The 72,089-nt window shown below is 37.8% G+C and overlaps 1 protein-coding gene and 1 long non-coding RNA gene across 3 annotated transcripts; both read left to right on the forward strand.

The window, feature by feature from the left end:
• The first annotated feature begins 18,161 nt into the window (after positions 1-18,161).
• On the forward strand, positions 18,162-29,594 carry LOC107801277 (putative late blight resistance protein homolog R1B-14). Of its 2 annotated transcripts, none has more exons than XM_016624584.2 (4): positions 18,162-18,303; positions 18,571-18,632; positions 26,726-29,142; positions 29,238-29,594. In XM_016624584.2, exons 3-4 carry the CDS (start codon positions 26,775-26,777, stop codon positions 29,243-29,245), a joined length of 2,376 nt encoding a protein of 791 aa, XP_016480070.1. In that variant the 5' UTR covers positions 18,162-18,303; positions 18,571-18,632; positions 26,726-26,774; the 3' UTR covers positions 29,246-29,594. The 2 variants fall into 2 exon arrangements, with proteins under 2 accessions (XP_016480070.1, XP_016480063.1); XM_016624577.2 differs by having other exon boundaries at positions 18,167-18,303; positions 18,571-18,628.
• Positions 29,595-36,252: 6,658 nt separating this feature from the next.
• Positions 36,253-39,457, forward strand: LOC142172888 (uncharacterized). Its single transcript, XR_012701982.1, has 2 exons — positions 36,253-39,076; positions 39,227-39,457. It is a non-coding gene; the product is annotated as an uncharacterized LOC142172888 (long non-coding RNA).
• The last annotated feature ends 32,632 nt before the right edge of the window (positions 39,458-72,089 follow it).

Raw genomic sequence — 72,089 nt, forward strand, 5'->3', positions numbered from 1 at the left:
TCGAGCAGTTCGACATCGGGCTGTATGTAAAGATCCTCATAGTATAGCCCCTCGATTCCTTTACTTCCCTCAATGCCCTGAATCCGGCTAGTCAATTTCTTAAGTTCCTCAGCCAGATTCCTGATAAGTAGATCATTTTCATCAGACTCAGGTGTGCTTGAGATAAGTTGGGTGGAGTGTGGCATGGTCTCCACGTAGATAAGGGTGTTATGGTGGCCTGGTGTGTGGGTGTGAAAATGGTCATTTGTGGAGTTTTGAGGTTCTGGGTGAGTAGTGGAGTGTTGTTTGGGATATGGCAGGTGTTGCATTGGGTATTTGGTAGAACAATATGTTGCTTTGGGATGGTTTGAGGAGGTGTAGGGTTTTGAGTGTTGGGAAAGTTGATATCTGGGGTGCTGAGGAAAAATGACAGGCTTGCCAGATTCCGAACCTGATCGAGCTCTTCTTGGAATTTTAGCAACTTCTTTTCCAGTTGTAACACATTCTCCTTAGGAACCTGAGTACCATGGCCATTAGTGGCCTCTACCCATTCAGTTGGATTCTCCTTCCTGACATTGTTCAAATCTTCCATCTTGCTTTTGTTCTTGTTTTTGACATGACTAAGAGGAGAAGTGGGTGGAGGGCCCCTGGATCTCGTGGAATAAGATGATGATGCCAGAGTATACGAACTAACCTTTGGGGAGGGGAATAATAAAATAAAAAGTAAAAACAAAAAGGTAACCAAGTTAGTGAGGATCATAAAAAGCATTGCAATATTTAAACACATAGTGCGGGAATGTAAATCATGTCCTAATTTGGGGACCCCTTTGTGCCCGAGGTAGGCCTAGCGACAAGTTGATTTGAAGAACTTAGAATGCTAAATGCCTCATTTTATTGATAAAAACAAGACGAATCCCAAATCGACACTAAATAAACAGGAAATGAAAGTCACTAATGGCCATTGGGAATACCTCACACGACATACTGTAGAGGTAGTGCCTCCAAATCTTCAATGCATGTACAATGGTAGCCAACTCTAAGTCATGAACATGGTAATTCTTCTCATAAACCTTTCACTATCGCGATGTATATGCAATCACCATGCCATCCTGCATTAATACTGCACCGAGACCAATACGAAATACATCATAATTATGTAGGATCATGAACCTGTGGGCAACACCAACATTGGGATATAGTCATAACAATCTTGAGCTTTTGAAATCTCAACTCACACTCATCGGACCACCTAAATGGGGCACCCTTCTAGGTCAATCTAGTCAATGGGGCTGCTATGGATGAAAACCCCTCCATGAACCGGTGATAATAACCCGCCAAACCCAGAAAACTCCATATCTCTGTAGCTAAAGTAGGTCTAAGCCAGTTCTGAACTACCTCAATCTTCTTAGGATCCACTTTAATTCCCTCGGCTGATACAATATGACCCAAAAAAGCAGCTGAGTCTACCCAAAACTCATTATGTGAAAACTTAGCATATAATCGACTATCTCTCAGAATCTGAAGTACAACTTGAGGATGCTACTCATGCTCCTCTCAACTACGGGAGCAGATCAACATATCATCGATGAATACGATCATAAAAGGATCCTTAGGTCTAAAATATCCGGTTCATCAAATCCATAAATGTTGTTAGGGCATTTGTCAACCCAAATGACATCACTAGAAACTCATAATGCCCATAATGAGTTCAAAAAACTGTCTTAGGGACATCCGATGATAAATCATCAATCCTTGGCAACGTATACTTGTTCTTGATATTGACTTTGTTCAACTGTCGATAGTCTATATACATCCTCAACGAACCATCCTTCTTTTTCACGAACAACATGGGCGCACCCCAAGGTGAGACACTGAATTCCTTATCAAGCAAATCCTACAACTGCTCCTTCAGTTCCTTCAACTCAGGCAGGGCTATAGAATATGGTGGAAAAGAAATGGGCTGAGTGCCCGGAGCCAAGTCAATACAGAAATTAATATCTCTGTTGGGTGGCATCCCCTAAAGATCTACATGAAACACCTCTAGAAACTCACGCACAACTGGTACCGAATCCATGGAAGGAACCTCCACACTACAATCGCGAATATAAGCCAAATAAGCTAGACACCCTTTCTCGACCATACACCGAGCCTTCACATAATAAATAATACTACTGGTAGAATAGCTAGGAGTCCCTCTCCAGTCTAATCGAGGCAACCCCGGCATGGCTAAGGTCACTGTCTTGAAATGACAGTCCAATATAGCACGATACAATGACAGCCAATCCATGCCCAAAAAACATCAAAGTCTATCATATCAAGAAGTATGAGATCTATACTAGTCTCAAGACTCCCAATAGTAATCACACACGAGTAATAAACACAATCAACAATAATAGAATCTCCCACAGGTGTGGACGCACACACAAGAGCATTTAAAGAATCACGAGGCACAACCAGATATGAAGAAAAATAGGATGACACGTAGGAATAAGTAGAGCCTGGATCAAATAGAACTAAAGCATCTCTATAGCAAACTAGAACAATATATGTGATAATGGCGTCACATGACTCGGCCTCAGGTCTAGCCGAGGATGCATAAAAACGGGGTTGGGCCCCACTACTATGACCTCCGCCTCTCGGCCAGACCTCCGCCTATAACGGCCAGACCTCCGCCTCTAATAACCTGACCTCCACCTTTAGCATCTTGACCCCCACCTTTAGCTGTCTGAGCGGGCGGTGAAGAAACGAGTCCGAAACTTAAATGGCAACTTTTTGGACTCAAAATACGTTTTTACGGTTTAAAAAAAGTTATTTTTCCACCTAAAACGCGGTATTATACTGCGGAAGCCGTTAAAGTAAAACACGGTATAATACCACATTTTACATATAACGCAGTCTAATAATGCGTTTTTCCCACATAAGATCTGTCAAAAATTGTTCGAAGAATATGGGCCTCAGAAGATTGTAGGAACTAGTAGCAGACACTGACACTGATAACGACGGTCGGTAAATGGATATCGTGCAACGTGTTATTTGTTGTACTCTCTTTATCATAGACATTTAAGGGATATTAAAGTCTTGTAATTTAGAAGATTTAATTTATTACCTGATCTACTTTAATTTTTAGACTCTTTACTCCAAGAGCGACTTTGGAAAGAAGAAATTAATTTCTTTTTAATATTTGAAAAAATCTAATACGATGAACCATAAAAAAAACACTTATAATGGACCGGAAGGAATACATTCGATCAATATTGTCTATATATTTTGTTAAAGTTCTTGCACGAACCCTTAACATAGATATTCATACCTTTAGTCATAAGGCTGTGTGTCAAAATAACTTTTATCTCTCTTAGATATTATTTAATTAATAATCACTAATTAATTTAAATAGTAAGGATATATTTGAAAAAGTAATGAATAAGTAACATTTGATTTGTTAAATACGTCAAATATTTTAATACAAATTTAATTTACTGAAACGACTAATGTTTGATACGGATGAAGTAGGGTTCAAAATTTTCTTTCTAAAACAAAATAATTTTGCATTCTAGGGATACAAATGTTTAGTTTTAACTGCCCGTTATAAAAAAATGTGCTAAATCAAAAGTGGGAAAATTTTCTAGACTGTTTAACCATATTTTCAAAATCATATTATTTGAAAAATGCTTTTTATTAGGAGTACTTTTCGAAAAAGTACTTTAAAAAGTAGTAGCAGATTATGTTTGGCTAATCAATTTAAAAAATATTTTTGCTAATATTAAACTAGCAATTTATGCTTAGTCATTTATAATGACGGATCCAAGATTTTATAGTCATGATTTCTTGTCAGAAAGAGTTCGGAAAGATAAAAGATTTAGCTATGGGTGCTCTTGCACTACTTATCTACATTTTTTACTAATTGACTATATAAATATATTAAATCCAGGTAAAGACAATGGGTGTTTGAGCACCCATAAGTAACTCTCCATGTGGATCCATCATTTGTCGGTTAGGTTCTAAAAGTCCTTAAGAAAAAAAGCTATATTTTTAAGCTTATGTTATTATTTAAAAGTACTTTTTTTTCTTTAAAATTTGGCCAAACACGTCAACTCTAAAATAATTACTTTAAGAAAAAGCACTTTTGTTCGTCAAATTCTTAAAAGATTTTACTTAGTTAAATTGATGTAACATCAAAAAAAATTTATTACCATTGTGATCATTTGAACATTTCTAAAATCTCTGACTCATTTTATAAAAGTTTATGGGGCGTTATTATATAAAGATTTTGTACGAAATATCGCTATATTATCAGTTCGATGAAAACGAAAGATGATTATTGTATAAAAGACCATCATCATACCACTAGAAGTCTTGATAGAAAAAAAATACTTAAGAATTTAATCCCAAATCCATCTCTTAATTATATTTCTGGCACACTCTTACTATTGAGGTTCAATAGACAGTAAAAGTGGAAATTGCCATTTCAAAAGTGGCTGCAAAAAGAGATCATAAAAAGGCTGCTATGTACTGTTTAGGGACCCACATGGTTAGGAAATTGCCATTTCAAAAAGCTGGGAAATTCACGTAGGTCCCATTGGAAAAATGCATTATTATATTGCGTTATATGTAAAATATAGTATTATATTGTGTTTTACTTTAACGGCTTAAATTTCGTTAAAGTAAAACACAGTATAATACCGCGTTTTAGGTAGAAAAGTAACTTTTTCAAACTGTAAAAACGTGTTTTGAATCCAAAAAGTTGCCATTAAGTTTCGGACTCTGAAAAAACCGGTGCCAGAACCACGAGAACCCTATTATGGCATGTCGCCCTGTGACCTAGGGCAAAATCTAGAGAGGTGGCTCGGATCTCTACAAGTATAACACGCACTTTGCCGTTGTGACTATTAACCCTGGAACTGGCCTTGTCGACCTGGATAACCACTCTAATAACTCTGGATCGGAGGTGTACTAATAGGAGTTGATGGTGCACTGCAGGCTAGCGGCTTAGGATGAGATACATGAGGACCACGACTACCCGAAGCACCGTGGGATGCCTGAAGCATTGACTGAAATGACCTAGGAGGATGACCTTTACCAAAAGTACCAATGTATCCTGATAAGGCACCACTGAAACCACCAAAATGATGAGTCCTATTATCAGACACCGGCCCCCTTTCCTGACCACAAACCATCTTGATCCGTCTAGCAATCTCTACGGCCCTTTCGAAAGAAATATCAGCTCTAGTCTCCTTGTCCATCTGTAATCTGATACTAAAAGTGAGTCCATCAATGAATTTCCTCACTCTCTCCCTCTTAGGAGGGAGTAAAACAACTACACGGTGAGCTAGGTCCACAAACTGCTTGTGATACTCCTCTCTCAGAGTAAAAGGAATGAACTTCTCTAGAAATAACTGTGAAAACTGATCTAAGTAAGTGAAGGCAAACCAGTCGGTCTTGTTAACACATATACTCTCCACCATCTCTTTGTGTAACTGGTTATTTGGAATACTGCAAAGTCGACCCTACTGATCTCAATAATAGCGATGTTACACAACACCTCGTGGCAATATTACAAGTAATCATGTGGGTCCTTAGAGGGTGAAACACTAAAGTGAATTGGGAAAAGCTTTGTGAACTTGTCCAATCTCATTAATCCCTCAGTAGACATCACGGGCCTCTACCCGATCTGTGCCGCAACAACCGACTACAACTGGCTGGGCTGTTGGAGTCTGATATAGGGGAGCCATCTGCTCCGAAGTTGAGTAGTGGGAGTCTATGCCCTCCCCCAGCCTGAGAGATGGCTGGTGCCACCAGAAATGCACCGCTCTCGGCCACACTCTCCATAAGGTCCACCAAGCGTACTAGAGAGTCCTTAAGCACTAGAGTAGCTATGAATCCCTCCGGGACCTGAGCTGGTTCAACTGGTACGATCTAAGCTGGGATCTCTTCCTCATGATCAATCTAAGGCTCCACTGTGGGTGTTGCTACTCGAGCTCTAGTATGAGCCATGCCTCTTCCTCGACCTCTAGCTTGACCTCTGTCTCGACCTCTCCCTTGGTAGTAGTTGCAACAAGGGAATGCGGCTCCTATTCGACTATAGATACCGTTTGCACCATCTGCGAAAGAGCAAGAATGGAATGATTCAAACATCAATGATAGAACAAAATCGCATGACAGGGAAAAAAGTGAATTTTTTCCTAAAACTCCATAGTCTCTAAAAGATAAGTACAAACGTCTCCGTACCGATCCTCCAGAATCTACTAAGCTTGCTCATGACTCGTGAGACCTAAGCAACCTAGTATTGATACCAACTTGTCACAACCTGAAATCCCAACCTCGGGGTCATGATGGCACCTAACATCCACTTTCTAGGCAAGACGACGTGCTTCTCCCTGGTCTATGCATCAACAACTGACTCAAGCAAAATATTAACAATGATAACGATATAAGTCTGAAGTAGAGTAAAATAATACCGAACAACAAAGCCTAAACATATCCCGGAACCTAGAGTCACAAGTACAAGAACATCTTGAGTGCTACAAACAAGGTCTGACGAAATACAACTGTTTTAAAACTCAATAAAATAGTAAAGATAGAAGGAAATGCAACTTCGGGGCTGCATATACGGTGCAACTATACCTCAAGTCTCCGATAACGACTGAATCCGAGCAAAAGCTACTGACCGCCGCGAGGACCAATACTAGTATCTACACAAAATGCAGAAGTATAGTATGAGTACAACCGACCAAATGTACTCCGTAAATATCTAGCCTAACCTCGACGAGGTAGTTATGAGGCTATGACAAGACACCTACGTAAATAAACTTGTACAAGTGTATATAAAGCAGCAACAATAACAGAGAATAATAACATATAAATTGGGAGGGGACATGCAAAATGGGGAATATATAACAACTACGACATGTATGAAATCATGAAATAACCAAGTGATTCACCAAAATCGGGAAATAATCAGTCAACCCAGTGATATGAAAATGGTACGGCATCACTCTTCGTGCTTTTACTCTCGTCCTTACCATGCAATGATAATATGAATGAAATGGCATGACATTACCCTTCGTGCTTTTACTCTCGTCTTCACTATGTGATAATAATATGAATGACATGGCACGACATCACCCTTTGTGCTTTTACTCTCTTCCGAGCCCTGTAATAATGATAATGTAAATGAAATGGCACGACATCACCCTTCGTGCTTTTACTCTCTTCCTCACCATATCATAATGATAATATTAATTTGAGTAATAAATAATGCAGAGAATAAATTTAACTCCAACTATGGTGTCATGATACAAAACATCAACTTTAAAAAATATTCAACAACTTTTAAATAAGCAATAATTACGAAACAAATAATTGAAAAAGTAATGATCTAACATAAGCATGGATATCATAATTAACAAAGCAATAACATACAAAGAATCAAGTTCCACCCGCATGCTTTAATCGAATAACAACATACAAGTACTCGTAACCTCACATATACGTTATTCCCGCACATAAAACATGTAGCAAATAGACTAACAAGTCTTAATCCCTCAAGTCAAGGTTAACCACGACACTTACCTCACTCTGCAACCAAATGAAGGCTCAACTGCAGCTTTTCCTCTAGAATTAGCCTCCAAACCAATCAAATCTAACCAAATATAGTTCAAATAATTCAAAATAAGCTTTAGAACTACCCACGAGTAAAATAGATTCAATCTTTAATATTCAAAAAATGTCAACAAAAGTCAACCCCGGGCTCGCTTGGTAAAAATCCGAGAGTTGGACCAAAACCCGATTACCTATTCACCCCGAGCCTGATTATGTGATCAGTTTCGAAATCTGACCTCAATTTGGGATCTAAATCTCAATTTCTCAAAATTCTCAATTTATACCTAAATACCTAATTTCTACCATGAAAAAACATAAATTAAAAGTAAAAATCAATGGGTGTTTATAGAAATGGAAGGAAACAAGTTAAAATCTACTAACCTATAAAGTTGGAATAAAAAATCTCTTCAAAATCGACTCTAGACCGAGCTCAAACTTGAAAATGGTGAAAAATAGGTTGCATCCCGACTATGGTATATTTAAATCACTAGGCGTCAGGCCTTCTTCGCGTTCGCGAAGATCTTGACGCGATCGCGAAGCAGCATCAGCCAAAGGCCTTCGCGTTCGCAAGCCACTCTTCGCGTTCACGAAGGCTTACTCCCACCTGCCTTTGCATTCGCGGTCCAAATGATGCGGCAGCCAAGATCCCTTCCTAGGCCCCATAACCATATGCATTCGTGAGAGGCTGGTCGCGTTCGCGAAGGGCAAAATCAGCAGATTTCTTAAGTCCATCGATTCGTAGCCTATTCGAAACTCACCCGAGCCCCTCGAGCTCCAAACCAAATATACACAGAGGTGTAATAACATCATACGAACTCTCTTGCACAATCAAAACTCCAAAATAACACCTAGAACTACGAATCCGATGTCAAAATGCATGAAATTTTCGAAGACACTTAAGAACTTTCAAATTCACATCTGAATGTCCGAATCACATCAAATCAACTCTGTTTTGCACCAAACTTTGTAGACAAGTGTTAAATAGTAAAAAGAACCTATACCAAGTTCCGAAACCAAAATTCAAATCCTGTAGCTATAAAGTCAACCTATGGTCAATCTTCGAAATTTCTTAAACCTTCAAATTACTAGTTTTCAACAAATCTCATCAAGACAAGTTAGGAACTTCTGAATTCAATTTCAGGCATAAAACCAAGTCCAAAATCACAATACGGACCCACTGGGATCGTCAAATTATTCATCTGGGTCCTTTTACACAAAATATTGACGTAGTTAACTCAAATTATTTTTAAGGCTAAAGTTCATATTTCCTTTAGTTTTTCACTTAAATTTTTTCTAGAATAAGACACAGATTGTGCACACAAAGTGAGGAACGTAAACGGAGCTAATTGAGGTCTCGAAACATGATAATAAAGGCTAAAACTCAAAATGACCTATCTGGTTATTACAGCATGTGACCACGCTAGGCGAATTGTATTGTTATGCATGTGACCATGCTAGGCAAATTGTGATATAGCATGTAACCACACTGGCGGATCTATTATATTGAGCACGTGACCATATCGGACGGATTATGATATTGAGTCTGTGATCACGCCAGGCTGGTAGCACGTTGAATTGGTCGTGCTTGCGTATGGATATGGATCCATACCCTAGAGTCACCCTCGCATATTTCTCTATTGATGGTGTACACGCGGATTGTGAGAAACCGACGGGTTTCTGGTTGATGTGACCTCTGGGAGGCTAGTTATTGTTATTTAGATCGGGTTACACATCGTAACAGACCTTATTGGCTTATTGTTATATGGACCGGGTTACGCGCTACAACGAACTAATATTTGGTTATTGCATTTCATCTTTACTTGCAATTTCCTTGACTTTTTACCTGATTTACTTGCATATCTTCCTTATATACTGGATTGTTGAATGTGCAAAACATTTTAAAACAAAGATTGTGAGTACCAAGTTGGTTTTACCTATGATTTCCCGATTTGATCATATATATGTTCTATACTTATTGAATTTATGAACTGTACAGGGGATAGCGAGTATAATTTATAATTCTTTCTTCTATTACCTCGCCGAGGTTAGTTATGATACTTATTGAGTACATGGGATCGGTTGTACTCATACTACACTTCTGCACCTTGCATGCAAATCTTGGAGTCGATGTCGTTGTGTATGGCGGGAGCTGACATTAAAAATATATTTGCTTTCTGGATATAACTGTCACTTGTCCTTGGTGGCTTTAGATCTGTAATCTGTTTATGTACATTTCAAATAAATGTTGTGTTTAATCCATATCAGTTTTGTAACTCAAAATCTTAGTGGCACATGACTTGTACTACCAATACTCGGGATATTGTATAGAAGTTAAGTTATTTTACTTATTGGCTCTTATTATTCTCATTTGAGTTATGTTGATTATTATTTGGCTTACTACGAGGTTGGGTTAGGTCTCATCACGACTAGTTAGATTTTGAATCGTGAAATATCACTTCTATATTGCCTATCTTGTTTGGTAATATCTATGTTTCCTATATTGTATGTTATTATCACATCTACGTTTCTATCTTATTTTTTTATTATCACATCTATGTTTCCTATCTTGTTTGTTATTATCACTTTTATGCTTCTTATATAGTTTGTAATATCACATCTATGTTTCGTATCTTGTTTGTTACTATCTTGTTTGTTATTATCACTTTTATGCTTCTTATATTGTTTGTAATATCACTTATTTTTTTATTATCACATCTATGTTTCCTATCTTGTTTGTTATTATCACTTTTATGCTTCTTATATTGTTTGTAATATCACATCTATGTTTCGTATCTTGTTTGTTACTATCTTGTTTGTTATTATCACTTTTATGCTTCTTATATTGTTTGTAATATCACATCTATGTTTCGTATCTTGTTTGTTATTACCACATCTTTGTTTCTTATTTGGTCGTTATCGTTACATCTATATTTTCTACTTGATTTGTTATTATCATATAAACGCCTCTATCTTGTTTGTTGTTGTTATTTATATGCCTTCCTCCGTGTTTATTATAGTTACCTGGTTGGGTTATTGTTTTTGTGGTGATTGGTATATAGGATCGGATGCATGCCGCATAGTATTATATGGGAATGAGTGGAATTGATATATTGGATCAGGTTTCTTCCACAACAATGCTATGATAAGGATCGGATTGCTCGCCGCAACAATAGTATGGCCATAGGATCGGGTGACCACCGCAATGATATTTGTAAGTATTGGATCAGGTTCCCGCTGGAATAGTATTGTGATTTGTTGAGTGTTATGATTTGTTGAATTGAGCTGTTGACATGTGAAACGTATAGTTATGCATTCATTCATGAAACCTACAAGCCCTTATTTTCATATGCTTTTCAGACATTTTCTTCTGTATGCATTCCAAATGTTATCTTGCCTATGCATGGTACTTGAGCATTCGTATAATGGTAATCGATAATTGATGGAACTTGAATTTATTCATGTGAAGGCTCTTCACATTTGTGTAGAAGTATTGAGTTAGTGTTAGTGGATGTATATTTTCTTCTGTATATGGATTTAATGTATTTGGTATGTATCTTCGATTCGGTAGGTCAAAAAGCACATTGTTTTCCTCTTCTCCTTCTCCTTCTTCTTCTCCTCTTCCTTCTTCTCCTCCTTCTTCTTCTTCTTCCTCTTATAGTGTATTATATCGTCGAAATTTGTTGTTTCATGACTTTTTTCTGGTTAATGTTGTCCTATTATTTTTATGCTTATAAATTGTACAGATTTTATTGAGTATCTTTTGACTTAAAACCTCGCAACTACTTTACCGAAATTAGTCAAGATGCTTACTGAGTATATGTGGTTGGTTATACTCATGCTATACTTTTGCACCTTGCATGCAAATATTAGGACCTAAACAACTGTAGTGTTCGAGCATTAAAAACTACTATGTTCTAGCCATCTACTATCATCTTGTTCATGGTAGTATGGGACTTGTATTTCTATTTATGTAACTTTCAAACAGATGATGTATTTCTTTTACCAATATTGTATTCAAATCTTAGTTGCTCATGACTTGTACTTTCATATCTTGGGGCACTTATACCAAAATTTATATTCTTTTTTCTGTATTTATTGATGATCTTCGGGTTGGATAATATTTTATGTTAGTGGGTTTACCTAGAGAATTTAAATTAGGAGTAATCACGACTTGATGGAATTTTGGATCGTGATATTATCCTTTTTTTCTTCTAAAACCATCAAAGCCAAAGTAACTCCTCACAATTTGGAAGTTCATTCAAACTTTAGCAACAGTGATGATGTTATTCAACGTCTCATTTCTCCACAAGAAATGTACCCATTTGGGATCTCCTAGTGCTACAAACGTTAGCTATGGATACTGAAAGTTCTCTAAGTTGGATAGAGTGTTATTCTTGTGAGAAATGTAAACTATCTCCACTCTACTACTTTCCTTCCAACATTTCAATATATAGTTAAATTCCAGGTGAATCTAGTCTTTATAAAGAATATAATAGCAGAAGACGTTGGATGATAGAGATGTTCTTCCAGCAATAATGGAACAATTATATTTAGCACATCATATGACAACCTTACAACTGTTGCAAACGTGTAAAGTTATGGAACAAGGAACAATTTTAACCATCAGCTATGTGGGATTCTTGAACTTGGAGACTTGGAGCTAAGTGGGTTTTAGAATTTAGTCGTCCAAGAAATTGCCGGTTCCTTTTCCTATAGTCTTGTTAGTATTTTTGACCCTTCATATCCTTTAATCAATTAATCCTCATCTATGGAGTCACGGTCCAAGGTGATTGTACACCAATCTATATATCTATATAAAGTTGGGAAAAAAAAAAGAAGAGTGAGTTGGCATATCTCTTTGTCCAGCTTTACTATTTATCTTCATTATCATTTTTTGGCTTTTTTTTCCTCCTTTTGATCTGAACGGATTAGCCCATTTCTATAGGTCATTTATATCTCATTATTGTTATCTTATTATTTCTTTGTCTATTAATGTGATTTTTTGTTCTTCTTTGTTACTTTCCAGGTCATTTATATCTCATTATTGCCATCTTATTATTTCTTTGCTTATTAATGTGCCTTTTGTTCTTCTATGTAACTTCCCATCTAACCTCTCTTTATTTTACGTTTTGGTTTTCTATTGTAATTACCTACATAAATGTCAAGAAATTTTTCTGGACTTATATAAGCGCATATTGCAACACACAAATTACAAGATTCAAATCTTGGGTATAGTTTTGCTTACTCCAAAATTAGAAAAATCTACTTTGGTTTACCAGAAGGTTTTACATCTTTGACAATAATTTTAGGGTGTGTCAAAAAGTCGAGACTATTAAAGATCAATAATGGCAAATAAGGTTGATTCAGTGTCTTTTGAAGACAGTAATTATTTTGGTTGTTGATGCTCCTATTGGTAATGGTGTCCCAAATATTAGTGTTATGTGTGGCTGAAGAAGAAAAGAAAGTGGAAGAGAAAGAAAAAACTCAAGAAGAGTCGTTCGTGCCACAGGGCACAATAGATGTGATTATTGTGACCATAAAGAAAAAATCTTGGAATCTAGGGTTGGTTAAATTTGAGAGGAGAGGAGAGGAGAGAGTGAAAGAGATGATGAATTTGCACATTAAAAAAGAAAAGTAAGTTAGGAAAAGAGTTGGGATGTTTCTTTTCGTTGTTGGATATGTATTCTTTATTTTTCTTTTTTATTTCATTTATATTTCTATTCCATCTAAGTTTTGAATTATGAGTCAAACTAAGAATTATCCCTTTTTTCATGGATTATTATCTATGTAATTGTTCTCCATGATTGACAATCTTGAATGAATCAACGACAATCGTGCCACTTAGCAAATTTAAGGTAACGTTCTTTTCTATGAACTCAAATGTTATATTCAGTTTCTTATTTTTTTAATCTCTTTCTTTTGATTACTTTCCAATTAAGTTACCAAAATTTAAAATGCAAGAAGGTGATCAAGTTGAAATTGCAATGACTGAAAATCGATTCCTTTATTAAGCTAAGGGATTAACGTCATTCATTTATATTTAAGAATAAATATTAGTCACAAGCAATAATTTTACATCATTATTTTTTATCAGTTTTTATCTTTTGTTTTTAGTTTAAACATGCTAATTTATATGGGTTGTTAAATATTTAAACTGAAATATTTTTTCGTAAATTTTCAGTCAAAAAGCTATTAAAAGTATCATAAAAAGATGATAGAATCATGAATGATGTTTGATTAGTATTTTTTCTTTGTTGAAATATGACACTAATTAGCTATATCATAAAGAGGAGACTTCAATGCCGCGTCACTTCTCTTGAGACGAAGATTGTATAAATATACATAGAGAACTCTCTCTCTTACACACACACACTATATATATATAAAGAATATAAAGAGAGAGAGAGCCACCGAAAGAAAAAAAAAGAATAATACATATAAAGGGTGGCAAGAAAGTAACTAACAAGAGAGAAGATTTTTGGAAATCTACGTAATATAAGGAGGAGAAAAAAGGGTTTATTTGTCAGGTTTAAAGTGAAAAATAATGGAAGGAAAAAAAGAGATAAAAAACAGAAATAGTAGAAAGAAATTGTACCCTGAAACTTGAAAGAGGGAGAAGAGCAACAATTTACTGAAAGAATGAGAAAGGAAAGGAAAAAAGAGGAGAAAATAAGTAAAATTGAATATGCCTACCATTTGTTTTTCCTCTCAGATAATTAGAAGTTTTTTATTGCTACATGTTACGATTAGAACAGGAGGGAAAAAAAGGGATAGAGATACAATAGAAAGAAAAAAGAAATAAAGAAAAGAAAAAACGAAAAAGAAAAGGGCTAAGTGTTAGAAATTAGGAAATTTGAGACGAGATACATTCAACTTCAACTGAATTATATTCATTTTTTTATTTCTTATCCCCCCCCCCCCCCCCCCTTTTTTTTAAGTAATATCAACCTTATGAAACATAAGTAATAATAATTCATACTAAATAACAATATAATAAGGATATCATGGAGTAAGAAGAGAAGGCGAATAACATTTCATAATTGCATCTTTAAGATTTCTAAATTAATATTTGTTCATTTTTCTGTTATTTTTTCTTTATATTCATAAATATTCAGTTGTTTTCATATTTAACCAGAAATATTTCTCATAGCATACGTTTTCTATCATAGGATTATAGGACCGCGCGAAGCGCGGGCATGTATACTAGTGTCACAATATAATAATGCTTGCTTTGTCATCATTGAAGGCATAAGATTTTAGAAAAGCAACTTCCCTAAAGAGATCAGTGGTTCGCATGTGGGAACATTGTAATTGCGAACAAGAGTTCGCTATTGCGATACGTGGCAGGGTAAAAGGTTGAAATTTCGGACTAAGCTTATTTTATACCATTTTTGATACCTACACTCCATAGAGGCGATTTTTGGAGATCAATTTCTTCTCAACTTCATAGGTTAGTAACTTTAACTTGTTTTCATTCAATTTTCATGAATTTCCACTATCAAATCAAAGATTCATAGAGTAAAAATTGGGAGTTTTGGGTAGAAATTAGAAATTTTATAAAATTGAGATTTAGACCTCAAATTGAGGTCGGATTTTGAAACAAATCACATATTAGGACAAGGAGATAAAAGGGTAAGTGGGATTTGGTCTTAATTTTAGATTTTGACCACTCGGGCCCATGTTGACTTTTTGTTGACTTTTTCAATCATGTTAGAGATCGAACCTTTTGTACGAGGGTAGTTTCTAAAGCTTATTTTGACTTGTTTGAACAATATTTGACTAGATTCGAGTGATTTGGATGCTTGTTCCAAAGAGAAAGGCATGTTGGATTAATGATCTTGTTTCGAAAAGAGGTGTCTTGGTTAATCTTGATTGAGGGAATTAGGGTGTAATTGAGTTTATACGTGATCTATGTGTTGGGGGCATCGTATATATAAGGTGACGAGTGTACATGCATGCTGGTAGAATTGGCTTTATTTGTGCCATGTTACTTTGTGCATTATATCTTCCATGGTTTAGATAGACTCTATAATTCTTTAATTTCTCGTATTTATGTTAATTCATATGTTGAGCTTATTAGGATAATGCACGGTGAGATCATTGAATTGTTGATTTGGTTGTTGGTGCAAGATTGTTGGTAAATTCTCATATGACGAATTATGTTCAAATACTACTATTGATGTTGATTGTGCTTCCCACCTTGCTTGGTATTGTATTATATGTGATGTTTGATTAGGAAGAGCCAAATGCATGAAGGTTGTTACCGTGCTTGAGGTATAGTGATTGTGCACAAAGGGTATTTCTCTGCCTTATTCATACATCAATATCATCGCATGAAGGGTATTTTCGTGCTTGAGAGAAAGTGGGGATATGCACGAAAGGGTATTTTCGCACTTGCTATCATATTATGATGTGAGGATAAAAGTAAAAGCACGAAGGGTAATACCGTACCATTTGTTGGTTTCATTGATCCTTACTTTATTTTTCAGATTGAGAACTTGGTTTTGTGGTTTCATAATTTACTTTTGAAAAGTTGTTCAGAGTTACTGTAAAGGCATGGGTTGTGGCTTACTCAGTAATACCTTCATTTACTTTCCCTTTTTTTTCCTTTACTTATGTAATTGTGGTCTTCCTCACATTTTATTATCCTGCTTTACACTTGGTACTTTACTTATCATCTCGTATTACTAGATATATAACTGTACATGTATTTTTGTAGGTGTCTTGTCTAAGCCTCGTCACTACCTCGTCGGGGTTAAGCTCGATACTTACAGAGTTATTGGGTCAGTTGCACTCATACTACACTTGTGCAATTCTTGTGCAGACTCAGACATTGGTACCAACATAGTCCCTGGAGGTTCTTAGGGGATGCCACATAGACAAGTCGAGGTAGAGTTGCATTCCATTCGATTGCCTTAGATTCATCTTCCATTTCTTTTTTACTATTCTACTTTTCAAACAGTATTGTATTTTTTTCAAGGCTATGTATTTAGCAAACTCTAGAAGCTCATGTACTTGTGACCCCACATCTTGGGATGGTTGAATGTTAGTGTTGATCTTAGACTTATCATTTATACTTCTGAGTTGCTTTTACACCATGTTATTATCTTGCTATTAGTCGTTAATTGTAGTTCTTTTCTATTTTCTGTTGTGTGTTGGGTGCCTAGCAAGTGGTATTAGGTGCCATTACGACCCCAATTGGTTGGGATTTTGGGTCATGACTATAACATTATAAGTTTTTAGTTATGTTTTCTTCATTCTCTTTAATGAATAACCATTGACCGCAATTAAAAAGTTTTGAAACTTTGAATTCGAAAATTGAATTTTGTGAATTGGGTAATATTGCAAATCATTGGGAATATCCTCTGGAGTTTATATCTCAATATTGAGAGAATTGGTGAAGATTCGAAGTGATCTTGGTTAAAATTTCAGATTGAAAATCGAAGAAAAATATATAAACATATTGTATATATTTTGTATGTCGGGGTAGAAACAACATATAAAATATACAATAAACACAAATGTATACAAGTTGTATATAAATTGTATGTGAATTGTAGTTTTTACTAGACTTTGTAGGAAAAATTTGTATTCAAGTTATAGATAAATTACATATAAATGGTAGATTTTAAGCGAATTTGTATATATTTTGTGAAATTTTTTTAGTTACTTTCCGTAAATAGTAAAATATAGATTAAAAAGGTAAATAAGTTTGAAATTTCGTATATAGGAAAAAGTCCCTTTTAATAAATCTTATTGGGTTATCGGTTAAACCATTAATAAAATTAGATAAATCGAGACACAAACCAAAACCTAATAATCAAATAACATTAAATTGTTACCGAAATGGGAGAAATTAAAAAATAGTCAGATTTACAAGTGGTCATTCAAAAATAGCCACATTTCAAAAGTAATCAAAATTTAGCCACTTTTCATATAAAGATAAATTTGAACAAAAACACTGTTCAAAATCCGAAAAATACTCCAGCATAATATATTGGAGTTCCAGCATAAGTATACTGGAACTCCATCATATTATAATGGAGTTCCAACATAAGTATATTGGAACTCCAGCATAATATACTGAAGTTCCAGTATAATATACCGATCCAGTATAATATGCTGGAAATTCATATACAGGTGCTCCAATCTCTAGTATATTATGCTGGAACTTTCCGCGTGTTGGAGTTCCAGCATAATATGCTGGAAGTTCATATACAGGTGCACCGATCTTCAGTATATTATGCTGGAACTTTTCGTGTTGCAGCAAACTAGTGGCTATTTTTCAATGACTTTACAAATACTGACTATTTATAAATGACCAGTCCGAAAACTAGTTAGCCCCAAATAATCCAATACTGATAACCCAATTACATTTTTCAGTTCGGGCTATCAATTTTACCTGATAGAGCCCAACATAGGCATTTCACAATGCCTTAAAAAATGAAAACATCTTAAACAGAAAAAGGTTTAAAAAATGGAGAATTAGACGACTAATGAGAGCGTTGAGAAAATTAGACAAAGACAACTAAGAGGGCTGAATTAAAAAACACGACCAAGAGCGTTGACAAAATAGAAAAAGACGACTAAACCGTCGCTAAATTTCCAGCTGATTCCAAATGGCATACATCACTTATATAAGTTTCCGTTTGTTTCAGTTCGTTGTAGTTCGTTTCTGCATCTTCCGTATCTTCGCTATGTATAATTTGTGCTGTTTTGCCTCTGGTAATTATTCTTTATTCTTAATTTCTTGTGTTATTGATTTCACTCTAATTAAGACAGAGGGACTATTATATTAAATAAATTTTGTTCTAACATTACACGCATTTACTATTTTCGCAATCTTCTCCCCCTTGCCTCTTGTACTTTCGGATATTTGAGATGGAATTTTGAGTTTGGATAACTGAAATTATGAATTATTAGCATTTTTTATTTTTAAAGTTTTATTCTGTTACTTGGAATTCCTCATTAAAAGTTATTAACAATATGCAGTGTTGTTGAAAACCATCGGTTCGTGAGGCAGTGGATCTACAATTTGTGATCGCTTGAAGTAAGTAAGTTTCCCTTTGTATCTTAAAAAATTAATCAGTTTCAGACAATTTTCGTTGACATTAGATTGAATGGACCTGTATTGTTAAATTTTATTGTATTCACTTAAATTGGTAAATTTAATCTCTAACTTTCCCTTTGTCTGGTAGATTATAGTTTTCGGTTGAGAGAGCAACTGCTAAGCTAAGCTAACCTGCTTTGACACGGCAGTTTAGGTGCGGGTGCACCCGTATCGACACGATACTAGTATGAGTGTAGGTATGAGATCCGTACCAGATCTGGTCAAATAATTTTGGCTATTTTGACCTCGACGGAAGGAAAAATTCGAGGCAAGATGCAATTTGGTTCTCGAAATCAGAACCAAAATTAGGGCTAAATTTGAAAAAAATAACATACCTTATCTAGGAGATTAATACTTATCTACAACTTGAGAATAAAAAAGAAATCCACACTTTACAATCTATACGTAAGTATTCCACAAAATTTCTCATAATTTATAGATATTTTTATTTTTAAAAATTATTTTTAACCTGATCCCCGCACCCGTATCTGTACTAGGATCCATATCCCGAATCTTGGAATTTATATTTCGAAGGATCCGACATCTAGATCCACACCCGTGTCGGACACTCGCACCGATATTAGAGCAACTTAACTACTAAGAATAGTTGATAGGTTCTTAGAGTAATGACCAGATTTTAAGACATGCATGTTCTAGAGGCACATTTACTTTATGTAACGCTCCCTTATGTGTGAGCCTGATTCTTTTATTATAGGTCAAACATGTGAAAATAGTTTTTGCTTTTAGGTGGCGGTGAGATTTGAACATAGGACCTCTACCTACTTTAATACTATATCGAAGTGTGACTATCTTATCTAAAAGTTCAAGTTGTGTGAGAGCACATTTATTTACTTAATTGTCTCTTCAATAGCATGGTGAATTCTGATATTTTTATCTATCCTAAAAAATTGGCTGACCTTTCTTCTGCGGTGTCAAATTCACTTGGTGTAGAGCCAAGAAGTACAGATCTAAGTCAAGAATTGTTTATGTTCTTAATTCATTGGGCCGCCCTAGATAAAATGTTATAAGACATAAAGAGTATGGAAGACGGAGATAAGTATTAAGCACATTATATTACGAGAGACTCCTATCATACATAACATCACAAAGTGATCATTATGGGTAGTGATAGAGAATTCTAGATTTACTCCTTCTGAATATACTCTCTCACACACTTTGAACTTGGTCATCTTGCAAAAAAAATGCACCTAGATAATACAAAACACGTGGATAAACATTGGCCTAAGAAGATGGAATTATTGGGAATCAACCCCCCACAGAAAATAATATTTATGGTAATAACAACAGAACAATATTGTAGTATCTAGATACGGTAATCAACAAGAATAAAGAACAACAAGGACACAAATATTTTAACGTGGAAAACCCTTCTAAATAAGGAAGAAAACCACGTTCCGAGAGGAGCAAAATAATCCACTATAATGAGAAATTTTACATTCTGTAGTCTCGAGTAAATACTCCAGGAACCACTACACACTCAAAAGAAAAAATCCTTTATTGAGATTCCCACCTTACTACCGTTCACTCTCTATTTTTTTCCCACAGACTATTTCCTATCTCACTTTGTCTATGAGATTTCTTTTTCTGTGTGTTCGAATAATAAACCAAAGGCTCCTATTTATAGGAGTGTCTGCTACGAACTTAAACCAATCAGAATTGGTTTACCTACCATTTGCAATTGCAAATTGCATTTGCCAACTTGCTCTTCAAAAGCAAGTTGTCACCGCCCAAAACAAGATTTGGCCGGAACAAGTTTTGGTGTCTGATTTCTCTTTTTTATTTTCTTTTTCTATTTCTTTTATTTTTTGGGGCGGACCCCCATCAATCTCCCCCTCAAGACCCATTAACCTGAAGGAGGTTACACCGGACTTCTAGCTTGAGTACATGCCGATAAGTTCTTTGCATAATTCGAACTTGTCTCTTGGTACTACCTTGGTCAGCATATCTACAGGATCCTCACTCTTCAGGACTTGCAGATTCACTTTCTATCCTTTTCTTGGACCCAGTGATATCTCACATCGTTGTGTTTGGTCCTTGCATGGTACATGGAGTTCTTGCTCAAGTCTATTGCACTTTGACTGCCATAGTAGACAACATACTCCTTCTGATGCAAGTCAAACTCTTGAAGGAATCATTTCAACCATATCATCTCCTTGCCAGCTTCAATAGCGGCAATTTACTCTGTTTCAGTTGTAGAGAGTTCCATGCACTTCTGCAACCTTGATTGCCATAATATAGCCCCCATCTCAGGTACTTGAGTATCCACTTGACTGCTTCCCAGTGTTCTTTTCCAGGATTTTCAAGAAACCTGCTAACAACATCAGCTGCATGAGCAATATCAGGTCTGATGCATACCATTGCATATATCGGGCTTCCGACTGCTGAAGAATACGAAACTCTCGCCATGCTCTCTTTTTCCTCATTTGTTGTATGACACATCTTCTTGATCAACTTCAGATGCCTAGCAAAAGGTGTGCTGACTGGCTTAACACTTTTCATGTTGAAGCATTCCAGTACACATTCAACGTACTTCTCCTGATACAGCCATAACTTTCTGCTTGTTCGGTCTCAAATTATCTTCATCCCCAGAATTTATTGTGCTGGGCCCAAGTCCTTCATATCAAATGACTTGGACAAGTCTCCCTTCAACTTTGCAATCAACTCTTTGTTTTGTCCTACATTAACATGTCATCCACATACAACAACAAAGAGTTAATTTGGCGAGAGTTGATTGCAAGGTAGACAATATGTCTTTATGTCTTTATGTGTATACACATGGATCAGAATATGTCTTTATGTAAGTTTGACTTTTCATGAATGAGTCAAACTTCTTGTTTACTGCCTTGGTATCTGCTTCAACCCATAAAGACTCTTATTCAATTTGCACACCATGTGTTTCTTTCCAGCTACTTCAAATCCTTCTGGCTGCTCTATATAAATCCCCTCTTCCAAATCTCCACGAAGAAATATAGTTTTGACGTCCAACTGCTCCACTTCAAGATCTAGGCTAGCTGCTAAGCTCAAAATTATTTGAATAAAAGTCATTTGACAATAGGTGAAAAAATTTCTTCAAAATCTTTGTGTTCAAAGGTTTTTACAATCAATCGAGCTTTGTATCTAACCACCTCGCCATTTCCATCTTTCTTGAGTTTAAAGACCCATTTCCATTTAAGTGGTCTTTTACCCTTTGGAAATTCAACCAGCATGTATGTGCCATTTTTCTGTAGAGATTCCATCTCTTCTTGCATGGCTTTCATCTGTTGGTTCTTTTCTGAATGAGACAGCACCTCCTTAAGACTTTCTGGCTCCCTCTCATCACTGATGAGGACATACTCTGTGGAAGGGTATTGCATGATTCTACCCTTGGCCTTTCTGATCTCCTTAGATGTTGAGGTTGTTGTTCTCCTTGAGTAGAGTGCTCCACTTGCTCGACATCATCATCAAGTTACTCCCCCTGCTCAATAACCTCATCAGGTTGCCCCCTGCTCGACAACCTCGCCAGTCATACTTTCTGTACTTGTGAGATAATTAGAAGTAGAAGGAATGGTAACAAGATTAGGGATTATACCATTCTTGGCCTTTTTGGACTGGTCATCTTTAGTTCCAACTTCACTTTCTCGGAAGACTATATCTCTGCTTCTAATGACCTTCTTATATACAAGATCCCACAATCTCCATCCGAACTCTTCATCTCCATATCCGATGAATATGCAAGGAACAAATTTATCATCCTGCTTTGTTCTCTGCTCCTTTGGTACATGTGCAACAGCTCTACAATCAAACACCTTCAGATGTGAGTAGGGCACCTCCTTATTAGTCCAAACTCTCTCTAGGATGTCAAACTTTAATGGAACTGATGAACTCCTATTGATCAGGTAACAGGCTGTTTGAACTCATTCACCCTAGAATGCTTAGGCAGTTTAGCCATTCTGAGCATGCTTCTCACCTTCTCAACAATGGTGCGATTCATTTTCTCAACTACACTATTGTGTTGTGGGTTCCAGGAACTGTATTTTCATGTCTGATCCCATGACTCGACTACTCTTCAAATTCCCTTGAACTGTACTCATCTCCATTGTCACTTCGGAAACGCTTTAGCTTTCAACCTGTCTCTCCTTTTCTACCATAGCATGAAACTTTTGGAAAACTTGAAACACTTGAACTTTGATTTTCAAGATATAAACCCATAATTTTCGTGAAACATCGTCAATAAAAGTAACAAAATATTTGTTATCGCCCATCGATTCAATTTTCATTGGACCACAAACATCAGAATACACCAAATCAAGTATATTCAATTTTCTTTCAAACAATGTCTAAAATGAGACTCTATAATGCTTACCAAATAAACAGTAGTCACAAGGTTTTACCGTTGTACCTTTGGCAAAAAAGATGAGTGATTTCCTGACAAAAATCTACAATCCCTTCTCGTTCATATGACTCATTTTTTTTGGTGCCACAAATCTGCAGAAATCTCATCTTGTACGGCTTTCAATTCACCTCGGTATATTTTTGCATTTGTCTTGTACAACGTGCCACGAGCAATTCCATTTACAATCACCAATGATCCGTTGGTGAGTCTCCATTTTTGATTTGCAAAATAGTTCTCGTATTCATCTCGGTCCAAAGCTATTCTCGAGATTAAGTTCATCCTCAAATCAAGTACATGTCGCACATCCTTTAGAACCAATGTGCATCCGACATTTGTCTTGATACAAATGTCACCAATCTCCACAATCTTTGAGTAACTCGTGTTACTCATTCTCACTGTGCCGAAATCACCTGCTACATATCTGCAAAAAATTTCTCTTACCCATGTGGCGTGGTAAGATGCCGTTGTGTCAACCACCCATTCCGACTCTGAACCTGCCAAGTGCATGCATTCCTCTTCCTCATTTATAAAGAGAATAACATTATCATTAGTTTGCACCATGACAGTTATGTTGTCGTCATTCTTCCGGCTACTGCTTTCACCTTTGCCCTTCCTTAGATTTGGGCAATTTCTTTTGGAGTGACCCGGTTGATCGCAATTGTAGCAATTTCTGACTTTTGATTTGGATCGGTTCTTGGACTTCCCACGACCTACGGATCTACCATAGTTGCTCGAGCCCTTTTGGTAACTCCTGCCTCTACCTTTTGTGATGACAGTCTGTCCTTGATTTTCAGACTTCTTTCTCATCTTCTCATTGAGTAGAAGAGCCAATGTGACGTCCTTCAACTCAATAGTGGTTTTACTGTGCAGGATGGTTGTTGCCAAATTATTGTACGAAGATGGCAATGAGTTCAAAAGCAAGATGGTTTTATCCTCTTCCTCGATCTTTACTTCGAGGTTGGCAAACTGCCTGATTAGTCCATTAAACTTTTTTGAATATGACAAAAAATTTGTGCCTTCACCCATATGTAGGTCGTATAATTGATTCTTCAGGTACAATTATTTGTTAGTGTTTTGGACATGTATAGGCTTTCCAACCTTGTCCAAATGATACATGCAGTATCTTCATCAATGATGTTATTTACTACATCATCTGATAAGTGCAACCTGATTGCACTAGCAACCTTTTCATCCAAGTCAGCCCAATCCTCAGCTTTCATGGTATCAGGTTCTTGACATCACTGTCTAATACCTTGTGTAATCCTTGTTGGATGAGCAGACCCCTCATCCTTCCTTGCCATGTTGAGAAACCGCTATCTCCGTTGAATTTTACTACCTCGTACTTTACTCCGAATATTTTATTTTTTCACCGAGTATAGTACTACAGACCGTGAACAATATTTCTGTGAACGAGCAGAACCTGTGCTCTAATACCAATTATTGGGAATAAACCCCCACAGAAAATAATATTTACGGTAATAACAACAAAACAATATTGTAGTACCGAGATACGGTAATCAACAAGAATAAAAGAACAAGGACACAAAGATTTTAACGTGAAAAGCCCTTCTGAATAAGGAAAAAACCCACGGGCCCGAGAGGAGCAAAGTAATCCACTATAATGCGGAATTTTACACTCCGTAGTCCCGAGTAAATACTCCAAGAACCACTACACACTCAAAAAATATAACCCTTTAATATGATTCCTACATCACTACAATACTGCTCACACTTTATTTTTTCCCTACATACTATTTCCTATCTCACATTGTTTATGAGATTTCTTCTTCTTTGTCTTGGAATGAGAACCCAAAGGCTCCTATTTATAGGAGTGTCTAATACGAACTTCAACCAATCAGAATTGGTTTACCTATAATTTGCAATTGCAAATTGCATCTGCCAACTTGCTCTTCAAAGGCAAGTTGTCACCGCCCAAAACAAGATTTGGTGTCTGATTTCTCTTTTTTCTTTTCTTTTTCTATTTCTTTTATTTTTGGGGCTGGACCCCCATCAATTGATACTAGTTGTTGGGAATAAACCTCCTATAGAAATAATATTCACGGTAATAGCAGCAGAACAATAACGTAGTACCGAAATACGGTAATTAACAAGAATAAGGAGAACAACAAGGACACAAAGATTTTAACGTGGAAAACCATTCTGAATAAGGGAAAAAATCACGAGCTCGAGAGGAGCAAAGTAATCCACTATATGAGGAATTTTACACTCCGTAGTCCCAAGTAAATACTCCGGGAACCACTACACACTCAAAAGAAATAACCCTATATTGAGATTCCCACCCCACTACAATATTGCCCACTCTCTATTTTTCCTTATATTTTTCTATCTTTGAAATGCTTGAAGCTTCGTTGCTTCTGTGTGTTCAAAATGAGAGCCGAAGCTCTCTTTATACAGGTGAGAGCACCACCCCTTAGACCAATCAGAATGAAGGGTTGGTTTCAATTTGCATTGCGAATTGTCATTTTGACTCCCACCATTTGCCAAATCCAATTTGGCATCTTGCAAATTCCTTTTTTTTTTCTTTTTTTTTTTCCTTTTCATTATGGGAATGGACACCACGGGAATATGAAAATGAAATTTGTGAATGCAAAAGCGGTGGAGGATGAAGAGTATGAGGGGGAAGGTGGTAAGATTGGGCCATTTAGGTATCTGATACACTTTCATATGAAGAAATTGTGGATGATGCTAAAATTAGAGAAACTGGAATTCAAGAACATAGGAGGAAGGTGCTATGGTGGGGGCAGAAATGATACAAAATTTTCAAAATAGAAAGATATGAGATCTACTACCTTCACAAGATAGGAGTAAGGTCTGCGTGTATAGTACCCTCCCCAGATCCCACTTGTGGAATTTCATAGGATTTTTTATTTTTGTAGAAAGATACGAGAACACTTAAAAGATGCCTTTAACAAGGCAGGAGCAAACAAATCTTTAATATGTCAATGTAAAGACAAAAAAAGAAGTTGCAACTTTCCCCATTTTATATGATATTTTAGTACTGAAACTAATATACTTTAATAATTATTATTTTAAAGAAAATATTGAAGATTTGTGAATTGTTGGCTACTTGTCATGTCAGCTGCAGTAGAACATGCATCTGCTAGCTTCATGGTTTACCAATCCTAAAGTTGATGGCTTATTTAGTTGACAAATAGAGATTCCTGAACAAGTTAGCTGGGGCAGAATTGAACCTTAGAGTACAAATCTTTGGAGGGGATGATATGAGTTGAATGTTGATATTAATGTAGCAGAAAGATGTGGTTGAATTAAAGATCTGTGAAAACAAAGGCTCATGGTGGGTAGTACTATTATAAAGAAATAGTTTCGCTCCTTTAAAGCAACAAATGATGCAAAGAGAAGGACCATCTCTTATAGAAGCAATGCAATTTAAAGAAACATGCACTCTCAAACAGTAAGATGACGATTCAAGCTAGAGCAGTCACTGCATTGAATCCAACTTTAAAAGAGAAAAAATAGGGTAGATATATTGTATTATGACTCTTCTTTAGGTGCATTGTAGTCTTCCTTAACTGTTCCCTTGTTTCTTCTTCTCTGTTTTGCAACGACTCCTCTTTACTACTTATATTTTGTTGCCCTTTTTAATTTGCTTCTTTTTACATTAGTCTACAGATGCTGCATGTAAAATAGATTGGTAGAAGAAAGACAGAAGTGATGGAGATTGTTTCTGACTCTAACACAAGTGATGCTGATAATCAAATCCAAACTAGGGATTCTTTGGTTAATCCTTTATCGGGAAATAGTGCCAATAAAAATCTAGAAGATCTCATCTTGGGCCTCGATGATGACTTGGCCATAATCAAGCGAAGACTGACTGGACAGGAAAAGGCTCTTGAAATTGTCACGATAACTGGTGCGGGTGGTATTGGCAAAAGTACACTCGCCAAACAAGCTTATGATTGTCTTGAAATCAAGCAACACTTTGATATTCGTGCTTGGGTTACAATATCTCAAGATTTTCGAAGAAGAGATGTGTTGTTGGCTGCTTTACATTGTATATCGAAGCAAACAAATATTGTCTATGGAAAAGGTCACAATAAAAAGGGTGATGATGAGTTGTTAGATAACATCAATGAAGGAAGTGACAGTGACTTAGTCAACATGCTGCAGAAAAAGTTAAAGGATTATGACGATAGTCAATTAGCTGACCTGGTGCAAAAAAACTTAAAGGGTCGACGGTACCTTGTTGTTATTGATGATATTTGGAGTACGGATGCTTGGGATTGCATACAAGGGGTATTTCCTAATGGAAATTATGGGAATCGTGTCTTATTGACAACTAGGGAGAGAGAGGTGGCTACATATGCAAATCCTTCTACACCTCATCAGATGAACCTCTTGTCTTCGGATAGCAGTTGGAAGTTACTTCGTAATAAGGTGTTTGGATCAAAAGTTGACCACCTTGATCCTGAGTTGGAAAAAATTGGAGACCGAATAGCAGAGAAGTGTCAAGGACTACCCTTAACAATTTCAGTGATTGCAGGACACCTCTCTAAAATTCCCAAGACAGTAGAAAGTTGGAAGGCTGTTGCCAAAACTATGAGTGCAATCATTGCTCGTAATCCAGATAACTGCTTAGGAGTGTTGGGCTTGAGTTACCATTACTTGCCCGAGCCCCTCAAATGTTGTTTTCTCTCTATGGGTACTGCTTTTCCGGAGGATTTTGAGGTTGAGGCTTGGAGATTGATTCAGTTATGGATAGCTGAGGATTTTATAAAGCCTGAAAAACCTAAGAGGTTGGAGGAAGTGGCAAAAGATTATCTGGACGATCTTATCAGCAGAAACTTGATAATGGTTAATAAGAGGAGATTGACTGGTGAGACAAAAACATGCGGAGTTCATGATCGTCTGCATGAATTCTGTTTGATTGAAGCTAAAAAGACAAATTTCATGCATGTTGTGAGACGTGGTTTCTATAGCAGCAGCACTGCTTATGAAACTAGTGATTCTAGTGTTCAAAGCTTCAGTTTTCGTACTAAAGCTCATCTAAATATGTGCCACAATGCGACCAGATCTTTATACTTTTTTGGTGAATTTATAACTTCTCCATCACCTTCTCCAAAATCTAGCATACATTTCAAACTTCTCAAGGTACTAGCCATCTTCCGTCATGATATGTTCTCTTCATTCCCAATTGAGATAACAAATTTGGTTAATCTGAGATATCTTGCAGTTGCCTCCCACGGTGATCCTCCAGAATCAATCTCAAAGCTGCGAAAGTTGCAAACTTTAATATTTACCAACTTAGTGGGATTTGCAAACTTACCCGTGAAGATATGGAAGCTAACGGATTTGAGGCATATCCGTGTGAACAGATGCAGTTACTTGTGTAGTCCAAGTACCGCAGGACTTCATAAAACAAAGATGTCAAATCTTGAGGAATTTTCTACTCTATGTTTCTCCAGCTGTACAAATGAAATCTTCTCTGCCATTCCCAATTTAAAGAGATTGAGTATTCGTCAAACTTATTCAGAAAGTCTAAAATGTGCTCTCAGGAACACCGACCACTTTCTTGATATGTCCATCTTAAGGAAACTTCAAGCATCAAAATGTTTCTTCTATGTACACTATCGATGTTCCCTTAGGAGGTACATTTTTCCAACATGCCTTAAGAGGTTGACTTTGAAAGGGAGTTATTTGCCTTGGGAAGAATTGTCAAGTCTTGTCGTATTGCCAAATCTTGAAGTGCTCAAGCTTAAAAATTGTAAACGCGATGATCAGGTATGGAGTTTAAAAGATGATGAGGAGTTTGCTAGGATAAAGTTGTTGCTAATTGGTAATACAAAATTAAAACGTTGGGAGGCTTGCAGTGATTGCTTCCCTATGCTACAAAGCCTAGTCCTCAAGGATTGCACTGAACTGGAAAACATTCCAGAGGATTTTGTAAATAGTTGTTTGTTGGAGTCAATTGAGTTATATGATTGCAGCACTTCTGCTGCTGATTCTGCAAGAAGCATTGCACAAGAGAAACAAGAAATGGAAGGAAATGATAGCCTCAAGGTCCACGTCAATAAAACTCGCAGTAAGTGTTTTGACCAATCTGTAAAATTCATCGATCTTTACATGTATTCTTTGTTAGATTTTTACATCCTTGAAGAATAATCTTTCATCCTGCAGGGAGCTGAAGCTTATTTTGAAGAGCAATGGGATGATATCTTCAAAATGCAAAATCTGTTCTTGTCTGAAAATTAAAGTTGTTCTTTTTGTGTTGTAATCATTCCTTGTATTCGTTGTGCGTTTGGAATAAAGACATGCAGTACATGTCTCATCCGTTTCAGATCCAGTATTTTGTAATAAGCTCTGCAGAATGATAACTGTTAATGCACTCTAATATTGCTGCTGATGAGCACTAAAGTTGATTAATTATGTAAAAGTATTTCAGGAATGTGACACTCAGTACTACTGGACGATAGTCGATACCCCTTGTATTCATTTCATTTCTCTTAAGGCTTAGTACATACTTTACTCCTCCAACTTGTACAGAAATTCCCTTTCACACACTTATTCTTTGTGGTCATCCTTTTACACATCTTAATTTGCAAGATCGGTTTACTGGTGCATTTGCCTATATATTTTGGCACTTCTTAGAAAGAAGTTCTGCTGGTATTTATGGCTTTTGCTACTGTTCTTAATCAGGTTTGCCAGTGTCGTGCAGTTTTTGGTTTGAGGTTGTATTTCTGCTGAAAGTGTGGAGTCCTTGAGCTGATGTGTTGCAACTAAAGACATAGTTTTGATCGTTGCGGACCCTTTTTTTTATGGCTGCTGAAGTGTATAGTTTGAAGCTGAGAGATTATCCAATGTAGTGGAGATTATCTTCAGTTTGGTGATCTCTCTCCTTTAATGGTTGAAGAGTTGAAGAGAGAGATTAGAAATGCAGTCAATGAAGAAAATGTGATACTAGAAATCATGGAGTGTCAAAACTAGTAAAAGAAGGCGACATGAAAGGGCCCTACTAAAGTGTGAGGATGCAATAATTGACCTATACCCATATGGGCATAATATGTAGGACCCAAACACCACTAAATTCATTCTTACAAACACGTGAAGAATAGAAAAAGGCTTAGCCTTTGGACATTTCTCATGACTATTCAAGACCTAATAGGAGTATCCGATAACCACCATTTAAACTTCTTTAATAGGAAAAGAGAACAAAGTCAAAGCGGATTAAAAAAAAGAGAGAGAACACGTTCGAATGGTCACTAGGTATCTTTTCAAGTTTCAAAAATGGTCACAGTTCACCTTCCAGTTCCATTTTGTTCGTGAGATCTGGTCTTATGATTTCTCAAATTCTCCTTTTATTAATTGATGATGTCCATCTCATTGAAGAAGTATTAGGCATGTGCCTAATAAGAGTTTTCTTTGGTTTGGTAGCCAACCTTGTTGACTTGGTTTGGTTGGTAGCCAACCTTGTTGAATTTCTTTGGTTTGGTAGCCAACTTTGTTGAATTGTGAAAAATGTGTGTAAATTGTCAAATATTGTAGGCTTTAGAGGGTGAAGCTTTGGCTATAAAAGGAGAGCTTCAACTCTCATTTCTTCACACCAACAAAGAGAGAAAGAAAGAGTGAGGTTTCACAGACAAGGTATAAGAAAATAGTCTGTGAGGAAAATAGAGAGTGAGCGATATTGTAGTGAGGTGGGAATATCAAAAGAGGGTTATTTCTTTTGAGTGTTGTAGTGGTCTTTGGAGTATTTACCTCCGACCTACAAAGTGTAAAATTCCTTACTATAGTGATATCAGTTGCTCCTCTCGGGGTCGTGGTTTTTTTCCCTTATTCAGAAGGGTTTTCCACGTAAAAATCTTGGTGTCATTGTTACTCTTTTATTCTTGTTAATTACCGTATCTCGGTGCTACATTATTATTCCGCTTTATTACCGTGAATATTATTTTGGTAAGGGGTTTATTCCCAACAACTGGTATCAGAGCACAGGTTCTGCTCGTTCACTGAAATACTATTCACTGTCGGTAGTACTATACTTGGTGAAAAATAAAAATGTCCGGAGTAAAGTACGAGGTAGCAAAATTCAACGGAGATAACGGTTTCTCAACATGGCAAAGAAGGATGAGAGATCTGCTCATCCAACAAGGATTACACAAGGTTCTAGATGTTGATTCCAAAAAGCCTGATACCATGAAAGCTGAGGATTGGGCTGACTTGGATGAAAGAGCTGCTAGTGCAATCAGGTTGCACTTATCAGATGATGTGGTAAATAACATCATTGATGAAGACACTGCACGTGGAATTTGGACAAGGCTGGAAAGCCTATACATGTCCAAAACGCTGACAAATAAATTGTACCTGAAGAAGCAGTTATACGCCCTACACATGAGTGAAGGTACGAATTTTTTGTCACATTTAAATGTGTTTAACGGACTAATCACACAGCTTGCCAACCTCGGAGTGAAAATCGAGGAAGAAGATAAAGCCATCTTGCTATTGAACTCGTTGCCATCTTCGTACGATAACTTGGCAACAACCATCTTGCACGGTAAGACTACTATTGAGTTGAAAGATGTCACATCGGCTCTTCTACTCAATGAGAAGATGAGAAAGAAGCCTGAAAATCAAGGACATGCTCTCATCACACAAGGTAGAGGCAGGAGTTATCAAAGGAGTTCGAACAACTATGGTAGATCCGGAGCTCGTGGGAAGTCAAAGAACCGATCCAAATCAAGAGCCAGAAATTGCTACAACTGTGATCAACCAGGTCACTTCAAAAGAGATTGCCCAAATCCAAAGAAGGGCAAAGGTGAAACCAGTGGCCAGAAGAATGACGACAACACAGCCGCCATGGTGCAAAATAATGATAATGTTGTCCTCTTTATAAATGAGGAAGAGGAATGCATGCACCTGTCAGGTCCAGAGTCAGAATGGGTGGTTAACACAGCGGCATCTTACCATGCCACACCGGTAAGAGATCTTTTTTGCAGATATGTAGCAGGTGATTTCGGCACAGTGAAAATGGGTAACACAAGTTACTCAAAGATTGCGGGGATTGGTGACATTTGTATCAAGACAAATGTCGGATGCACATTGGTTCTAAAGGATGTGCGGCATGTACCTGATTTGCGGATGAACTTGATCTCGGGAATTGCTTTAGACCGAGATGGATACGAGAGTTATTTTGCAAATCAAAAGTGGAGACTCACTAAGGGATCATTGGTGATTGCAAAGGGAGTTGCTCGTGGCACGTTGTACAGGACAAATGCAGAAATATGCCAAGGTGAATTGAACGCGGCACAAGATGAAATTTCTGTAGATTTATGGCACAAAAGAATGGGTCATATGAGCAAGAAGGGATTGCAGATTCTTGCCAAGAAATCACTCATTTCTTATGCCAAAGAAATTTCATGCTCTAGTAGAAAGGGAGACGGGTCGAAAGCTAAAGCGCCTCCGAAGTGACAATGGAGGTGAGTACACTTCAAGGGAATTTGAAGAGTATTGTTCAAGTCATGGGATCAGACATGAAAAGACAGTTCCTGGAACCCCACAGCACAATGGCGTAGCCGAGAGGATGAACCGCACCATTGTGGAGAAGGTGAGAAGCATGCTCAGAATGGCTAAACTGCCTAAGTCATTCTGGGGTGAAGCAGTTCAGACAGCCTGTTACCTGATCAATAGGAGTCCATCAGTTCCGTTGGCATTTGAAATCCCAGAGAGAGTTTGGACCAACAAGGAGGTGTCCTACTCGCATCTGAAGGTATTCGGTTGCAGAGCTTTTGCACATGTACCAAAAGAGCAGAGAACAAAGTTGGATGATAAATCTGTTCCCTGCATATTTATCGGATATGGAGATGAAGAGTTCGGGTACAGACTGTGGGATCCTGTAAAGAAGAAGGTCATCAGAAGCAGAGATGTAGTCTTCCGAGAAAGTGAAGTTGGAACTGCTGCTGATATGTTAGAAAAGGCGAAAAATGGTATAATTCCTAACTTTGTTACTATTCCTTCTACTTCTAACAATCCCACAAGTGCAGAAAGTACAACCGACGAGGTTGCCGAGCAGGTGGAGCAACCTGGTGAGGTTATTGAGCAGGGGGAGCAACTTGATGAAGGTGTCGAGGAAGTGGAGCACCCCACTCAGGGAGAAGAACAACATCAACCTCTGAGGAGATCAGAGAGGCCAAGGGTAGAGTCACGCAGGTACCCTTCCACAGAGTATGTCCTCATCAGTGATGAGGGGGAGCCAGAAAGTCTTAAGGAGGTGTTGTCCCATCCAGAAAAGAACCAGTGGATGAAAGCTATGCAAGAAGAGATGGAATCTCTCCAGAAAAATGGCACATACAAGCTGGTTGAACTTCCAAAGGGTAAAAGACCACTCAAATGCAAATGGGTCTTTAAACTCAAGAAAGATGGAGATGGCAAGCTGGTCAGATACAAAGCTCGATTGGTGGTTAAAGGCTTCGAACAGAAGAAAGGTATTGATTTTGACGAAATTTTCTCCCCCGTTGTTAAAATGACTTCTATTCGAACAATTTTGAGCTTAGCAGCTAGCCTAGATCTTGAAGTGGAGCAGTTGGATGTGAAAACTGCATTTCTTCATGGAGATTTGGAAGAGGAGATTTATATGGAGCAACCAGAAGGATTTGAAGTAGCTGGAAAGAAACACATGGTGTGCAAATTGAATAAGAGTCTTTATGGATTGAAGCAGGCACCAAGGCAGTGGTACATGAAGTTTGATTCATTCATGAAAAGTCAAACATACCTAAAGACCTATTCTGATCCATGTGTATACTTCAAAAGATTTTCTGAGAATAACTTTATTATATTGTTGTTGTATGTGGATGACATGCTAATTGTAGGAAAAGACAAGGGGTTGATAGCAAAGTTGAAAGGAGATCTGTCCAAGTCATTTGATATGAAGGACTTGGGCCCAGCACAACAAATTCTAGGGATGAAGATAGTTCGAGAGAGAACAAGTAGAAAGTTGTGGCTATCTCAGGAGAAGTACATTGAACGTGTACTAGAACGCTTCAACATGAAGAATGCTAAGCCAGTCAGCACACCTCTTGCTGGTCATCTAAAGTTGAGTAAAAAGATGTGTCCTACAACAGTGGAAGAGAAAGGGAACATGGCTAAAGTTCCTTATTCTTCAGCAGTCGGAAGCTTGATGTATGCAATGGTATGTACTAGACCTGATATTGCTCACGCAGTTGGTGTTGTCAGCAGGTTTCTTGAAAATCCTGGAAAGGAACATTGGGAAGCAGTCAAGTGGATACTCAGGTACCTGAGAGGTACCACGGGAGATTGTTTGTGCTTTGGAGGATCTGATCCAATCTTGAAGGGCTATACAGATGCTGATATGGCAGGTGACATTGACAACAGAAAATCCAGTACTGGATATTTGTTTACATTTTCAGGGGGAGCTATATCATGGTAGTCTAAGTTGCAAAAGTGCGTTGCACTTTCAACAACTGAAGCAGAGTACATTGCTGCTACAGAAACTGGCAAGGAGATGATATGGCTCAAGCGATTCCTTCAAGAGCTTGGATTGCATCAGAAAGAGTATGTCGTCTATTGTGACAGTCAAAGTGCAATAGACCTTAGCAAGAACTCTATGTACCATGCAAGGACCAAACACATTGATGTGAGATATCATTGGATTCGAGAAATGGTAGATGATGAATCTCTAAAAGTCTTGAAGATTTCTACAAATGAGAATCCCGCAGATATGCTGACCAAGGTGGTACCAAGGAACAAGTTCGAGCTATGCAAAGAACTTGTCGGCATGCATTCAAACTAGAAGACAGTGCTACCTCCTCTGGATGAATGAGACTGGAGGGGAGATTGATGATGTCCATCTCATTGAAGAAGTATTAGGCATGTGCCTAATAAGAGTTTTCTTTGGTTTGGTAGCCAACCTTGTTGACTTGGTTTGGTTGGTAGCCAACCTTGTTGAATTTCTTTGGTTTGGTAGCCAACTTTGTTGAATTGTGAAAAATGTGTGTAAATTGTCAAATATTGTAGGCTTTAGAGGGTGAAGCTTTGGCTATAAAAGGAGAGCTTCAACTCTCATTTCTTCACACCAACAAAGAGAGAAAGAAAGAGTGAGGTTTCACAGACAAGATATAAGAAAATAGTCTGTGAGGAAAATAGAGAGTGAGCGATATTGTAGTGAGGTGGGAATATCAAAAGAGGGTTATTTCTTTTGAGTGTTGTAGTGGTCTTTGGAGTATTTACCTCCGACCTACAAAGTGTAAAATTCCTTACTATAGTGATATCAGTTGCTCCTCTCGGGGTCGTGGTTTTTTTCCCTTATTCAGAAGGGTTTTCCACGTAAAAATCTTGGTGTCATTGTTACTCTTTTATTCTTGTTAATTACCGTATCTCGGTGCTACATTATTATTCCGCTTTATTACCGTGAATATTATTTTGGTAAAGGGTTTATTCCCAACATTAATAACAATCTGCAGCAGCGTTGATTTTGATTTTTTGAAGGGCTTGTTTGCAATCTACAAAAGAGTTCAACTGTTTCTTTCCAGCTAAATGTAGGTAAGAATTTGATGAGGCTTAGAACTCTTCATTAACTCTTTCTTTCCCTGTTCTCTGTACTGATGTTTTTTTATTTTTTATTTATTTATCTAGAAAACCAATTACATAGGGATGGCTTATCTTGCTGTGATTTCTCTCCTACAAACTCTGGAGCAACTCGTGCAACTAAATCCACCATGGATAAGTGACGAAACAAGAATAATAGTGGATTCTCTCCTTTCTAGTCTTGAATATTTCCAAGACTTTCTTAAGAAGAGAAGTCAGCACTCTGAAAAGGATGAAGAGTTGGAGAGAGAGATTAAAAGTGTAGTGAATGAAGTAGAAGATGTGATTGAACTAAAGATTAATGAAACAATGGAAAGAAAGGCATTACTCAAAACCTTGTCTCCACTAGTAGAAAAAATAGATGCTCTGAAGAGGAACGTGACGCAAAGTGGTTTTGCTACAAGTGAAGTTCAAGGCTATTGTGAGGATTTGCAAACAGGTGCTTCCTTTCCTGGTCATTCATCTACATATGTTGCAAAACTCAATCCAGAAAATATCATCGTCGGTCTTGAAGATGACCTCATACGAATCATCAAAAGACTACAAGGGCCAATGTCTACTCTAGAGATTATCCCCATTTTAGGATCTTATTGTAATGGATGATAGGAAAAACCACCCTTGCCAAAAAAGTATTTGATGATCCAGAAATCAGGCATCGCTTTGACATCTATGTTTGGGTCACAGTATCTCAAGAATACCAAATTAGAGACTTGTTGCTAGGCGTTCTTTCTAGTCCTACAAATGATATAAAAAAAGTGACTGATGATCAATTGATGGATATGATATACAAACAGTTAAAGGGTCGGAGGTATCTTATTGTAATGGATGATATTTGGAGTAATGATGTCTGGGATCTTATTGTAATGGATGATAGGAAAAACCACCCTTGCCAAAAAAGTATTTGATGATCCAGAAATCAGGCATCGCTTTGACATCTATGTTTGGGTCACAGTATCTCAAGAATACCAAATTAGAGACTTGTTGCTAGGCGTTCTTTCTAGTCCTACAAATGATATAAAAAAAGTGACTGATGATCAATTGATGGATATGATATACAAACAGTTAAAGGGTCGGAGGTATCTTATTGTAATGGATGATATTTGGAGTAATGATGTCTGGGATCTTATGACAAGAACTTTTCCAGATGGCAACAATGGTAGTCGAGTTATTTTGACTAGTAGGCTTAAAGATCTGGCTATTCATGCTAGGGCTGGGCATATATCGGGTAAAACCGATAAACCGGACCGTTAATTGTTTAATGGGTTATCGGTATCGGGTTATTGGGCTAACGGTTCCGTAACGGTTTAGAATTTTCTTATTATTGGGTTATCGGTTCGGGCCTCGGTTTGTCAATTTTGTTAATGGGTTAACCGATAACCCAATAAGAATTAATAAAATACGACTTTATCCTTAAGTATATACAAATGCTAGGGCTTTCATTCTCTCCTGTTCTTTCTCAACCCCACTCTTCAGTTGCTTCATCTTCATTCTTCATAGACCTTACTAGTTACTCCTAGCGTAAGTCTTTAGTATACTATATGCGAATTCTTCTTTTTTTTTTGCTTAACTCCAGTGAATTGTCTTTTCTTTTTTACTTTAACTCTAGATTGAGTTATCTTATCGGGTAAACCGATAACCGAACTGATAATGATCGATAATCGATTAACCGATATACGATATCTTATCGGTTCGGTTATCGGTTATCAAATTTGTAAACCGATAACCGATATGCTAAATCGATAATATTCATAACCGAACTGACCGATGCCCACCCCTAATTCATGCTGATCCTGACAGCTTTCCTCATGAGATAAGCCTCTTGAATTTAGATCAAAGTTGGAAGTTACTTCATGAGAAGGTGTTTGGGGTAGAACATGAGGTTTGTCCTACTGAACTAAAGGATATCGGTAAGCAAATAGCACAAAAATGCCAAGAGTACCTTTAGCTCTTCTAGTGGTTGCGGGGCATCTCTCTAAAATTGCTAGAACACGAGAAAGTTGGGAACGTGTTGCCAAAAGTGTAAGTAAAGTTGTTGCTCATGAATCAGATATATGTCTAGGAGTGCTTGCTCTGAGTTACAATTACTTACCTAAACATCTTAAACCATGTTTCCTTTATATGGGAGTTTTCCCAGAAGATAGTGAGGTTAACATTGAGATATTGATCAACTTATGGGTTTCTGAGGGTTTTCTATCGGAAGAATTTGTGGGAAAAGATTGTTTGGAAGATCTTGTTAGTAGGAATCTGATAATGGTTAGAAAGCAGAGATTTGATGGCGAGGTGAAAACATGTGGTGTCCATGATCTGATTCGTGACTTGATTTTAAGAAAAGCTAAGAAGGAGAAGTTCCTACAGGTTAATAGAATTAAGAAGCCACCAAGTCTTGGGCAAAAAAGCTTCGTGTTTGTCGCTACAGCTTCCATTCATACACACATCAGGATGATTGCTGACAGTCATCATCCAGTGTTCTCACCCAAACTGTGCACTTCTTCCATGGATTAAAAACACCTTATAAACAAGTTCTTCTTTTGACGCGCTTCAAACTGCTAAGAGTGTTGGCTATCCTTACTGTTACGTTTCAAACTTTCCCACTAGAGATGAGAAAATTAGTACAACTCAGATACCTTCAATTCACTTGTCATGATGATATTCACGGGTCAGTGTCAGAACTTTATAATCTGCAGACGTTCATTCTCGGTCACCTAGTTGAAGGGTTATCACCTCCAACTCTACCTGCGGGAATTTGGCTACGACATCTTCATGTCGGTGACTTCTTTTCTTTTCCTATTCCATCAAATAAGCTACAATATCTGGAGGGACTTTCGTGCCTAGCTTTGTCCAGCTGTACTTGTGAATTGTTTTCTGCTATTCCAAATCTTAAGAAGCTAAAAGTTATTGGAAATTATCTAATGGAAATGATGGGAGAGCGCCTAAGTAGCCTTTCCTGTTTAAAAGAACTTGAAATGTTGAAGTTTAAGGGCGACGGGCTACAACGTTCCCGAATCCCAAGTAAGTATGCTTTGCCTACATCTCTGAAGAGGTTGACGTTAAGTCATACTTATTTACCATGGGGAGACATGGCGAATATTGTAATGTTGCCAAACCTCGAAGTGCTTAAAATTAAATACCATGGATTTGATGGAGATGTATGGAGATTAAATGATGAAGTTCCTACTAATCAGTTGGACAGATCTGAAGCACTGGGAAGCTGGTAGTGTTAACTTCCCAAAGCTCCAACGCCTACTTCTGGAAAGATGCATGAACTTGGAGGAAATCCCTCAAGACTTTGGCGAAATATGTACGTTGAAGTCAATAGAGTTGCACGGTTGCAGTATATCTGCTGCAAAATCCGCCGAAGCAATTGGAGAAGAGCAAGAGAGCATGGGGAATGATTGCCTCAATGTCGTCATCTATAATCATCGGTAAGACTCATTCCGTCTAAAATTATTGCTCGCTAATCAGTTTAAAAGGGTTCTATCTTTATTTTATGTGCCCCCTTTCTTCTTTCACATTGCCTCATGATATACTGACAGTTTAAGCAGTGATGATATATAAGTTCCTTCTCCTTGCAGTAGGGGGTTGAAGGCTGTTTAAGAGAATGTGCTGGCCTTTGATGACTCTCAAGCAGTGGGAAACAAGGGAATACTAGTTCTACGTGGGTCGTGTTGCTAGTTATTGTTTTTTTTTTTTTTGTAATCTTTTTACAAGCTAAACATTAATGACTGGAAGATCTGTTATGATGGTGTATTTCATTTAGATGCTTCAGTACTCTGTTCTGCAGTCTTGAAGAGTTCCATTTTCCTTACTTGAAGATATCCATATGTCATAATAGGCTTTTTTATTCATAAAGCTGAAAATTCTCATCCATTTACTTGGACAAAAAATCATATTACTAACAAAAGAAAAAGTTTAAAGTTTCCTCTTTAGCTAAATATGGATAAGATATAATTGTATACCTGAAAAGTTGGCAATGGTGATGGAGTAGATTCAGAGGCGGAGCTAGGATTTAAGGTGTATGGGTTCTGAATTACAAATTCAGGGTCTCGGAAAAAGTCACTGGGTTTTCTACTACTGTTGCAGTAGCTCTACTATAGCTACTATAGCTCCGCCCCTGACTACATATGAATGTTTTCTTCTTAATAAGGGCATAAGACCACTCCATGTGAATGCAAGTTAGTCTCACTAAGAAACTAAAAACAAGAAAGTAGGACAACAACCACATACCTTGTCCGTCGACAGACTTCAAGTTTGAAATTTTGGATAGAACCAAAGCACAAATTGACAAAGAGAATGAAGTTCAAAATGTGGGCAATCCTAGAATCAAAGATTAAAAATCAGATTTCGTATAAATTGTCAAATATAAAATATAAGAGGAAAACATGAAGAAAAAAAAATCAGAAAATAAAAGTTCAAGAAGAAAAATAGGGTATAACTTCTGAGGGAGAAAGAGCATACACTGCGAGAGTTGGAAGGCGTCCGGCTCCGGCTGATTGTGGTAGCAGCGCCGGCGATCAACAGAGGCAGAACCCTAGCTTTTTTGATTTTGGAGTTAAGAAGATTAGAAGAGACAACCTTATGGTTTATTTATTCCCTAAAAAGAATAAATGGAGTAGTTTAAAGGAAGGCAAAGCGTGATTTAGACTTTGAAGTTGTCTGGGGATTACGACATCGTTTACTTTCTGCTTTCTTAAAAAGAAAAATTGTAAAAAACAAGAAAATAGCACACTGCTTTTGAAGGGATTCGAACCCACGTGCTCTCCACGCGAACCCAAAACTCTTACCATTGAACCCAAACCTCTTTCGTTACTGGGTTTGGTATGATATATTTATGTATAAACAATAAATTTTTCAATACAAATACAGGGTCTCGGAAAAAGTCACTGGGTTTGAACCCACCCTCTACTGTGGCTCCGCCCCTGGGTAGATTATTGCGGCCGTGTTAAGCTGGCAGTGTTAACTTCCCAAAGCTGCAATGCCTATTTCTGAAAAGACGCTTAGACTTGGCCAGACTTATTGAACATGATGAAATAATATACTAATGTGCTATGGGAATATCCAAGCCAAGGATTGATCAAAGTTAAAACAGATGGGGAATGTAGGGGCAATCCAGGTAGAAGCTCGATTGGTTATGTACTGAGAAACTGAAGAGGGAGATGTAGTATATGCCTGTGGTAAGGAGATTCAGGAAGGGTCAAATACAGTTGCTGAATCAATAGCAACACTAGAAGCATTGAGGTTCTGTGTGAAGAATGGACATGTGCTCATTGATTTGCACACTTACTCTATGTTACTTAAGAAGGTAATAACTGGAGAATGGAGACCTCCATGGGCTATTTCTGTAGCTATGGAGGAGATTAAGGAGATGATGACCGGGTGCAATGTGACAGTGACTCACACGCTTAGAGAAGGCAACAGTTTAGCAGACCATATTGCAAACTATGCCTTAGATATTGGACCTATAGAATGCCACTATTTTGAGGATCTCAATCCACAAGCTAGAAGGTTGGTTAATAATGATAAGATGCAATGTCCATATCTATGAGTGAGAGTATCAAGGAATTAAGAAAGGGAGGAGAAGCTCTGCCAAATGAGAAAGAGATAATGGGAGATCACACTTCTGATCGCCTTGATCAAATCCCTTTGGAGGAGAGTATGAGGATGATTTTTACACTAACATTGTTTTCTTCTTGCAGGGGATGTTAGTGTATCAATGCATTATTCTTTAATGAACTTTTAGCTGGTGGTATTAGTACAACGTACTCATTCCATTGAAAGTGAGGTAAAGATAGGCACAACCAAGGAAACAAGGAGCAGGCTGAGGGATTTACACAGTTTTTCATGCTCGAGGTAGTGTTGTTCATGGGATCCTATGGAAGATTTGACGGATGCAAAATGGATCAGCTCAACACCTACAACAAGTAGGATATATAGGGAAGATACATTGAGAGGAAATTCAGGCTTCCACACAAGAAATATGCACAAAATATGGACGCAAAAATGCATAGTCATCACGCGTAACTGGGGTTGGACAGTGCTGGAAACTAACAAAAACTTCACATGGACACTAAATTTTTCAACTTGTTCATTCTATATACATATATGGGGCATTCCCAAGCAGTGGAGTTGGACTACCAAAGTGTTGATAATTACAAATACACGAAGCAAACAATGCATAGATGTGGGAGGATGAGGCAGTGTGTTTCAATGGGTTGCACAGGTTACACGAGCAGCACGACAAGGAGCCCCTGTAAAGCAATAACATTACTGATATACAAGGAGGATGCTGTGAGAGGTGTTCCCAAGAAGCCATACTCACAGCATTGCCAAGATTCCTATGGACAACGTACTGGGTTTAAATGGATTGCAACAGTCACTGGAAGGAAGATCTGAACTGCTGGAATGGAAAGGCATTAGAAATGATACTACAATCTCAACTAAGGGAATGTAACATCACTTTAATATGGACAGCGTTCACCATATTGCAAAAGGAAAATGGCTATTTGTGTAAGCAGCAGAAAGCACAGCTGGACCTCAAATGTATACTGCTAGAGCATATACATCCTCATTTTAGGCGTCTCTTTAGTGTGCAAGCTGTGATATCATGGTTGAGTACTTCCCTCAACATTGGTAGTAGGAATTATGTACGTGTCAAATTTTATTTCTTTCACCATATAAGACCTCCTGACATTTAATATTGTTTTGTGAATTTTATATATAAAAACTAGCCCGAGGCACTTGCTTACTGAATTGCTACAAAAAAAATTTAAGTGCGGCCATAGAATTCCAACAATTACGGATAGATAACATTTTATTCTAAGAATTGTTTAAATTTCTTGCACAAATAGGCATGGCAACATTGTAAAAGCTTGAAATTTCACTAACCCAGTCCCCGTAGAGCATGTATCAAGTTAACCCAGTTTGGATCTACCCCACGTATGCACATAATGGAACTCTAATAACAAATGGCCTAAAAAGAACTAAAAATCTACAAATTAAACTAACTAAAAAGATTATTATGAAATTGAAGCATACTAGATGGAGTGAATACACTGAGTAAGTAATCTAGGTGGCTGTGTGCGGGGATAGTGAAAATCTCCAAGAAAACTTAGCGGGCAACAATGTTTGTTCAAAGTGGGAAAAGAGTAAAACGAGCCCTATTGTTCTATTTATACCATTCAAAATGAGAAGGGATCAGAGACAAGTTCGGTCCGCACTATTTAACCTGGGCGAACATTCTGAGAAACCAATCCGCGGTCAACACATTTTTGGGTGCGACCGCAGATTCCACGTTGATAAGTGGGGATTTTGACTACTTAGTAGCGCCTTTTAGCTTTTGTTTTAGTCCAAAAGTGTTTAATTATATTCCCGAAAACTGACAAAATATGCTTAATTGCAGGAGTATTGGAAAATGAGCCACTAAGATGATATCCAACTCAAGAAGGAGTGATCTGAACTCAAGGACAAAATTAGGCACAAAAGCTCAAAGTGCGGACCATAGATTTCCATCTGCGGCTGCACAACGTGAAGGAAAGTCTATCAGATACTAAGTGCAAAGTGAGGTTCGCACATGAAATGTGCGGCCGCAGAAGCTAAGCAACAATTGAAGCTCAGAAAGTTCTCATTGCATGCTCAAAGGAAGTATGGACCGCACAACTATTGTGTAGCCACATAAGTTGGCTACGTGGCCGCACCCAGAAATATGCGATCCGCAAAAGAGCCCTATGCGGCCGTACCCAGAAATGTGTGGACCGCAGAACATGAGAGATGCAGCCACAATTTAGAATTGTGCGACCGCATATTCAAATCCTGTCAAGACTGAAGCAAAGTGCGGACCGCACATCGAATTGTGCAGTCGCAGAACCTCCAAAAGGGCATTTGTCCGAAAATTTTAGTTTTGTATAAATAGAATAATTTCACAAAATTAGGTCAAGTTTTGAATATTCAAAGTGCTGCAACCGTTTCTTCTTGCTTCTTTAGGCAACTTTAGCTTATTTTGGTGATTTAACATTGGATTTTTTTATTTTAATCTTTCAATATGAGTTTTATTATCCTTTCTTCTTTATTTTCTTCTATACCCACTATGAGTTGCTCGATTTTCACTAGGATTGTGACCCAACCCTACCCTAGAGTGTAAACCTAATGGTATTTGATTTATGGTTTGTTTATGGTTGGGTGCTTATTATTTAGCCTTATTCTTGCTTTTTATTGTAAAATTAATGGTTGCAAACATTAGTTCATGCCTATTTGACTTTGTCTCTACTTGAGAAAGAGAGACTTAGTCTAGGAAAACTTGGCTAACAAGAAATTGGGACAAACTCAAGAGATTGATAGTCCCAATTAAAGGGTTGAACCTAGAGATAGTAAAACTTGACTTGAGCATTTTATCAACTGTTTTGTTCAATACCCATTTGGACTTGAAAAAGCCAAATTGGAAAAAATCACTCTCTTACCAAGAGGTATTGAGTGGATACTTGAGTGTTGAAAGCTATAATACACCTTGACCAACAAAATAATATTTAAAGTTTATAACCCGTTAGGCAAACACCTAGGTGAAGGTCATAGCCTAGGCCTTTAACATTATTTTAAAACAACAACAAAAATAATTTCTTAGTTTTAATTATTTATCTTGCAATCTTAGTTTAAACTAGACCTAGAATCAACCAACTTTGTGAAAGAGTAATTTAAGATAGTTCAAGCTCATTCACCATAATATATTCCTCTAAATCCCATTCTTATAGCTCCATATAAGATTCAACCCCGACTCTCTATTGGGTATTACTATTGCATCGACCGTTTCATAACCTCAAATAGAGGTGTGACTTGGACGAGATAAATTTTTGGCGTTGTTTCCAGGGAGCTAAAAATGAATTTAGCTATATATTTGGTTTTGTGTGTGAATTGTTTTCTTTTCCTTCTGTGTTACTAATCTTTTTTGTGAAACAATTGTAGGTGAAACAATGGCATTCGACAATTATCCAATCAGAAACATGCCTGTGGGGGATGTGGACGTTGAGGACGACCAAGTTAAAGAGGTTCCTCTTGAACCTCAAGCAAATAGAAGAGGTCGGGTGCCTCAAGACAAAGTCCCAGTTCCACCCCCACCTCCACCAAGAGCGGCTCCATACCAGGTGTTGCCGAATGAAGGGTATGCAAGTGTCATAGTCCCGCCCCGCATTAGGGCGGGCAACTTTCAAATCACGAATGTAATTCTCACATTGCTAGAGCAACGGGGATTCTTCATCAGCGCTCCGAGTCAAAATGCATACAAACACTTGAAGGGGTTTGTAAACACTTGTTCAAGGAGAAAAATAGACAAATGTCTCCAAGGATGCTTTAAGGTTGAGGCTATAACCTTTCTCTCTACGGGGGAAAGCCTTGGATTGGTTAGAAAGATTGTCGAACCATTCCATCCATACATGAGATGAATTGGCGGAGAAATTTATTTCTAAGTTCTTTTCTCCCGGGCATATGGTTACTCTTAGAGACGAGATTCTAACATTCAAACAAGCACCCAATGAGCTGTTGCATGAAATATGGGAGAGGTACCGAACAATTGTAAAAGAGTGCCCAAACAATGACATGACAGAGGCTATGATTTAACAAACTTTCTATCGGGGGATCAATACTACAAATAGATGCGTAGTAAACCAACTTGCTGGTGGAAATTTCATGACAACGCTGTATGCAAAAGTTTGTGAGATTTTAGATGAATTGGCGGATACTTCATCGGTATGGAAAAGTAGGGCAAATGTTCTTCAAGGTGATCCGAACGTGATTCACCTACATAAAAAATTGCATGATCATGGCAAGCCATTACCAAGTTGACCACCACGATGAATCAATTAGCCAAGGCTCAAATTGAACAATTGCAAAGTCCTAAGCAAGTCAATGCAATGGAGGAAGTTAGTATGATGGTAAACAAGAGAAGGCAAAAAGGTCCACAAGTGCAAAACTGTGTGGAGAATTATGTGCAAGAAGATAATGGGTTTGATCAAGATGAATCTTACAATGAACAAGAGGAGGAAGTGCAATACATTAACAACTTCCAAGGGCAAAGAAACAACTCTCAAGGCCTGAATCAACAACAATGGCGACCTCAAGGTAATCAAGATAGTTGGAATTCTAACAACCAAGGTAATTGGAGCGGTGAAAATAATCAAGGAAATTGGAACAAAATAACAATCAAGGAAATTGGAGTGGTGGAAATAACCAAGGCTATTAGGGTGGCAATAACCAAGGGGAATGGAACAACAATCAAGGCAATCGGGGGTCAGGCTTTCAAAGGCCCCCGATGTATCAACAACCGAACAACCCGCCTCCTTATCCTTCCCATAGTCCAAGTTCTTCCAACAATGAGACGGGAAGAATTGAGAATATGTTCAAGCAAATGATGGAGAAGAATGCTGACTCCAATGCCCAACTAGCCTCACACAATACTTCAATTCGCAACTTGGAAGTTCAATTAGGGCAAATCTCTCAAGCTTTAAACACTCGTCCTAAGGGGGCACTACTAAGTGACACGGTGGTGAACCCAAAGGGTGGGAACAACACGGGACATGCCATGGCTATTACTACAAGGAGTGGAAAAGGTAGGGATGTACCCGCCTCAAGTCAAAGAAAACTTGTGGATGATGAGCAAATGGTACAAGAAGATGAGATCCCGAACAATGTGGTACAAGCAAATGATGAAGTGCAGATTGATATTGATGACAACGTGGATGAAACTCAAGAGGAAGTGAACCCGTCTAAGGAGCACATTATTGACATACCAGAACTAGTAGTGCAAAAGGCAAATGCACCAGTGCCTAGGCCTCCTCCTGCATATCCTCAAAGGCTTGCCAAGCAAAATGGCGAGAATCAATTCAAAAAGTTCATTGACATGATGAAGAGTCTATCTATCAATGTTCCATTGGTTGAATCTTTGGAGCAATTGCCCGGTTATGCAAAGTTTATGAAGGGCTTGGTGACAAAGAAGAGATTGATGAATTGTGAAACTATAAAGATGACTCATCAAGTGAGTGCAATTGTGCATTCAATAGCTCATAAATTGGAAGATCCCGGCACTTTCATAATCCCTTGTACCATTGGAAGTGCCGAATTTGCTAAATCTCTTTGTGATCTTGGGGCAAGTATCAATGTGATTCCCTATTCGGTTATCAAAACTTTGGGAATTGAGCAACCAAGACTCACATCTATGAGATTTTAAATGGCCGACTGTACCATGAAAAGACCGTTCGGAATAATTTATGATGTGTTGATTCGTGTTGATAAATTCATTCTTCCGGTGGATTTTGTTATTCTTGATTGTGAGGTTGATTATGAGATGCCGATTATTTTTGGGAGACCTTTCCTTGCTACGGGGAAGGCTCTAGTTAATGTTGAAGTCGGAGAACTTACCTTCCAGGTTGGTGATGAACAAGTGGTTTTCCATGTATGTAAGTCTATGAGGCAACCCAATAGCAATGAGGTGTGCTCTTTCGTGGACTTGGGGACCAATGTGATAGTAGATGAAACAAGTGTTGTGATGAATGTTGATGATACATTGGAGGCCGTCTTGCCCAATTTTGATGATGAAGAAATGGAGGGTTACATGGAATATGTGAACTCTTTGCAAGGAATGGGGTCGTACACTTATGAACCCCGCAAATTATCCTTCGATCTTGAAAATAGAACCACTCCTCCAACAAAGCCTTCAATTGAGGAGCCTCCCATCTTGGGGTTGAAGTCATTGCGTCCACATCTTTGGTATTAATTTCTCGGCTCTTCTTCTACTTTACTATTTATTTTTTTCTCTCTTTTGACTAACATGTATGTAGATTCTACATTGGCGGTGCTACAAAAGAGGAAGAAAGCTATTAGATGGACCTTGGCGGATATTCGGGAAATAAGCCCCACATTTTGCATGCACAAGATTAACTTGGAGGAAGGTGCCAAACCATCTATTGAACATCAAAAGAGACTTAATGAAGCCATGCGAGAGGTTGTCAAAAAAGAGATCATCAAGTGGTTGGATGCCAGGGTTGTCTGCCCCATTTCCGATAGTTTGTAGACTTCTCCAGTTCAATGTGTCCCAAAGAAAGGGGGCATGAAGGTGGTCACCGATGATAAAAATGAGTTCATTCCTATAAGAACGGTGAGTGGGTGGAGAGTGTGTATGGACTATGGTAAGCTTAACAAAGTTACAAGGAAATATCATTTCCCACTTCCCTTCCTAGATCAAATGCTTGATAGGTTGGCCGACTGGGCTTTCTATTATTTCCTTGATGGGTATTCTTGCTACAATCAAATTCTTATTGCTCTGAAGGATCAAGAGAAAACTACTTTTACATGTCCTTATTGTACTTTTGCATTCTCGTGGATGCCATTTGGTTTGTGCAATGCACCGGCGACTTTTAAAATGTGTGTGATAGCAATCTTCACGGACATGGTGGAGGATTATCTTGAAGTCTTCATGGATGACTTTTCGGTGGTCAGGAATTCTTTTGATGATTGTTTAGCAAACTTGGATAAAGTGTTGGCAAGATGTGATCAATTGGGAGAAATGTCATTTCATGGTTTATGAGGGCATTGTCCTTGGCCACAAGATCTCAAAGAATGGCATTGAAGTCTACAAGGCCAAAAATGAGGTGTTTTCTAAACTTCCACCTCCAACTTCAGTGAAAGGCGTGCGGAGTTTCTTAGGCCATTCGGGATTTTACCAGCGTTTCATCAAGGATTTCTCTAAAGTGGTAAACCCGTTGTGAAAGCTTTTGGAGAGAAATGCCAAGTTTCATTTCAATGATGATTTCATGAGAGCCTTTGAGTTGCTAAAGCTTAAGTTGACTATTACTCCCATCATCAGTGCTCCAAATTGGAATGTTCCTTTTGAGCTTATGTGCGATGCAAGTGATGTAGCGGTAGGAGCTGTTTCGGGGCAACACATCAACAAAATATTTCATCCGGTCTACTATGCAAGGAAGAACATGAATAGTGCCCAAGTCAACTACACTATTACAGAGAAAGATCTTCTTGCCATTGTGCTTGCTATTGAGAAGTTTCGCCGTACTTGATGGGTGCAAAAGTGATTGTTCATACGGATCATTCGACACACTATCTTATGAGAAAGAAAGATTCTAAAGCCCAGTTGATGAGATGGGTACTTTTGTTGCAAGAGTTTGATATTGACATCCAAGATCGAAAAAGAAGTGAAAACCAAGTATCGGACCACTTGTCTCGTTTGGAGGAGGAGGGGAGGCCGCATGATGTCCCTGAAATTAGTGACTCCTTCCCTGATGAGCAACTCTTGGCTATTTCAATGAAAGAGGTGTCTGGGTTCGCGGATCTAGCAAATTATCTTGTGAGTGGCATCATTATTGTTGAGTTCTCTTCAAACCAAAGGAAAAAGCTCAAACCTGATTGTCAAGACTATTATTCTGATGAACAATACCTTTTTCGGATTTGTACAAATAGAGTGATTAGAAGATATGTACCGGAGGAGGAAAAAGTTGAAATTCTTGGAGCTTGTCATTCTTAGTCGTATGGTGGTCACCATGGTGGAGCAAGAACGACGGCCAAAGTGTTAAAATATGGTTTCTATGAGCCCACACTTTACAAGGATGCAAGTGATCTCGTCAAGCGTTGTGATGAATGTCAAAGGGCCGGTGGAATCTCAAATAAAAATGAAATGCCCCTCACCACCATTTTGGAGATTGATATTTTCGATGTGTGGGGTATTGGATTCATAGGTCTATTTGTGGGTTCTTGTGGAAACACCTACATCTTGGTCGCGATCGATTATGTGTCCAAATGAGTTGAGGCCGTTGCTTTGCCCAACAATGAAGCAAGAAGTGTGGTGGCATTTTTGAAGAAGAACATTTTTACAAGATTTGGTACTCCAAGGGCTATCATAAGTAATGTGGGATCGCATTTTTGTAACAAAGCTTTCGATACCTTACTCACCAAGTATGGTGTCGCTCATACCCTATCATCCTCAAGCAAACGGTCAAGTGGAAGTATCCAATGGGGAGATAAAGAATATTTTGTCCAAAACAGTGAATGCTAATCAGACAGATTGGTCCAAGAAACTTGATAATGCTATATGGGCTTATAGGATGGCTTACAAGACATAGATTGGATTGTCTCCATACCGGTTGGTGTTAATAAAATCTTGTCATCTTCCGATGAAACTTGAGCACAAAGCCATATGGTCTTTAAAGAAGTTGAATCTTGAGTGGGATGTCGCCGCCAACATAAGGGTGGAACAATTGAATGAGTTGGATGAGTTCCGGTACCATTCATACACAAGTTTGTCCTTATACAAGGAGAAGATGAAGTACCTCCATGACAAGTACATTAGAAACAAGGAGTTTAAATAAGGTGATCTTGTTTTGTTATTCAATTCTCGGTTACAGATGTTTCGGGAAAGTTGAAGTCTAAATGGAGTGGCCTGTTTGATGTTGTGAAAGTGACACCCTTTGGTGCATTGGACTTGAAGAATAAAAATGATGAGATATTTAGAGTCAACGATCACCAAGTAAATTATTATCTGGGAAAAGTTGGTGATGGCCACGTCGTGGCAGTAATTCATTTCAAGTGATGATGGTAATCTGCGTCGTGCCATGACGTTAAATCAGGTGCTTCTTGGGAGGCAACCCATGTTTATCTTTCTTTTTCTTATTATTTAGACAGGTCTTATTTTGTGCTAACTGGTTTTGAAGTGTGTTGTAGGAATGAGTGTGCTTTACAGAGTCTGTGCTAAGAATAATTGTCTAAGCATGGAAAAAGTGCGGACCACACATTTATTGTGCAGACTGCATGATAAGTGGGGATTTTGACTATTTATTAACGCCTTTTAGCTTTTGTTTAATCCAAAAGTGTTTAATTGTATTCCCGAAAAATGATAAAATATGCTCAATTGCAGGAGTATTGGAAAATGAGCCACTAAAATGAAATCCAACTCAAGAAGGAGTGATCTGAACTCAAGGACAAAAGTCAGACACAAAGGCTCAAAGTGCGGACCACAGATTTTCATCTGCGGTCGCAGAATGTGAAGGAAAGTCCATCAGAGTCCAAGTGAAAAGTGCGGACCGCACCTGAAATGTGCGGCCACAGAAGCTATGCAAGAACTAAGGTTCGGAGAGTCTCATTTCAAGCTCAAAGGAAAATGCGGACCACATAATTATTGTGTGGCCGCAGAAGTCAGCTACGCGGCTGCACTTAGATTTGTGCGGTCCGCAGAAGAGCCCTGTGCGGCCGCACCAAGAATTGTGCGGACCACAAACTATGAGAGATGCAGCCGCATTCTAGAATTGTGAGGCCGCAGATCCAACTCCTATCAAGATTGAAGAGAAGTGCGGACCACACATGGAATTATGCGGCCGCAGAACCTCCGAAAGAGTATTTTTGTCCGAAATTTTCAGCTTTGTATAAATAGAATAGTTTCGCGAATTTAGGTCAAGTTTTGAATATTGAAAGTCCTATCGCCATTTTTCATTGCTTCTTTAGGAAACTTTAGCTTACTTTGGTGATTTAACATTGTATTTTTATCTTTTAATCTTTCAATATGAGTTTTATTATCATTTCTTCTTCTATTTCTTCTATTCTAAGCATGAGTAGCTAGATTCTCACTAGGGTTGTGACCCAACCCTAGAGTGTAAACCTAATGGGTGTTTGATTTATGGATTGTTTATGGTTGAGTGTTTATTATTTGGCCTTGTTCTTGCTTTTAATTGTAGAATTAATGGTTGCAAACATTAGTTCATGCCTATTTGACTTGTTCTCTACTTGAAAAGGAGAGACTTAGTCTAGGAAAACTTGGCTAACAAGGAATTGGGAAAAACTTAAGAGCTTGATAGTCCCAATAAAAAGGTTGAACCTAGAGAAAGTAAAACCCGACTCGAGGATTTTATCAACTATTTTGTTCAATACCCATATGGACTTGAGAAAGCCAAATTAGGCAAAATCACTCTCTTACCGAGAGTTATTGAGTGTGTACTTGAGTGTTGATAGCTATAATGCACCCCGACCAATAAACAAGCTTTAAAGTTTACAACCTGTTAGGCAAACATCTAGGTGAAGGTCATAGCCCTAGGCTTTTTATATCTTTGAAAAACAACCAAAAACAATATTCCCTAGTTTTATATATTTAGAATTGCAATCCTTAGCATAGTTTTAGAAGAAAAAATAAAACCATATTTGTGGAAGTGCAATCTAGATATTTCACGTGCTCTATCCAAATATATACTACTAACTCCCATATCAGCTTTCTGTGGATTCGATCCCGACTCTTTGTTGGGTATTATTATTGCAATCGACCGTTTTATAACCTTAAATAGAGGTGTGATTTGGACAAGATCACCATACAATTTGGAATGCCACAACAGAGGGAATCTGTGACCGCACAACTGGAAAGAAAAAATTGCACACTCTCTGAAGTTTGCCTGTCGGAGAAATGGCCAAAGTGCGGCCGCACAAGGAAATGTGCGGTCCACACTTAAATCTGCGGTCATAAAAAGAATTTTGCGGACCGCAGATTATCAAATGGTAAATATGTAGCAGGTAAATGAGTGCAGACCGCAGATGGAATTCTGCGGCCGCACTCATATCTTGAACTTTTGGCCATCCTGTTAAATTCAAAGAGTTCTTATTTCATGCTCAAAGGATGTGCAGACTGCACAATTATTGTGCGACGACAAAAGTCAGCTACGCGGCTGCACCCAGAAATGTGCGAACAACAGAACATGAGAGATGTGGCCGCGGTTCAGAATTGTGCGACTGCAGATTCAAATCCTTTCTGAAAGGGTATTTTTGTTCGAAAATTCTAGCTTTGTATAAATAGAATAGTTTCACGAAATTAGGTCATGTTTTGAATATTCAAAGTATTGTACCCGTTTCTTCTTGCTTCTTTATGCAACTTTAGCTTATTTTGGTGATTTAACATTGTATTTTTATATTTTAATATTTCAATATGAGTTTTATTATCTTTTCTTCTTTGTTTTCTTCTATACCCACTATGAGTAGCTAGATTTTCACTAGGGTTGTGACCCAACCTTAGAGTGTAAACCTAATGGGAGTTTGATTATTTATGGCTAGTTTATGGTTGGGTATTTATTATTTAGCCTTGTTCATGCTTTTTATTGTAGAATTAGTGGTTGCAAACATTAGTTCATGCCTATTTGATTTGGTGTCTACTTGATAAAGAGAGACTTAGTCTAGGAAAACTTGGCTAACAAGAAATTGGGTCAAACTTAAGAGACTGATCATCCCAATTAAAGAGTTGAACCTAGAGATAGTAAAATCCGACTTGATAATTTTATCAACTATTTTGTTCAATACCCATTTGGACTTTGGAAAGCCATATTGGGCTAAACCACTTTCTTACCGAGAGGTATTGAGTGGGTACTTGAGTGTTGAAAGCTACAATATACCTCGACCAACAAAACTAGCTTTAAAGTTTATAACCCGTTAGGAAAACACTTAGGTGAAGGTCATAGCCCTAGGCCTTTTACATTATTTGAAAACAACAACAAAAATAATTTCTTACTTTCAATTATTTATGGACCTAGAATCAACTAACTTCGTGGAAGTGTAATTTAAGATAGTTCAAGCTCATTCACCATAATATATACTTCTAAATACCATTCTTATAGCTCCCTGTGAAATTCTACCCCGACTCTCTATTGGGTATTACTATTGCATCGACCATTTCATAACATCAAATAGTGGTGTGACTTGGACAATATCACACGTGCGGCCACAAATCAACCTCCGCACTAACAAGCTTGAACTTTAGAAAGTTGGTATTTTGATGTTTCAAATGTGTGGTCCGCAAGATAATGTGTGGCCGCAATGCTCATCTGATATGGCACCTACAAATGTGCGATCGCACTCTTTTGAACACTTAGCCATATTTTCGTCCATAATTATTGTAAGTCATGTCACACTGTAGCACACTTCAAAGCAAGTTAGAACAAAAATAATACCTAACTACAATAGAAAAAGAAAACAAACATGGGTTGCCTCCCAAGAAGCACTTGATTTAATGTCGCGGCACGACGTAGAATACCTTCAAGTGAAAGGAATGACTGCCACTACATGGTTATCTCCAAACTTTCCCAAGTAGTGCTTCACCTGGTGACCATTGACTCGGAATACTTTATTGTTTTTGTTCTTCATGTCTAATGCACCAAAAGGTGTCACTCTCACAATTTCAAAAGGACCACTCCATTTGGATTTTAGCTTCCCGGGAAACATCCTCAACCGTGAGTTAAACAACAACACAAGATCACCCACCATGAATTCTGTGTTCCAAATGTATTGGTCATGAAGATATTTGATCTTTTCTTTGTACAAGGATGAACACGCATAAGCATGGTAACGAACTCATCCAATTCATTCAAGTGTGCTACGCTCAAGTTAGTGGCTACATCCCAATCAAGATTCAACTTCTTTAGAGCTCACATGGCCTTGTGCTCTAGTTCTACTAGAAGATGACAAGCTTTTCTGAACACCAACCGATATGGTGACATTCCGATAAGTGTTTTGTAAGTCATCTGATAAGCCCATAAGGCATCATCAAGCTTCTTGGACAAATCCGTCCGATTAGCATTCACTGTTTTGGACATTCATCATATCTTTTCACCAAATCACTAGCATCCTTGTAAAGAGTAGACCAATAGAAACCACAACTAAGCATTTTGGCTGCCATTCTTGCTCCACCATGATGGCCACCATATGACAAAGAATGACAAGCCTCAAGAATTTTACCTTGCTCTTATTCCGGTGCACATCTTCAAATCATCCCATCCGTACAAATATGGAAGGTATAGTTCATCCCAATAATAATCTTGACAATCCCGTTTGAGCTTCTTCCTTTGGCTTAAAGATAACTCATCCGGAATGATTCCACACACAAGAAAATTTTCTAAATCCATGAACCATGACACCTTTCTCATTGAAATAGCTACGAGTTGCTCATCGGGGAAGGAGTCATTGATTTCACGGCCATCATGAAGCCTCCTCTCCTCTTCCAAATGATACAAGTGGTCCCCTACTTGGTTTTCACTACTGTTTCTATATTGGATGTCAATATCAAACTCTTGCAACAAAAGCAGCCATCTCATCAACTAACTTTTGGAGTCCTTTTCGCTCATAAGATAACAAAGAGCCGCATGATCCATGTGGACAATGACTTTTGCACCCATCAAATATGGGAGGAACTTCTCAATTGCAAATACAATAACAAAGAGCTCTTTCTCCATAACGGTATAGTTGACTTGGGCACTATTTATGGTCTTACTAGCATAGTAGATCGGATGAAAAATCTTGTTGATTTGTTGCCCCAAAACAGCCCCAATCGCCACATCACTTGCATCACATATGAGTTTATGGAAGTATTTGTCAACTTTAGCTTCAAACAACTCAAAAGCTCTAATGCAATCATCATTGAAGTTAAACTTAGCATACTTCTCAAGAAGCTTGCTCAATGGGTTCACCACCTTAGAGAAGTCTTTGATGAAGTGCCGGTAGAAGCCCGCATGCCCTAACAAACTCCACACACCCTTCACCGAGATTGGGGTTGGAAGCTTAGAAATCACCTCAATCTTTGCCTTGTCAACTTAAATTCCATTCCTGGAGATTTTGTGGCCAAGGACAATGCCTTCCTCGACCATAAAATGGTATTTCTCCCAATTGAGCACCAAATTTGTTTCTTCACATCTAGCCAACACTTTGTCCAAATTTTCCAGACAATAATCGAAAGAATCTCCAAACACCGAGAAGTCACCCATTGAAACCTCAAGGTAGTCCTCCACCATGTCCGTGAAAATAGCCATCATATATCTTTAAAAAGTCGTCAGTTCATTGCACAAACCAAATGGCATCCGATTGAAAGCAAAAGTACCATAGAGGCATGTAAAGGTTGTTTTCTCATGATCTTCTGGAGAAATGAGAATTTGGTTGTAGCCCGATTTCCCATCATGAAATAAATAGAAAGCGCGGCCGGCCAATCTATCGAGCATTTGATATAATAAAGGAAGTGGAAAGTGATCGTTCCTTGTGACTTTGTTCTGCTTGCGACAGTCCATACACACCCTCCAACTGGATACCGTTCTAGTAGGAATTAACTCATTCTTGTCGTCGGTGACCACTGTCATGCCCTTCTTTTGGGACATATTGAACCAGAGAAGTCCACAAACTATCAGAGATGGGGTAGACAACCCCGACATCTAACCACTTGATAATCTCCTTCTTGAAAACTTTTGCATAGCCTCATTGAGTCTCCTTTGATGTTCAATAGATAGTTTGGCGCCCTTCTCGAACTTGATCTTATGCATGCAAAAGGCGGGGCTTATCCCCTGAATATCTGCCAAGGTTCACGCAATAGCCTTTTTCCTCTTTTGTAGCACCGCCAATGTGGAATCTACCTGCACGTTAGTCAAACAAGAGGAATGAATAACCGATAAAGTAGAAAAGGGACCAAGAAATTCATACCGAAGATGTGGAGATAATGGCTTCAACTCTAATATAGGAGGCTCTTCAATAGAAGGCTTTGTAGGAGGAGTTGTCCTATTTCAAGATCCAGGGACAATTTCCAGGGTGCATAGTTGTACGACCCACATTCCATAAGGCCATTCATCTCGTCACCATCAAATTTAAGCAAGAAGACCTCCAACATATCACCAACATTTATTGTAGCGCTTGTTTCATCAACAATAAAATCGGTCACCAAATCTACAAAAGAAGACACCTCATTGCTATTTAGTTGCCACATGGACTTACACACATGGAATACCACCTTTTCATCACCAACCCGGAAGGTAAATTCTCCGACTTCAACATCACAAAAAGCCTTCCCCGTATCAAGAAAAGGTCTCCCAAGAATAATCGGTACTTCATAATCAACCTCACAATCTACAATGACAAAATCTGTCGAGAGAATGAATTTATAAACATGAACCAAAACATATTCAATCACTCTCAAAGGCCTCTTCATGGTACGGTCGGCCATTTGCAATCTCACAGAGATGGGTCTTGGTTGACCAATTCCCATAGTCTTGAAAATCGAATAGGGCATCAAATTGATACTTGCCCCAAGTTCACAAAGAGCTTTAGCAAACTCAGCACTTCCAATTGTACAAGGAATCGAGAAAGCATCGGGATCCTCCAACTTAGGATTCATTGAATGAACAACTACACTCACTTGATGATTGACTTTGATGGTTTCAAAATCCATTAACCGCTTGTTTGTTACAAGATCCTTCATAAATTTTGCATAACCGAGCATTTGTTCCAAAACTTCAACTAATGGCACATTGATTGAGAGACTCTTCATCATTTGAATGAAATTCTTGAATTAATTCTCACCATTTTGCATGGCAAGTCTTTGAGGGTATGGAGGTGGAGGCCTAGACAATGATGCCTTATCCTTTTGCACTATCGGCTTTGGTATGTCAATAACGTGTTCCCTAAATAGGTTCACCTCCTCTTGAGTATCTTCCACACTATCATCAATGTCAATCCAAAATTCATCATTAGTTTGCACCATATTGTTCGGGATCTCTTCTTCTTGCATCACTTGATCATCATCAACAAGTTGCCTTCAACTTAAGGTGGGTGCATTCCCGCTTCTTTCACTTCTTGTGATACCCGACATAGCATGCCCCATGTTGTTACCACCCTTTGGGTTTACCACTGTATCACTTGGTAGCACCCCCTTAGGGCAATAATTTAGATCTTGAGATATTTGCCCCATTTGAACTTCTAAGTTTCGAATTGATGTGTTATGTGAGGCAAGTTGCGCATCCAAATCGACATTCTTTTCCATCATTTACTTGAACATATTCTCAATACGCCCCATCTCATTATTTGAAGAACTCAAACCATGGGAAGGATAAGGAGGTGGGTTGCTTGGTTGTTGGTACCTTGGGGGCCATTGAAAACCGGACTCCCGGTTGCCTTGATTGTTGTTCCATCCGCTTTGACTGTTACCTCCCCAATTTCCTTGGCTGTTTCCACTCCAATTTCCTTGATTGTTGTTGTTATTCCAATTCCCTTGATTGTTGTTTCCATTACAATTTCCTTGATTGTTAGAATTCCAATTGCCTTGATTGTTTTGAGGTCTCCATTGTTGTTGGCCTGGGCCTTAGAAGTGGTTTCTTTGCCCTTGAAAATTATTCACATATTGCACTTTCTATTATTGTTCATTATAGGACTTATCTTGCTCAAATCCACCATCTTCTTGCACATAGTTCTCCACTCGATTTTGCACTTTTGGACCCTTGGTCTTCCTCTTGTTCAACATCATGCTCACTCCTTCCTTAGAATTGACTTGCTATGGAGTTTGCACTTGATTTTGTTGGGCTTTTGCCAGTTGAGTCATGATAGTTGTCAATTCAGAAATGGCTTGCCATGGTTATGAAATTCTTTGTGCAGGTGGATCATATTCGAGTCACCTTGTGGAACATTGTCCTGGAATTGCCAAGTCGACGACGTTTCCACTATCTCATCCAAAATCTCACACGCCTCCACATAAGGCGTAGTCATAAAGTTCCTACCGGCTAGTTGGTTCACTACACATTGGTTGGTTGTGTTAATCCCACAATAGAAGGCTTGTTGAATCATATTTTCTGTCATATCCTTGTTGGGACATCTTTAAACATTGTTCAATAGTGCTCCCACATCTCGTGTAGTGGTTCATTTGGCTCTTGCTTGAATGCCAAAATCTCATCTCAAAGTGTAGCCATGTGTCTGGGAGAAAAGAACTTAGCAATGAACTTTTCTGCCAAATCATCCCAAGTGTGAATTGAATAGTTCATAAATCATTCCAACCAATCTAAAGTTTTCCACCGTAGAGAGAGAGGGAAAAATCCTTAGCCTCAATGCATCATCGAAGACATTAGTTTTCTTGCTCCCCCAACAAGTGTCCACAAACCCCTTCAAATGTTTATAAGCATTTTGTATTGGAGCACCGGTGAAGAATCCCCGTTGCTCAAGCAAAGTGAGCATCACATAAGTTATTTGGAAGTTGTCCGCCCTAATACCATGAGGGACTATTGCACTAGTATGACCTTTGTTGCGCAATATCCGATGTGGATCCGTTCGTGGTGGAGGAGGGGGTGAGCGGGCACATTGTCATGAGGCACCCGACCTCTTCGATTAGCTTGAGGTTCAAGAGGTACTTCCTCGACTTGCTCATCCTCGCCATCCACATCCCCCAAAGGCACATTTCTGAGATCATTGTTTGCTGCCATGGTTGTACCTAAAATTTCTCATACAAGTTAGTAACATGGAAGGAAAAAAAGATATTCCAAAAACAAACCCAAATATATAACTAACATCGTTTTAACTCCCTGACAATGATGCCAAAAATTGATCAACTTCCAATCCGCACTTAATAGTGAGTAGAAATGGTCGTTGGAAGAATAGTACCCAACAAGAGTCGGGGTCGATTTCCATAGAGAGTTACTAGGGGTGTTAGGAGTATCCACTTAACGAAAGTTAATGGATTAACTAAATTTGCAGTTCCACAAAAGGTTTTGATTTCTACTTCTACTTTTGCTCTAACAATTGTAAGTTAAGAAAAGAAACTAGAAACGAATGATTGTTTTTGGTGTCTTTACAAATAGTTAAAAAGCCTAGGGATGTGACCATGACCTAGGTGTTCGTCTAATGGGTTAAATATGTTAAACCTTATTTTGTTCATTGGGTTGTGTTATAGCTCTCAACTCTACTTTACCCACTCAATACCTTTAGGTCAAAGAGTGATTTTGCCCAATTTGGTTTTCTCAAGTCCAAATAGGTATCAAACAAAATAGTTGATTTGAGAGCAAGTCGAGTTCACACTATCTCTAGTTTGAACCCTTTAATTAGGCTAATCAAATCCTCAGTTAGCCCAATTACTTGGTAGCCAAGTTATCCCTAGACTAGGTCCCTCTTTCTCAAGTGGAGACTAAGTCAAAAAGACATGAACCAATGTTTGCAACCATTAATTATAAAATTGAAGCATAAACTAAGCTAAATAATCAACATCCAAGCATAAAAAAGCATTAAGCTAAGTACCCATAAGGTTTACACAATAGGATTGGGTCACAACCCTAATAGAAATCTAGCTACTCATAGTGAGAATTGAAGAAAATAAAGAAGAGATGCTAATTAAACCCATAATCTAAGATTAAAATGATAAAATATAATGTTTAAACACTAAAATGGTCACAAACTTCCTAAAATGGAAAAATATAACGGCTACAACAACTCAAACTTCGAAACTTGACCTAAAAATATGAAACTCGTCTATTTATAGTAGCCCAAAATTCGCTGACAAAAATTCCTATCAGGAGGTTCTACAGTCGCACAATTCCATGTGCGGTCCGCATATTTCTTTAGTTGGCAGGAACTTGGATTCTGCAGCCGCACATTTCTGGATTGTGACTGCGAAGCATCTTCTGCGACCGCACAATTCTTGTGCAGTCCGCACTTCAGCAAGGCTTCAGGTATTGATCTTTTGCACATCCTCTGAACTTTGAATAATTTGCCAGTGCAAACCTTGTTCTGCGGCCGCACAGTTTGTGTGCGGACCACATATTGGCCAAAGTCCTACTGGGCTCTTTCACTTGGTCTGCGGTCACAGTTGGAATTCTGTGGTCTGCACTTTCTTCTGCGGCCGCAGAAATCCTTCTACGGATCGTACTTCTTTGATTATGTGCCCTTTATTGTCTTGTGATTCAGATCACTCCTTATTGAGTCAGATTTCAACATGGGAGACTAAACTTCCTATATTCCTACAATTTGCTCAATTTCATTAGTTTCAGGAACATAATCAATACTTTAGGACTAAAACAAAAGCAAAAAGGTACTAATAAGTAGTCAAAATCCCCACTTATCATAACCCACGTGCCATAATCATAACATCACACGGACAACTCAAGTGCCATAATCATAACACCGCTATGGCACAAACAACTCACATGCCATAATTATAACACCATACAGACAACTCACGTGTTGTCAATCCAGTCCATCACACAAAAAGCATATACAAGCATACATGTATACCATCAATGGATATCAAATTATATAGTTATGTATTGATAAAATAACATGCTAATGTGTATGCATGTGCAAAATATATAACTACATCTTAGATTAGGCAGTTACACCACACAGAAGGAGTATCATATTTGAACAGGGAAATCAAACCTATTTATAATTTCTAGCATGATTTAGGAAGTTCAAATAGTCATACAAACATATAAAGCATGATAGTAATAAACATGATACCCAACAAGACGTCGTACAACCTAAAGACTACTCCGGTCATGAATCATACATAACACCTGCATATACCCTTGTTACCTTATATATACGTCACCTTTTACACATTCCAATTACGGAAATAAGGTCATATCCTAAGGGTTATTATCTCACAACAAGATTAGGTTAATACTTACGTCATCCAGGCTAGCCTTCAATCTCAAATGGCGCACAAACCTCAATCTAGCCCTCCAGTCACTTAAATCCAAGCCAGTCATCAACCAAAGAAGTCAAACAATGCTATAGGAAGTGATCCTACTCCAAAAGCTTCGATCTTTGAAGTTTTTCAAGGAGGCAACAACTTATATGCCCGAAATCCGAAACCGATATCAAATCTCGATGACTTATACCCTACGAGTCCAAATATATAATTAGATTTAAAATCTGAATCCAAATCAGTACTCTAATACCCAAAATACGCTCTCTTATAATGTAGTCAAAAATCCCAAATGTGCCTTATAAATTCTATGATTAGAGTGTGCAAATTCATGGGAAATCAAGATATATTTTCAAATTCAAGTAAAAATTACTTACCCACAACGTAGTAATGAAACCCTCTTAAAGTTTTTCTCCTCTCGTGCTCCCTAGTCAAAAATAGTAAAAATGAGTCTCCTCTCGAAAATCTGGACTTATATTACCCCTGATTGAAATCCTTAATTGCATTCGCTGCCCTACCCACACAAATGCAAAGTACATTCTCCACTGACCCCCAAATCCTTCTCTGCGAATGAAATGCCCATCTCGTGAACGATACAAAACACTGGCCAGCAACCCTACAATAATGCGTCTGTCCTTACGCGTTTGTGAAGGCCTACCCTCCAGGCCACAAACACTTTACCTGAACACAGTGATTCACCCACAAACGCGAATCACAAAGGAACCTAGCTCCTAAACACCCTTCACAAATTTCGTCATTTCCTACGAACACGAAGAACAAAGTCCCCCCTCCCCCCAAGTACAGTCTCTGCTTTGCGAACGCGAGGCCACCCACGCGTACGCGACACCACCAAAATTTTGAAACTACCCTGAATCACATCTGAGGCACCCATGACCCATCCAATCATATTAACAAGTCCATATACCTTATTTAAGCATATCCAATGACTCAAATACCAAAAATAATATCAAAATCATGAATTGAAGATAACAATCCTTCTGTTAACCTCCAATCACTCCAACTTTGCCGAATGTATCCGAGTCATACTTAGACATTCTAAATCACAATAAGACTTTGCACACAAGCTCCAATTGACCAAATTAACCTATCCAAGGTCTCAAAACAATGATAGGAATCCGATAATACCGAAGTCAACTCCCATAAAACCTATGACTCTCCAACTCTTCATATCGCCAACTTTCGACAAATAGAGACAATACCTTCCAGGAACATCCAAATTCAAATGCGAAAATTGTAGCTCATCCTCGCCATCCACATCCCCCAAAGGCACATTTCTGAGATCATTGTTTGCTGCCATGGTTGTACCTAAAATTTCTCATACAAGTTAGTAACATGGAAGGAAAAAAAGATATTCCAAAAACAAACCCAAATATATAACTAACATCGTTTTAACTCCCTGACAATGATGCCAAAAATTGATCAACTTCCAATCCGCACTTAATAGTGAGTAGAAATGGTCGTTGGAAGAATAGTACCCAACAAGAGTCGGGGTCGATTTCCATAGAGAGTTACTAGGGGTGTTAGGAGTATCCACTTAACGAAAGTTAATGGATTAACTAAATTTGCAGTTCCACAAAAGGTTTTGATTTCTACTTCTACTTTTGCTCTAACAATTGTAAGTTAAGAAAAGAAACTAGAAACGAATGATTGTTTTTGGTGTCTTTACAAATAGTTAAAAAGCCTAGGGATGTGACCATGACCTAGGTGTTCGTCTAATGGGTTAAATATGTTAAACCTTATTTTGTTCATTGGGTTGTGTTATAGCTCTCAACTCTACTTTACCCACTCAATACCTTTAGGTCAAAGAGTGATTTTGCCCAATTTGGTTTTCTCAAGTCCAAATAGGTATCAAACAAAATAGTTGATTTGAGAGCAAGTCGAGTTCACACTATCTCTAGTTTGAACCCTTTAATTAGGCTAATCAAATCCTCAGTTAGCCCAATTACTTGGTAGCCAAGTTATCCCTAGACTAGGTCCCTCTTTCTCAAGTGGAGACTAAGTCAAAAAGACATGAACCAATGTTTGCAACCATTAATTATAAAATTGAAGCATAAACTAAGCTAAATAATCAACATCCAAGCATAAAAAAGCATTAAGCTAAGTACCCATAAGGTTTACACAATAGGATTGGGTCACAACCCTAATAGAAATCTAGCTACTCATAGTGAGAATTGAAGAAAATAAAGAAGAGATGCTAATTAAACCCATAATCTAAGATTAAAATGATAAAATATAATGTTTAAACACTAAAATGGTCACAAACTTCCTAAAATGGAAAAATATAACGGCTACAACAACTCAAACTTCGAAACTTGACCTAAAAATATGAAACTCGTCTATTTATAGTAGCCCAAAATTCGCTGACAAAAATTCCTATCAGGAGGTTCTACAGTCGCACAATTCCATGTGCGGTCCGCATATTTCTTTAGTTGGCAGGAACTTGGATTCTGCAGCCGCACATTTCTGGATTGTGACTGCGAAGCATCTTCTGCGACCGCACAATTCTTGTGCAGTCCGCACTTCAGCAAGGCTTCAGGTATTGATCTTTTGCACATCCTCTGAACTTTGAATAATTTGCCAGTGCAAACCTTGTTCTGCGGCCGCACAGTTTGTGTGCGGACCACATATTGGCCAAAGTCCTACTGGGCTCTTTCACTTGGTCTGCGGTCACAGTTGGAATTCTGTGGTCTGCACTTTCTTCTGCGGCCGCAGAAATCCTTCTACGGATCGTACTTCTTTGATTATGTGCCCTTTATTGTCTTGTGATTCAGATCACTCCTTATTGAGTCAGATTTCAACATGGGAGACTAAACTTCCTATATTCCTACAATTTGCTCAATTTCATTAGTTTCAGGAACATAATCAATACTTTAGGACTAAAACAAAAGCAAAAAGGTACTAATAAGTAGTCAAAATCCCCACTTATCATAACCCACGTGCCATAATCATAACATCACACGGACAACTCAAGTGCCATAATCATAACACCGCTATGGCACAAACAACTCACATGCCATAATTATAACACCATACAGACAACTCACGTGTTGTCAATCCAGTCCATCACACAAAAAGCATATACAAGCATACATGTATACCATCAATGGATATCAAATTATATAGTTATGTATTGATAAAATAACATGCTAATGTGTATGCATGTGCAAAATATATAACTACATCTTAGATTAGGCAGTTACACCACACAGAAGGAGTATCATATTTGAACAGGGAAATCAAACCTATTTATAATTTCTAGCATGATTTAGGAAGTTCAAATAGTCATACAAACATATAAAGCATGATAGTAATAAACATGATACCCAACAAGACGTCGTACAACCTAAAGACTACTCCGGTCATGAATCATACATAACACCTGCATATACCCTTGTTACCTTATATATACGTCACCTTTTACACATTCCAATTACGGAAATAAGGTCATATCCTAAGGGTTATTATCTCACAACAAGATTAGGTTAATACTTACGTCATCCAGGCTAGCCTTCAATCTCAAATGGCGCACAAACCTCAATCTAGCCCTCCAGTCACTTAAATCCAAGCCAGTCATCAACCAAAGAAGTCAAACAATGCTATAGGAAGTGATCCTACTCCAAAAGCTTCGATCTTTGAAGTTTTTCAAGGAGGCAACAACTTATATGCCCGAAATCCGAAACCGATATCAAATCTCGATGACTTATACCCTACGAGTCCAAATATATAATTAGATTTAAAATCTGAATCCAAATCAGTACTCTAATACCCAAAATACGCTCTCTTATAATGTAGTCAAAAATCCCAAATGTGCCTTATAAATTCTATGATTAGAGTGTGCAAATTCATGGGAAATCAAGATATATTTTCAAATTCAAGTAAAAATTACTTACCCACAACGTAGTAATGAAACCCTCTTAAAGTTTTTCTCCTCTCGTGCTCCCTAGTCAAAAATAGTAAAAATGAGTCTCCTCTCGAAAATCTGGACTTATATTACCCCTGATTGAAATCCTTAATTGCATTCGCTGCCCTACCCACACAAATGCAAAGTACATTCTCCACTGACCCCCAAATCCTTCTCTGCGAATGAAATGCCCATCTCGTGAACGATACAAAACACTGGCCAGCAACCCTACAATAATGCGTCTGTCCTTACGCGTTTGTGAAGGCCTACCCTCCAGGCCACAAACACTTTACCTGAACACAGTGATTCACCCACAAACGCGAATCACAAAGGAACCTAGCTCCTAAACACCCTTCACAAATTTCGTCATTTCCTACGAACACGAAGAACAAAGTCCCCCCTCCCCCCAAGTACAGTCTCTGCTTTGCGAACGCGAGGCCACCCACGCGTACGCGACACCACCAAAATTTTGAAACTACCCTGAATCACATCTGAGGCACCCATGACCCATCCAATCATATTAACAAGTCCATATACCTTATTTAAGCATATCCAATGACTCAAATACCAAAAATAATATCAAAATCATGAATTGAAGATAACAATCCTTCTGTTAACCTCCAATCACTCCAACTTTGCCGAATGTATCCGAGTCATACTTAGACATTCTAAATCACAATAAGACTTTGCACACAAGCTCCAATTGACCAAATTAACCTATCCAAGGTCTCAAAACAATGATAGGAATCCGATAATACCGAAGTCAACTCCCATAAAACCTATGACTCTCCAACTCTTCATATCGCCAACTTTCGACAAATAGAGACAATACCTTCCAGGAACATCCAAATTCAAATGCGAACACATGCCAAGTCCAAAATTACCATAGACCTATTGAATCATCAAATTTTAATTCCGAGATTGTTTACTCAAAAATCAAATCTTGGTTAACTCTACCAAATTAAAGCTTTCAAATTGAGAATCACTTTATCAAATCAATCCCGAACCTTGCAAACATCAAAATCAACTACATATGTAAGTCATGATACATCATATGAAGCTACTCAAGGTCTCAAATTGCCAAACAAAATGCTAAAATTCGAAACAACCGGCCAGCTCATTATAGAGGAGCTGTTTCTATGATCACCCTAACCCTATTCGTAATGGACAAGCTTTATCTGAAGTAATTGATTTGGAGAGTCACACCCTAATACCCCAGAAATTATGATTCTCCCAAGGGTAACGAACGAGATTCACCATTATCACTTGAAACATGTGCAACGGGTGGGCGTGATACTTGGGACAATTACAAAGAGATTATACTATAAACATCCATTTTCCCCACAATTGTATCTCATTTTGATCATGTTCACAATATTATATTGAATCTATATTAAATTCTCTACTCATTCTTATTGTCTACTAGCAGTCTAAGAGCTCAAATCATTTAATAAGAATATCTTCCTTAGTTCATTATTGCTCTCATTATTCTACTTATATTGTTATTATCATTACCTTGTTCTTTACTAACATAGGATCATTAACTTTGGTTTAATTGAATTTTTTTGTGGCCCAATCTTACAATTCAATTACTTAGCATATTTGAAGAATTTAGGTTAAACAATTTGGTGACATTGTAGGGCCCAAGCAATTGTGTAATTATCCAAAGCTTTTTATCTTTTGGTTTATTTTCTATTTATTGTTAGCGACACATCCTGGCTGGAGATTAAAGTAGGTCACCATCACAAATTCCATATTAATCCCTACCAAATTCACCACGACATTCACAAAAGCATCACCACAAAGAAATGCAGACGAAGAGGTTGGAAGGATTCAACCTGACTTGGCTGAATTCATAGCCCATCAACAGGCATGGAAATTGGAACCAACATATTAGCATGATATTGGTGGTTGTGATCGAGAATGTAAAGTCAAGGTCACCCATAGCACCCTGGGAACCAACAGAAGTCACTATAGCTCCTATGCCAAGAAGCTCTAATAATGAGGGACTGACAAGTGACATAGACTAGGGGGGCATGGGAACTGATAACACATGGCAAAATATTGGTCCTAGTGTTACTTCAAAACTATAAAGTTCTATTTTATCTTCGTGGGAGACTTTGTTGAAATAGATCACGGAGAAAAACAAACTTATTGATCGAATATCGAGGGCTCACCGTTCTCAAAGGGATAGATGTTGAATGATACTCTCAACAACCTTGGAAGTCGGAGGCCTTTCCCCTTCATATTCTCAAGAAATTCAGGATGCTAGAGCTTGTCAAATATAATAAGACTTCATATCCTCGAGATCGTGTCACAGCCTACACTACTAGAATCAAAAAGGAAATAACTTGACAAAATAGAAAATCGAGTTAGTGATGGTCAAAATTTCGAAGAAATGCTCACAAAGGGAGCATTAACTTAGTATGTATGTTTGATTGAAAATCCAATAGGTTCTTTTGTAGAAGTTGCAAATGTCTTAGTTAAGGCACATAGCGGAGCTTAAAATATTAAAAGAAGTTGGAGAATATCTTTAAAATTTGGCAGGAAAGCATAAATCTACTCCAAGGCTTTATGGCCTGGTTTTAAAAGGTCAACCAGAGGTCCCGGATAACTGGGCAGCATTAGATTTTTCTAACAATTTGAATGAGAAAGGTTCGGAGGGTATTAGAAGGTTGAAGGACAACATGCAAGAATTTTCCCTAATGACTTGAACAATGTGTACCGATATAATACCAACCTTCGTGTATAAGAAGATGAGATACTATCTACTGACACTGATAAAGGTTCAAGAAGCAAATATAACTTCTAAGGACTCCTAACAATTTTATTCTCCCCCCCCCCCCCCCCCTTTTTATACTTTTCATAGATTTTTATTTGTTCTAATATTTTTAGATGATAGGCATGGCTAGATCGGATGATTACAACTCACATCCATAACAAACATACCGAAATAACAATAGTGGAGCCGGGGTTAAAACTTTCTGACCAAATACTAGTGTTGTTTTTATCTCTATATTATATGTCCTCCAAACTTCCTTTTTAGGAATCATACCGATGGAATATCAATCGAAAAAGATAAAACAACCAGGAAAACAAGCCCAGTGTTTGAGCTTTTATTCTTGAAACTCAAAAGATAGGGATACCACTATACACTACTATATGTTGAGTCTAAACTATACAAAGACGATCTATCTCAGCTCGTCATCATAAAAATGAGAATATTAGGGACAAGCTTATCCCAACAAGTAACATCTGAGAACGCATCCCAATCGAACAATTTCTTTGCTTATCAATTAATAGTTTGGTAGAAACCATTTTATAAAAATATAACTCCTTTCAACGGTTTACTTTTGAATTTGTTATCGCGTTCGGATCTATTATCTCATTGTATTCCATTAAGATGTATTATTGCATTGTATTCTATTCGGATTAGTTATCCCATTCGGATTTTTATCCCATTGTATTTCGTTCAAATATGTTATCCCATTGTATCCTACGTATTGTTGGTACAATAATGGCTATCCATCAAAATGGCAAGGACAATATTATTCATAAAAGTTATATATATATATAAATATATATATAAAATCAGTTATTCTCTATATATGTTACACCCCATGTTTTTATATGTAGAAGTACGCCATAAGAAAATTGATATAATCTCGAAAATGAGATGTTGCATTCCATATTTTCGTACGTTAAAGTTCGTCGTAAACTAATCGACGTAAGTTCGGGAATGAGATTATAAACATTATGATATTTCAAACAAGTGATGAGTAAATTCGTGATGGTGAGAGGGTAAGCAAATCAAAGAAAATGAATTTTCGTCAAAGTTTGGCATGTTGGGATAAAGTACGGCCCGAGCTAAAATACCTGGTATTTATGGACTAGTGCCATACAAGGTACCACATGAACATGATAGTCAGGTATATAAGGTGTATTAAAAGTGAGTAGTATTTTAAGTAATTTGAGATAATTCTTAATTATGTAGATAATCGGGTAATTATTATTTTTAGTAGGAGATTGGCAATTAATTAAGATGTTGGTAGCTAATTGGTTGGGAATGGCTAAGAATTAACGTGGCAGCAACATAAATAACCTAAGTGACTCTTCAAATCACTTGATAATGTGCCATTCTTAAAGACTTACTCATCCTCTTAGTAGGCCCCACACATACTAAGGTATAAGACTCTAATTAATTAAGAGATGGATTCAAAAATTCAGCAAGGTAACGATTCTATGCAAAAGAATTCATACGAAATTATATTGCGTAATGGCAACAGGATTTTGCGATTCTAAGGAAGTACGGTGCAATCTTTCCTAAGAATATCATACGAAATTTTCCCTACTCCGATCCGCTGTTATGTGTTGTAGCAATTGACGTGTGTTAGAGGGATTGTCAAGAGAATTGGCTCAGGTATGTTAGGCTATCCCTTCTTTCTTTTGGCATGATCTATACGACACAAACGAAAAGAGCAAATGCACAACTTCCATAAATGACTCTATTCATAGAAGTATTAAAGGGGGCCTATGTTCTTGAATTCCCATGTGTTCTATTATTTTATCAACATGTTCATGGGTCTCAGAAATATACCCAAGTTGATAGAGTTTATTTCATGATATTAATCAAAGGCATAGTGATCTTATGACACTTTGAAAGATTTTATTGAAGTACTTCTCATGCATTGCATTCATTTACATTGACCCATGACCAGATGGTGTTATATATATATATATATAAATATATATATGTGTGTGTGTTATATACACATATATTATATGTATATGGGATATGGGAAAAGGTTACGGCGTTATATACACACCACCACCTGATCAGCTGGTATACATTGATGATTTGCCCACAATGTCCGAGATGATATGATGGGATGCCCTCAGAGACTTGATGATGTTATGGATGCATATACCCATGCATGTTATGACATTTATACGCATATGCATGACATTATATTATTAAATGATTCACCTTTCTATTCAGGTACACATGTTGAGTCGTTTACTCCATGTTTCTCTCATGTCTATTAATTACTGATTTTCATTCCTTACATACTCGGTACATTATTTGTACAGACGTCCCTTTTGCCTGGGGATGCTGCATTTCATATCCGTAGGTCCTGATAGACAAGTCGAGAGTCCTCCAAGTAGGCCATCAGCTCAACGGAAGATGTTGGTGCGCTCCATTTACTCCGGAGTTGCTTGTTTAGTCAGTGTGATTTAGACGTGTATTGTTTGGTATGGTGGGGCCCTAGCCTGACCTTTATGATAAGTATGCACTATTAGAGGCTTGCAGACATATGTCATGTATACAGATACTTATATGGCCTTGTCGGCCTATATTTTAAGTATATAATGGGTCACATTGGCCTTATAGGCCCGTATGTCACATGTATAAATTTTTATATCAGATGAGGTCATTTTACATCGGATATTCCCTCATATTTACTCTGGTTATCTCATGACGCTTCTTCTGGAACACTTACCTATGATTATATAATAAGAAAGATACGTTACGTTGGTACTCGGTTGAGTAAGGTACCGAGTGCCCGTAGCGGCCCATCGGTTTGGGTCATGATAAAAGTGGTATCAGAGCAGTTCTATCCTAGGGAGTCTATAAGCCGTGTCTAGTAGAGTCTTGTTTATGGGTGTGTTGTACACCATACTTACAAGCATGAGGCTATAATGCATTTGTCACTCTTTCTTCTTACTCTAGATCGTGTAGTAGAGCTCAGTCATAGAAATTCAAATTCCAAAATTCTATTATATTTGTAATACACTGATACCGACATCTAGAAAGACGGTTGGTAAGGGATTGAATATAGCTGTGGAAGAATTGAGTCAGAGGAACTCGATTTTGCATCATGCTTATGATGAGTAAATGTAAGGTCTCCAGCAGAACATGTGGATACTAAGACGTGCAAGCTTCTTGATAAAGAGCCTTAAGGAAAGAATATCTATCCACTCCTGTGGTGAAAGGCAATGAGAGATTTAGAAGATAGATACAAATTTAAACAAGTAAAAGAAGAAAGATGAAGAAGGGTATGAGGTACCCAGTTAGTGAAGATGATCATTATTTACAATTCAGAAGAAGAGATATAAGCATTATGAGTAAGATGTGATACATGGATGACAACGGTAAATAAAAAAGATGACAATATTACAAAGTCTTTTGTCAAGTGAAGGAAAATACGAGAGGCGACATGCCTTGAGGCAACAAAAGAGTATAGGTCATAAAGTCATATCCTCATTTCGAGGATTAATTTTATGACTCTAACATGATTACCAGAAGGGAGAGTTAGACCCCAGAATAATAGAAAACAGTATGAGCTGGTGAACAAGATAAAGTAAACATGGATTTGGGACTGAGTGATTTGGTAATAGTCGACATCATGAGAATTTCAGATTGCGTTCCGGCGATAATAGAATGGACGACAGAAGAATAATCTTGAAAGGTCATTCAGGAAGACACTTCCCTAAAGCAAGAAATGTGAGAAAAGTTAAGCTTAAGAATTGTGTGTGCTAGTTACACTAGGTGTTTGCCTCGTAAGTAAGGAATTTCGTTATCCTTGGTACGGAAGGATTACCGCAAGGTGAATATGGGTCATCGATGATGTGAAAAGATGCTAGAGATGAAGAGGTAAAACATCTATTGGTAGATCGTCATGGAACTAAATCTTAGTGCTTCCCTAAAGGGGGGGGATATGGGTGATGTGGAATTAAGTCAGAATTAAGTGCTTGATTTTAGTAACTATGGAATGGTAAAGGAAGAATGCGATAAAAATGAGAAAGGAATGAGATTGCACTTATCTGAATCCTATAGGTATGCTTTGACTCCAGGACATTATGCAAGCACGACATCAAGGAGAGGAAGTAAGGGTTCCTGCCCGAGATGTTATTGATTAATAAGGAGCGAGTGCGAGAAATAAGTTAAGATAAATGAAATAAACCAAGAAAGATTACACGGAATATTTCTATGAGAATGGACTAACGAGTAGTTAGCAGTTGATTTAGGAAGAGCCTAGTTATGGCTAAACAAGAGGATAAAGACAAA

The sequence above is a fragment of the Nicotiana tabacum genome, chromosome 18 (assembly GCF_000715075.1).
Source record: "Nicotiana tabacum cultivar K326 chromosome 18, ASM71507v2, whole genome shotgun sequence".
Lineage (NCBI taxonomy): Eukaryota > Viridiplantae > Streptophyta > Magnoliopsida > Solanales > Solanaceae > Nicotiana > Nicotiana tabacum.

Coding starts and splice junctions, on each gene's coding strand:
- LOC107801277 (XM_016624584.2), top strand. CDS start 26,775: ATGGAGATTGTTTCTGACTCTAACACAAGTGATGCTGATAATCAAATC.